We start from the raw sequence: 62,094 nt of genomic DNA, 5'->3' as shown, positions 1-62,094 counted from the left end.
GATTTTTCTGTTTTTAGGGCTTACAGGTGAATTCTAAAGGTGTAAAATAGCCCACATTCTGAATTCAGATGGCCACCAGATGTTAGGGATCAGCCCACCCGCTCAGGCTTTTGGTGGTGGTGGGCCTGGTTCTACTACAAACTGCTCTTCCTCATACCACCTACCTACTCCACATTAGAGGGCAGAGAGGTGGCCGAGGCTGGTCAGGAAGAGAAGGGTTTTCTTCCTTCACTGCCTCCCTTCCTGGGGCATCTCTGTCTGCCCCAGGAAAAGGAGAACTGAGAGAGAAGGCTGAGAAGCAGCAAGCCCCCCTCTGTGGGGCGTGGCAAGGACGGCATGAGAACAGGAGAAGGAGACAGGGTCTGGGCTATCTTATCCCACTTCAACAGGGTGCCAAGGCAAGACTTCACGGGGTGCAGGCCATCTGAGGTGGTCTTGCAGTGTCAGGGTGGGTAACAGATTGTGGCAGAAGTCTGATGACGGCCGATTCCTTCGAGGGAGATCTCTCAGGGCTCTCAGATTCACCCTCTGTGCTCATAAAAAAATAAATATTTGGGTTTTGTCTCTGGTTCCTGGAAAAAATACAGGTGACAACCAGTAACTTGCAATGACATCTGAAGGGGGAGAAGACCTACGGGACTGAGCCCTTAACTTGTAGAGTCTATGCTAACTCCAGAATTAAATTGAATTATAGGGCACCAAGGTATGTCCAGAGAGTTGGGGGCAGGAAACTCCAACATTTGACACCAAAAGTGTTGTGAGTGAAAGGGAAACCAGGCCATCAGCCCACAAGTGGGCAGCAGGACCTACAGACTGCACCATGACAGTCTAGAACTGATGGACAGTGGGGTGAGCCAGGGCAGCAATAATCACAGAGAGAGGAGAGAAACATCTAGTCCAGTAAGGAGAAATTTGTATCAGGTGTGAGAATGAAGCTTCAATGAACAGAACAAAATGTTAAAAACTGCGAAAACTCTCATAACTAAGAGGGGATGAAAACTTATGGGATCTAAGTTAGCTCTTAACAAGTGTTAAGAAAGCTATCACCCAGCCTGGAGCCGTGGTGCAGGACTGTAATCCCAGAGACTCCGGAGGCTGAGGCAGGAAGACAGCAAGTTCAAGGCCAGCCTGGGCAGATTAGCAAGACCCTGTCTCAAAATAAAAAGGGCAGGGGATGTAGCTCAGTGGTGAAGTACCCCTGGGTTCAATCCCTAGTACCTCAAGATAAAAAAGAAAGTGAGAAAGTTATCACCCAGTGAGAAAGAGAGGTATAACCCATTAGTTAGGGGGCAGGTCCTGGAAAAACTAAGCCAATTCTGTAGATACTCCAGTGGAATTGGACAACTTAAATAAACCAGTGATGCTGGACACAGTGGTACATACCTGTAAGCAGTGATTCAGGAGGCTGATGCAAGAGGACCACAAGTTCAAGGCCAGTCCAGCAATTTAGAGAGAACCTGTCTCAAAATTATAAAAAGAAAGAGAGAGAGAAAGAGAGAGAGAGAGAGAGAAGAGAGAGGAGGAGGAGGAAGAGGAAAGAAGAAAAACAGGCTGAGGATGTACCTCCATGGTAGAGTACCAGCGATTTGAACCACGTCCTTGCGCATGCTAGGCAAGCGCTCTCCAAAGCGAGCTATTTCTTTAGCTCCTTGCCTAGCATATGTGAGGCCCTGAATTCAGTCCTCCATAGCAGTGAGGAAGACCAACAAACCCAGGTTGGGGATGTAGCTCAGTGGTGGAGCACCCCTTGGAAGAATCCTCAGAACCAGGAAAAAAAAAAAAAAAAACAGATAATAATAATAAGAAGAAGAAGAATAAGCTTGTTACACTTAGGTACATTCTCCCAAATTGAGGATGATTAATAAATTGTAGATTGTCTTATATCAGGTAGGTAGCCTGTTTATTTCCTTTTTATTTCATTGATTGTGGTACTGGGGATTGAACCCAGAGAAATCTCAAGCGCTGAGCTATATCTCCAGCCCTTTTTATTTTTTATTTTGAGACAGGGTCTCACTAAGTTGCCCAAGCAGGCCTCAAACTTGAGATCCTCCTACCTCAGCCTCTCAAGTTGCTGGGATTACAGGTGTGCACCACCATACCCAAGAGTTTATTTCTTGTTCTGAGAATTTTTACAACTGCATCAATGAAAGACTTTTTATTAAGTTTTAATCCTTTCTTTCCCTTTATAGCTTTGTTTTCTCACATTTGTTGCCAGGAAATTTTGAGTAATTATCTCATCTCCTATTCATGATAATCATTGAGTATGAGGGAATCTTTTCAAGATTGGGTCAGGATGAAAAAATAGACATAAAGATGACTATTAGAGACAGCTTTTCATTGGTGTGAACAAAAGACTTCACAAAAAACAACTTAGAAGAGGAAAAGTTTATTTGGTCTCGAATTTTCAGAGGTTCAGTTCATCATCTGCTGACTCCATTGCTCTGGACCCAAGATGAGGCAGAAATCATGGTGGGAAGGGCATGGCAGAGGAACATGGTAACCAGGAAGCAGAGAGAGCTTACATGTAAAGAGCCAGGATAATGTAATCCCCAGGGGCACACCCCCAGTGACCTACTTACTCCATCCGTGCCCTACCAACCTACAGTTACTACCTACTAATCCATTCAAGTCATTAACTTATCCAATGGCTTAATCCACTGATTGGGTTACAGCTCCCACTGAATAGTCCTACACTGTCTTGCATGTGAGCTTTTAAGGAATACCTTATATCTAAACCTTAACAACTAATCCATTGAGATTCTTTCACTAGTTAAATATAATGAATTGATCATTCAAATTTGTATTTATTGGTTCTCTCAATCGGAATACTACTTAATAGAAAATATGAAAATTTACTAAGTTCCCTCCATCTGTCTAAAAGACCCCATCCTCTAGTGAGCATTTCAAAACCCAAAAGTATCATGGGGTTCTATCATCATTTCTAGTTTTCCTGTGGGTTGAGGGCTGCACTAACTTGTAAATACTTCCAGAAACTCTGGGTCAATAAGCCAGTGACCTCTATGCTTGTAAGGCAAACACTTTACCAACTGAGCTATCTCCCAGCCCACGGGGACCATTTCTAATCTCATGGCTTTAAATACGGTATGCAGGTTTATAACTCCTCTAAAATCCAAAATTTGTATCAGATTACTTACCTGAAATCTTTAGTTGGTTCACTAATCATATCTCAAAATAAAAACAGAACTAAGACAGAACTCTTAATTCCCTACTCCCAAACCTGTTTCTCCCTGCCCTCCACCCCGCCACTCCTGGTAAGCAACACACCATCTACTTGTCTACTTACTTAGCCCCCAAACTCAGGAGTCATCACCGACTCCTGTAAGGCTTGTCAGTTCTACCTTCAAAATACCTCTCAATTCCATCCACTTCCGACATATCATCAGCCTCCACACTAGTCTAAGTGAGCCCCGTGTCTCTCCTGGATGGCTGCTAACTGGTGCCCCTACTTTCTTTTCCTCTTGCCCTTTTATCCCCACCCCATTCATGGTACTGGGGATTAAACCCAGGGATCCTCTACCACTGAGCTACCTCCCCAGCCCTTTTTATTTTTAATTAATTTTGAGACAGGGTCTAAGTTGCTGAGTTTGTCCTCGAATTTGCAATCCTCCTGCCTCAGCCTCCTGGGTCACTGAAATTACAGGTCTGTACCAGTTTGACCCTTTTCTTTTCAGTACTTTTTCTGTAGTGCAGTTTTTAAAGCAAAAATCAGATTACTTCACTCCGTTGCTTAAAACCCTTAAACGGCTTCCTGCTGCACTTAGAATAAAACCCTGCTCGGTCTCCTGTGGCCCGCAGAATATGCTTGACCAGGTGTCCGTCTCCATCCTCCTTTCCCGTCACCCTCTCATCAGTGTCACACAGCAGCCACAGTGGCCTTCTTTCAGTTCTTCAAACACACTGAGACCCTTGCGGCCTCCGAGCCTTTGTACTTGTGGCTCCTTCTGGAATGTTCCTCCATAGCAGTTCACCTGGTCAGCTCCTTTTCAGCCTTTAGGCCTCACTCTCAGGATGGCCACTCAGAGGACCTCTCTGATCATTCTGACAGGCCCCACCTCACGACCCTGTTCATTTCATTTCCCTCCTAGCACTAGGGCTCTTGTCACAATCTGACATTACCCGATTTGTTAATTATCTACCTCCCCACTCAATGGCCTCTCTTAAGGACAGAGTTGTTTTCTGTCTTATTCGTGGTTATGTTTCCAGGACCCAGACAAGTCTCTAGCACACCACAGGTACTCTTTAAAGATGGAGATGTTGGTCGCAACCCTGGGGCTCCAACAACTGGAAGTCCAGTGAAGAAGAGCCAGCAAAAGACTAAATGCCCAAAGATGTGGGAGGCAGACCATGAAAGTATGTTATAGAAGAAGCTGTGGAAAGAAAGGCTTCCAAGGAGCAGGGGTCATCCACAGGCAGTGATGCTCAGAGGCTGAGTGAGAGAGGGCAGGGCGTGTTTTTCAGATTCGCCCACATAGACAACATGGTGACTTCGGTTTCTTGTAAAACAGGTGGTTCCAAGGATTATAAATTATAGGAACTCTATGTCCAAGACATCGTTAGCTTGAGTTCAGGTGATTTTATTTTTGTAGTTACACTCAATGGGTAGTTCTCAAACTTCAGTGTTTCTTAGAAACACCTGGAGGGCTTGTTAAAATGCAGTCTTTTGGTGCAGGCCTATAAACCAGCATCTTGGGAGGCTGAGGCAGGAGGATCACAAGTTTGAGGCCACCTGGGCAATTTAGAAAAACCCTGTCTCAAAATAAAAAAAAAATAAATAAAAAGGACTGGGGAGGTAACTCAGTGGTAAAGTGCTCCTGGGTTCAATCCCCAGTTCCAAAATAAATATAATAATAAAATACAGTTTTTCTTGGGCTGGTTGCTCAGTGGTAGAGTGTTTAACTAGCTGCTCAAGGTCCTGGGTTCTACCCCAGCAAAACACACACACACATACACACACACCAGTGTTTTTGATACAGTAGGTCTGAGGTTGATCCTGAGAATTTGCATTTCTAAAAAGTTTCTAGGTATTGCTAAGCCCTATTTGCTGAAGTAACAGGAAGTTGCAGTCTTTTCTGGAGGTTACCTTCTTCTCTTGTTCTGGGGAATCTATCTCCATGACAACAGTATATCTGTGAATAGCCCTGGTTACTGCTTACTACTTTGTTTCCCTGAGCTTTGCCCTGCAATTCCTAGTCCTTAATAGACTTTCAGATAACCCTCAAACCAAGTCACTTATGCCTTCTGGCTCTTCCCCAGCCACGGGCAACACCTGCTAGCATTGCTTACAATGGAAGCATATGTTCACCGCTCAGTAAAGTTGGAAACCTGTCACCATATTAGTGTCAAATTTTTTTTTTCTTTTTTAGTACTGGGGATTGATCTCAGGGGTGCTTATAACTACTAACCCACATCTCCAACTCTTTTTATTTTTTGTTTTGAGAAAAGGTCTTACAAAGTTGCTTAAGGCCTCACTAAGTTGCTGAGGCTGGCTTTGAACTTGCAATCCTCCTGCCTCAGCCTCCCAAGCCACTGGGATTACAGGCATGTGCCATCACACCCAGCTAGTGTCAATTTTCTGTCTCAAACCTCAGAAGACCTGAAGGAATAAAACTAGCTTTCTGACTCCTAAAGGCCTTAGTTTAGGCCTCTGTAGACATTGAGACTTGTAAAATGAAAGGGGACATACTCAGTCTTCATTCAACCCAGTCAGGCTGTCCCACAGCAAAGCCGTCTGGTCTCCATGTGGTACGGCAGGTTCATTTCATACATATATACTCCACCTCCTCCTGCCTCCGTCTCAACTTCACCCTCATGACATACTATGCACCCTTTACGCCTTTGGAGGACGTCTCATTCAGTGGTCCCAAAGTCATTTATTCTTATAGTTATGCTCCCCTTGGGAACCTGCTTGTCTTCCTGAAATCAAACTTTGGCTGGGTCTTCTCAATCCATCAAACATGGCTTGCTTTTTTTTTTTTTTCCTTTGCTTTACCGCAGTACTGGAGTACTTGGAATTACTCTACTACTGAGCTACTTCCCCAGCACTTTTCTAAAATTTTGAGTCAGGGTCTTTCTAAGTTACCCAGGCTGGCCTCGAATGGGAGATCCTTCTGCCTCAGCCACCGGAATAGCTAGGAGTACAGGCCTGTGCCACCATGCACAGCTCAGACACATTTAAAAAAAAAAAAAAAAAAAAAAAAAAAATATATATATATATATATATATAAATGTGTGTGTGTGTGTGTGTATTTTAATTGTTGATGGACCTTTATTTTATTAATTCATTTATATGCAGTGCTGAGACTCGAACCCAGTGTCTCACACATGCAAGGTAAGCGCTCTACCACTGAGCCACAACTTCAGCCCCGAAACATATTTTTATAGTCTTAAATCTTAGTGGGGTTAGAGTTCCTGTGGGATGAGTCAGTTTCTGAATAAATCTATGACTATAGAAAGATAGAGGGAATTCCACTAAAACTTACCAACTGCTGGACATGAAGGTGCACACCTGCAATCCCGGTGGCTCAGGAGGCTGAGGTAGGAGAATTGAAAGTTCAAAGCCAACCTCAGCAATTTAGTAAGGTCTTAAGCAACTTAGCGAGACGCTGTCTCAAAATAAAAAATAAAAAGGGCTGGGGATGTGGCTCAGTGGCTAAGCACCCTGGGTTCAATTCTGGTACCTAAAATAAAATTAAAGATAAATAAATAAATTTGATCTAATTAAACCTACCAACTGGGCCCCGTGAGCAAATAGGTACTTTTCCACATGAGGTCAAGGTCCTATCCAGACAAAACGTCCTTCAGGGCCTGTAAAATACTTAGTAGGTGTTTTATACTTAGTGAGACCTTGTCTCAAAATAAAAAATTAAAAGACTTGGAAGTAGCTCAGTGGTAGAATACCCATGGGTTCAATCCAGTTCCAAGAGGGGGTGTGACGAGCATGCCATGTACAAATGACAGCCATCGTTGACGGTTTCTGCCCTAGAAACTCATCCTTCACCCTAAACTCATTTCCCTTCAGGCTTTCCTACTCATTCCAGGGCCACAGCCCTACTCTTCACACCCAAATTTTTCCTAACTGCTGACTATTCGATATTAAGTAATACTTCTAGGAGGTCATTGTTTTGGTCTGAGCTCTGGTACTAGGCCCCAGTAGAAAATAGTCACTTGTACAGATGCCATGTCATCAGACTGAACTTAGAAACAGGCCAGGTTTCAAAATAACATCCCAACAGGGCCCAATCAACCTGAGAGGGCATGATGAGGAAGTCCCCTCTGCTTTAACCCTATAAGAAAAGTAATTCCAAAATTGTTACTGGCTTCCTCGGCCAGAGGCCTGACTCCAGGGATCCCAACAAATCGGGTCCAGCCACACCCTCCAAAAAAAAAAAAGGAAAAAGTAACCAAGAGCAAGAAAGGGACTTTAAACAGTGTAGCCAGCCAGGACGACAAGGGGACCCACATCCTTAGCCCTGTCTTTGAGGGGCTGACAAGGACTTTGAGGTTTTATATAGAAAAGGGAATGAGGGCAAAGGTTGGGGGTTGTATAGCTGGAGGATATGACTGTGGCAAAACAGGTGATCTTGGTCAGGCGTGGTCTGGTCCATCATTATCTCAGCATTGGTCACATGGGGACTTGCCTGTGATAAGAAAGTTGATGTTTCCTGGGGGTAATTTTGGTGCATCAGAAGATTTTAGCTGATCAAAGCTGTTGTTCCTGGAATCCACGGTGACTCAGAGCAAAGGAGACAGATGCAAAATGGAGACAGACATGCAAGTTTTTTATCCTGTTTTTAGTTACTCACTGGACAATTGCAGACATGCAAGTTTTTTATCCTGTTTTTAGTTACTCACTGGACAATTGCAGGCCCAAGTGAAGAATGTAAGTTCTCGTTATAATGCTCCCCCTGATCCCTGCCTTTGGTCCATTCCTCAATCTTTCCTGCTCCTTAGTATTGAACTCAGAGCCTTGACCTTGCTAGGTACTGAGCTATATCCTTAGTCCATTTTTTAAAAATTATTTAATTAATTCATTTAGAATTCTCCCAAAGTTGCCAAGCTGTCCTCAAACTTGTGATCCTCTGCCTCCTCCTCCAGAGTCTCTGGGATTACAGGTGTGCACCACAGTGCCCAGCTCATTCCTCAGTCTTTTTTTTTTTTTTTTTTAATTTATTTTTTATTATTATTGTATACAAATGGGATACATGTTGTTTCTCTCTTTGTACATGGAGTCAAGGCATACCATTTGTGTAATCATACATTTACATAGGGCAATCATGTTTGATTCATTATTTTTTTTTCCCTTCGCCCCCACCCCTCCCACCCCTCATTCCTCAGTCTTAAGGGAATTAGGGTAACCACCAATCTGGTTTTGCAGGTTTCTTGACTCAGTGGTAAAATAGTCTTTAAATTATGGCTTAAGTATACAAGTGAAAAGAGTCAGATTCTTAAGTTCAAAAGTGGAAGTATCATTAAAATTGTAAAATGAAATTTAAAAGGGAGCCAAAGTCAGAAGATAATAAACCAAATAAACTGTGTAGGGGTACTCTCTCCTTTTGGGGGATGGAACCCAGAGGCATTTAACCACTGAGCCACATTCCCAGGTATTTCTTTTTCTTTCTTTCTTCTTTTTTTTTAATTTTTTTATTTTATGTAGAGACAGGGTCTCACTAAGTTGCTTAGGACCTCACCAAGTTGCTGAGACTGGTTTTGAACTTGTGATCCTCCTGCCTCAGCCTCCTAAGCTGCTGGGATTACAGGTGTGCACCACCATACCTGGCGCCCTCCTTTTAAATAGCTCCATGAGTATGAACTTCTAAAACAAAAACAAAAAGGAATGCTTTTATCTAAATAAATTATGAGTTCCACCTTCTATGTGGAGGCGTCTGGGAGAAGAGCTTTAGTCCCAAGCAATCACACATAAGAACCCTTTTTCCATAACTTTGGGTAGGGGTGACATAAGTGCACACCTCAAGTGCCATTTAAAAGGACCACTCACTGTCTTTCCCTGTAATTGTCTGTGCATGATTCGACTTTTCTTGACCCTTGTATTAGTACATTTGTCTTTATTCATTTTTTTTTTTTTTGGTACTGGGGATCAAACCCAGGACTTTGTGCTTGCAAGGCAAGCACTCTACCAACTGAGCTATATCCCCAGCCCTACATTTGTCTTTGTCTATACGTCCTTGCTCACTGTTCAAAACCGAGTAGACAGTCCCTATGATGTCCTACTGTTAGGGTCAATCAAGACTCCTCAGAGGTTACTTTTAGAATCTTGTGAGGACTCTCTTGGCTCATCCAGTCATTTCCCTCTACAAGTCATACCATCTGCTGGGATGGGACCAGGTCTCTCTGACCACAAATGTTCCTTGGAAGCCTTGGGGACACTCTGTTTTCCAGGGACCCTCCTCCTTGCAGAGTGTATACTGATTGAGTTCTAGTCTCTAGGGTCCTCATGATCCCCTTGATCAGAAGATTAGGTGACTCACCAGAGTTACAGGACCCTTTTAGAGGGTCCTACCATCATCCCCTGAATCCTGGCTGACCTGAGTGGGTAAGAGCCAAAATAGTGACTGTCCTTTTATCCCTTTAATCCTCCTTTGGTTTTGGCATCTAAATCTTGATCACTGAACACCCAGAAGGCCAGTTCCTCCAGTCTTGAATTGGGAGTATTCGGTTTAATTTTCACTTTTGTAATTTTATAGTTATCCCTTCTATTGAATTAGGAGTAATATTAGTATTGAGGGTCAGTTTCATATCTTATCTGTCCTGCAAGTGATGGTTATCACCTCAAAATACCACTCAAATCATTTGGTTAGAAGTTGTTCTTCTGCAAAATGCTAACAGGCAACAGCTATAAAGTTTTATGATACAAAACAATTTCTTGTGGTACTAGGAATTGAACCCAGGGGTGCTCTACCACTGAGCCCTTTTTATTTTTTATTTTGAAACACGGTCTCTTTAAGTTACCCAGGCTGTCTGTACACTTGTGATCCTCCTTCCTCAGCCTCCTGAGTCACTGGGATTACAAATGTGTACCACCATATCCACTACAAAAACATAATGAACAAGATCAAAACAAATCTAGGTATGTATAGTAGTTCTGGGCCAAGAAACAACCTTTTTTAGAGAAGAATAGAAACTGTGGATGAGGGAAAAAAATCTTAGAAAAGTTATGGTTAGAATTTTAAGGAAAGTTTAGTAATTGACAAAACTAGTGACTTCCATTGTATGCAGCATTTTAGGATAACTATTATGATTGACTGCATTATAACAGGACCATCAGGCTCTCCTAATTATCTCTTTAAATATTTAAATTCCATCACATTTTTAAAATAAACTTACTTTCCAATTTAAAAAAAAATTTAAATTCCCATTGTAGGGCAAGGTATAACATAATTCTGTGTAACACACAAACACACAACTAAACAGTTATCAAACTGGTTCTTTTTATCCAATTATAAATTTTTTAAAAATTGTTTTGATACTGGGGATTGAACCAGGGCACTTAATCACTAAGCCACATCCCTGCCCTTTTTTATATTTTATTTAGAGACAGGTCTCACTGAGTTGCTTACGGCCTCGCTAAGTTGCAGAGACTGGCTTTGAACTCGCAATCCTTCTGCCTCAGCCTCCTGAGCTGTTGGGATTACAGGCATGCATCACCATGCCCAGCCCACTTATGAAATATTAAGTGACATAGAGTCCCCATCTAGATTTGCTATTTTTATGTGTTTCTTTCTTGTCTCAAAAATAAATGAAATGTTTTTAAAATTAAAGTAGAGATAGTTTTCCAAGTAGAATGTACTTGTTTACAGATGTACACCCTAAGTGACCAATGCCCAATCCTTTAATTATCAGAGTGGCACTGATTAAAATGCAGTGTTGAGAATATTTAATTATCTTTACTTAAAGATGAGAATCATGATGCAATAGGAGTACACAAAGATAAGCTTTAAAAAGGTTGTCACTATTAACGATTTTAGTTTGGAGGACAGTAACTTGGTAAAGTGTTCTGCTAAGCTTTGTACTTTAGAAGGACTGCATACTTGGGAAACACAGATATGTTTAACATACAAATAAGTCAGTAATAACTAGTATCATAGCTACACAGAAGTCCTTTATTAACTTAGCTTTTACTTTTGAAGTGAAATTCAGAATCCAAGGCTCAGTAGGATAAACATAATCATGTGACTTTGCCCTTAACAGGTCTACATAGGTTAACAGCATTTATGAAAATCAAAGGCTAGTTTTAGACCTCTTATAAATTTAGGAAATAGTGTTAATGACCACAGAGAGACTAACTAGCCAGGTATGGTGGTGCATGCCTGTAATCTCAGTGACTGGGGAGGCTGAGGCAGGAAGATCTCAAGTTTGAGGCCAGCCTGGGGAACTTAGACATCCGGTCCTATTTGCCTCAGTTAGTCATTGTTGACAGATTTTTCTAGAAAAAAAAATTGGGGGTAGGGTACTGGGGCTTGAATCCAGGACTGCTGTAATACTGAACTACACACCTGGTCCTTTTAGTTTTTTTAATGTTTTAAACAGGGTCTTGCTAAGTTGCTGAGAATAGCCTCAAATGTGCCATCCTCCTGCCTCAGTCTCCCAAGTTGCTGGGATTACAAGTATGTATCATCAGTGCCTGGCAATTTTTCTAGGAAATGTTTTATGCATACATAAACTTGTATGGGGGGTTATTATATTTGCATTCTAGAAAGAGAAATTCTGTGGTAGATTAAAAGGGAAATTAAAAGACAATATGGACAGGCAGCAGAATCAATAATGTTAAAGGCCTAACCTAGGCAGAATCAATGGGAATAAAGAAGAAAAATGTAGATTTAAGAGATACTTAGGAGGTAAAGTCAGAGGCTGGGGATGTATCTCAGTGGCAGAATCCTAGCCTAGTACATGCAAGGCCTTAAGATTGAACCTCAGGACCAAAAGAAAAAAGAAACCAGGAGGTAATAAAGTCAAAGGTAATATAATGATTGGATAAAGTCTTGATTAATGACTCAGTAACTGGATGGGTGGTGGGTGGTGCCATTTGCTAAGACAGAGACTTCAGGAAGTAATGTTGGGGACGAGGCAATCATTTGTTTTTCATGTGCTGAACTTAATTAAAAATGCCTTGGAAGCATCCAACTGGAGAATCCTGAAGGCAGTTGAACAGAGATCTGGTTCAGAGATAACATCTGAGTCACCACATATAATTAATTCATAGTTGAAATCATGGAAATGGATGCGCCAACTCAGGAAAGAATGTAGAGAGAAAAGATGTGAGCTGAGGAGGACTAAATCCCAGGCAGTGCCAACTATTAAGTGAGGGATAGAGAAAAGGGAACTTGTCAGGAAACTACGGAGCAGGCAGCCAAAGAGCTTGGAAGGAAACCAAGATAGAATGTTGTCCTTTGAACCAAGGGAGGGTGAGTTAAAAGAAAGAAATAACCAAAGAGGTCAAATGACCGTGACGTTTTGGAGTCACACGGATCTGGGTTTGAAACCTAACTTTGCCACTTACCAGTAATGCACCTGGGACAAATCACTGGAACTTTATAAGCATTTGTATAAAGGGGTTATCAGGAGCTCCTATCATATAGCATTATTGTGAAGATTAAACTGAATAATGGGACTGGGGTCGTAGCTCAGTGGTAGAGCGCTTGCCTAGTCCATGCGAGTCTCTGGGTTTGATCCTCAGCACAATATAAAAATAAATTTAAAAAATAAATATATTGTGTCCATCTACAACTAAAATATTTTTTAAAAAACTGAATAATGTTCACGAAGTTGTTAACAGTACCTGGTACATAATAAACTATCAAAAAATTCCAGCTAATAATAATGAGAATAATAAATACTGCAAAGTATTTATTAAACTTAAAACAATGGAGCCTACCAAAATAATTTCAGAAAAGTCATGAGGACATTAAATCCAGATGAAATAGATTTGGAAGTATGTAAGAGGTGGAAAAATGGCCAAGGAATTTGGCCACCAACACAAATTGAGAAATTAGGCAAGGAAGAGGGAATTGAGCATACTTTTAAATAGAGGGGGAAGTCATGTATTATTACCAGGTTTTCAGGAACAAATAGAGCAGGACAAATTAAGAATATAAGAGAAAGAGGGGCCGGGCTTGGTGGTACATGCCTAGAATTCCTACTTGGAGTCTGAGTCAGGAAGATCACAAGTTCCAGCCAGCTTGGACAACTTTGGAAACCTCAAAATAAAAAATAGAAATAAAAAAAGGACTGGAGATGTAGCTCAGTATGCTCAAGGCCCTGGGCTTAATTTCCAGTATTCAAAAAAAGAGGAAAAGAAAATAGAGGGGGGAGGTGGATAATAGACTTTGTTGACTCTATTGTGAGTCCTGCTCAACATCAACACTAGTTCAGGCTTTTTACTGTACTGGGGATTGAACCCAGAGCCTCACACATGCTAGGCAAACGTTCTACTACTGAGCTACATCCCGAGCTCTAAATATTCTCTTTATTTTTATTTATTTACTACTTTTTGGAACTGGGTATTTAACCCAAGGGTGCTTTGTCACTGGACTACATCCACAGTTCTTTTTATTTATTATTTTGAGATAGGGTCTCACTAAGTTGCTGAGGGCCTCACTAAGTTACTGAGGCTGATCTTGAACTTGAGATCCTCCTGTCTCATCCTCCTGCGTTGCTGGGATTACAGGTGTGCACCACTGTGCCTGGCTTAAATGTTCTCTTTTGAACCTAATTTTATTTCAATTAATTTTGCATTATTTTTCTAGAAGACTATATAAAACCTTTGCTCTCAAAGCGAAAACTTACTGAACATCCTTAATGGTTTTGTCAATTATTTATTAAAGAGATCTGGAGACTGAAATTCATTTGTAGTTTGAGGTGCTTTATAAATATGGGCAATCTGGCATTGTGTGCTTGGTCTAGATACTTTACCCACTTGTAACACCCAAAGAGCAAGCTCACACCCACCTCTGAGAATCTTGTGTGTACACACTGGGGGAGATGGCCATATGGATTCTCCCTCTGACATAGGGTTCCCCAACTAGTTCTTCCTCTTTTCAACAGTCTCAGATTTTTAACTTCTGCCCTTTTCAATGTCCCCATTATCTTATTATTTTTCTTCCCCTCACTTGGAGAGACTAATGGAAACTGAAATATTAAATGTAGTTATTTACACTAATAAGGGAACAAACTGCAAAAAAAGCATTATAGTGAGGGGATGGGAGTTGTTAAAAAAAAAAAAAAGGAAAAAGTGGTTAATACCTGGTATGGCAGCACACGCCTGTAATCCCAGCAATTTGGGAGGCTGAGGCAGGAGGATGGCAAGTTCAAAGTCAGCCTTAGCAACTTAGCAAGGCCCTAGGTGACTTAGCGAGACCCTATCTCAAAATTAAAAAATAAAAAGGGCTGGGGATGTGGTTCAGTGGTTAAGACCCCTGGGTTCAATCCCTAGTACCAAAAAAAAAAAAAAAAAAAAAAAAGTGGTAAGCCTTTAAGTACTGATGACTCTTAAAAGATACTTGAGATACATTGTAAACTGAAAATAAGCAAATTGTAACATGATATGCATACTTTTATGCCTGTTTTATTTTTACAATATGCATTTCTTTTCTTTTTGTGGTGCTGGGGATTGAACCCAGGGCCTTAGGCATGCCAGGCAAGCACTCTACACTGAGCTACATTCCCCACCTCCACACTTAATTCATACTAAGATACACATCCTTTTCAATTTTCACATCTCTGATCAATGGCCTGTAAGAATTTAATGAGCAGATTTGTGTGTGTTCGTATTATTTTCTCTTGGAGGCTCACAAAAGAAGAATGCGTCTCATAATAATTTGATGAAATATGATATAACTATAAACTATATATAGCATGCCAGTCAGGCCAGGACAGCAGCTCAGGATAGGCCTAGGCTATAAAACCTGCAAACTCTTTGGAAAGCCATCTGGTAAATTACAAAAAACCTTAGGTATTGTGGGACAGACAGAAATTGGTTACTAGGAACCTGCTTAGGTCAGGTTGACATTGGCAATCATAGTAAAACCAGTCTTGACCAGGTCTCAAGAGTATTCTATGTAAGGCAAGAATTGGAGGTAGAATTCTAATGTTGTGGCTTCTCACTTTTGAAAGAAGGTAAAAGTCCAAGTGTAAGGAAACTCAGGACCCCTCTAATAGATCCCTTAGACAGCCAGGCGTGGCCTGCCTGGGACTCCCACACCAAGCTGGCAGAACAAGCACAAGAGAAATAAAAGGTGCCTGGACTGTCTGCTTTACCAAGTGTACCCTTTCACAGTAGCAGAACCATATCCTTTAACCAAGTAAAGGTTGGGTAAAACAAGTTCCTAAACAAGTTCTGCTGATCTACTAACCCAGAGGGATCTCTAGCTCCTATTACATCCATTTAATATATTTAAATATATTTGTATTTAAAAAGTTAAGAAGGGTCTGGGGTTGTGGCTCAGTGGTAGAGGGCTTGCCTAGCACATATGAGACACTGGGTTCAGTCCTCAGCACCACAGAAAAATAAACGAATAAATAAATAAAGGTACTGTATCCATCTATGACTAAAAAATATATATATAATTATGTTTTACAAAAAAGTTAGGAAGGATATATGTTAAATCAGTGAGATTATTTCCCAGGAATGAGATTCAGATTTTTAACTTTCTGTTTTACATATTTCTGTGTTATTTAATTTTTTTTTTTTTTTTTTTTTTTTTTTTTTTGGGTGCTGGGGATCGAACCCAGGGCCTTGTGCTTGCAAGGCAAGCACTCTACCGACTGAGCTATCTCCCAGCCCCTGTTATTTAATTTTTTAAAGGTCAAAACATTCAAATAGAAAATATGATAATGTTTATAATGAAAGAGCAGCAATTGCTCATGTTTTTCCTTTCCATCCCCCAACTCTTAAGAACTGAGTAATGAGCCTGATACACACCTTCAAGAAACACAAGAAGAACAACCTCCTCCAAAGCCCAATTTCACTTCTGCAAATTAAAAATAAAAGCACAAGTCAGGCATGGTTAGCACACGCCTGTAAGACCAGCGACCCGGGAGGCTGAGGCAGGAGGACTGCAAGTTCAAGGCCAGCCTTAGCAATTTAGTGAGGGCCGAAGCAACCTAGAGAGACCCTGTTTCAAAACTAAAAACAAAAGACAAACAAAAAAAAACCCAGAACTCTTCGACATTACATGAGAAAAGTTTATTTCTAAATTAAATTTATACACGGTGTGAATGATTTATTCAGTAGGCAAATTTTGGTAAGAGGAAAATGAACGCTTATGATCTGGTGGACAGTTCTTTCAGCTTTCCCAATTATCTAATCTGAACTTAAAAAACAACAAACCTTTATCAAAAACGGCTTTAGGAGGCCCGAAACTTTCAGAAACAGCCCTTACCAAAGGTCCCCAAGGCCCAGCACCTCCCCTCTCACGTGACCATGTGACCGGGGGAAGCCATCTTAGGCATCGCCTCATAGAGCAAACTACAACTCCCAGAATCCCCGCGCTCTGCGTCGTGCTGGCACTTTTACTGGCCGGGCCTTAGAGCTGAGCCTGTAGCCGGGCGCCATCTTTGACGCTGGCAGTCTCGGGTTTCTGCTGGTTCTGCTGCTGTGAGGACGGCGGGCGGCTGCGGCTAAGAAAGAAGAAAGACGTGGCAGCAGGCGGGAGTCGGAGATAGTGTCATCGGTTCGGTAAAGTTTCTGTTCTCTGGTAACTAGACCCGTTTCTTGATTCCCGGGTGGCTTGGAGCCAGGGAGGTGGGGGAGAGGGCGAGGGGAGTGGCAGCGGCCTCCCCTCGCCCCCGGGTCGCGGCCTAGCCCGGGAAGTCAGAGCGGGGTTCTGCAGCGCCGCGATAACGACCACCCCCTCCCGGCCGCGGCCCTCGCCGGGGTGGGCTGGGAGCCAGGCTCCCGCTCACTTTTCCCATCCTCCCCACCCCCACCCCCGCGCCCCACCCCCACGGCGCCTGCTCCCTTCCCAACCACCCTTCCTCCCCTCCCCCACATCCGGTGCTCGCGAAACCGGGAGCGGGAGCTTCCCCGAGAGCCGACTGTTCCCGACCCCCGGAGGGCGAACTGACACTAGATTGCTTTCTTCGGGGCAACAGTTTCTCCAGTTTAGCGGACGCTCCCTGTCTAAAGCAGACCGAGTGCCGGGAGCTGGGCTGACCTACTCTCATTCCTCTCCAGGGTCCTACTACTTTGGAGATTTTTCTCAAACTCCACATACAAAGCCATTGACCTTATTCCGGGATCCTACACCCATTCCCACCCCACTTACACTCCCTCCCCCAGCCCTCAGCATCGGAGTCAAGAGCTACAGGGACACTTCCGTTCTCCTTGTAGGATTGGTGGAACCGTAATGAAGAACACCCCCTAAACTCCCATAATTGGTGCGGATTCCTATGGGGGAGGCCCATATTGTTGACATCTTCCAGGCTTTGATTCTGGACCTTGAGAAGGAGGCTGTGGAACTAGTGATAGCGATGCTTTTTAGGGTAAATGTGTGTAGGTTTTGGGGAAAGGGGAGCGATCAGTGGAAAAGGAATGAAAGTAGTTTAAAGCTCATGTTTCAGTTTTTACTGCTCAGATAGAGTACAACTTGTGAGTTCCTTATTTACAACCTGCAAAGCTTCTTCAGGCTTAAAACATTAACTTGGTAGAAACAGCAAATTGAAAATGCAACGTGTTTTCCTGTTTTAAAGTTTTATTCCCAAAGGGTTTTTTCCCAGCCACCCGCATTTTAAAAAGTTGTATTACTTAGAAGTGAAAAGGCCCAACTAGCATTTCCTGTTAATGACCAGTATGTGGAGTCTCATTTAGCTTTCCAGAATTGTCTTTTGGGGGTTATTTTGACAAATCACAGTCCTAAATGATGAATGTTGAATGATGCACTATGTTTTTGTTTAAATGAAATTTCCTGAAAATAATTTCAGAACTAAGGGAAAATCGTTGCTATCTTGAGACATCATAAAATACATATTTTAACAACTGAAGACATTTCAAGCAGGTATAGTTCTTGATGAATCAGAAAGAACATGAACCTGAAGTTCGAAAGATCTGGTTTTTAGCTGGTACAAACCAACTCAACGCTTTGACTGTGGGAAAGTGGGCCTCAGTTCTTTTTTCTATAATGTGAGGACACTGGACTGTTTGAATTCAGAACTCAGAAAGTTGAAAGGGATCTTAAAGCCCTCTAAGAAAGAGTTTGGGAATGTTCTTCACTGCTGTAATTTTTCCTCCGAAAATAACCTGGCTTCAGATTCATTGGTCCAAAGGGAATTTGACTCCCTGTAGAAATTGGAGAAAAGGTAATGCAAGGAGAGAGGAACAGCTGTATTTCTGCTTGAGTAATAAACACACTAACAAATTCTGGTACGAATTTTGGAGACATAAAGAGAATGAGTGTATGTACTTTAAATGTACCAGTTTCTTCCCTCTCTCCTCGTAGAAGATGCAGCACTTTTAATGGTGCTGGGATTCTAGGATGTGTTTCCATTAATTCTAATGCTGCCGAAGAAGATGTGGTAGAGGGAAAGATGGTGGCAGAAGGAGTGGATAAAGAGGCAAAATTGCCTGCTAAAAAAAAAAGAAAGAAGGGTTTGCGAATTAAAGGGAAAAGGCGCCGAAAAAAATTGATCCTTGCCAAGAAATTTACTAAGGAATTGGGATCTGGGAGGCCTGTTGCAGATGCTCCGGCTTTGTTAGCTTCCAGTGCCCATGAACAGGACGAAGAAAGTCTTTTTGAGAGCAATATAGAAAAACAGATCTATCTACCTAGTACCAGAGCCAAGACCTCCATTGTATGGCATTTCTTTCATGTTGATCCCCAGTACACCTGGCGGGCTATTTGTAACCTCTGTGAAAAAAGTGTCAGCAGGGGTAAGCCAGGCAGCCATCTTGGTACATCTACTCTTCAGCGACATTTGCAGGCAAGACATTCACCTCATTGGACCAGGGCCAACAAGTTTGGAGTCACTAGTGGGGAAGAGGACTTTAGCTTGGATGTATCTTTATCTCCCTCTTCTCCTGGAAGCAATGGAAGCTTTGACTATATTCCTACCGATGCATTAGATGATAATAGAATGGGTAAGAAACGTGATAAATCAGCATCTGATGCCCTAAGGGCAGAGAGAGGGAGATTTCTTATTAAAAGTAACATTGTCAAGCATGCCTTAATTCCTGGAACCAGAGCCAAGACATCTGCAGTTTGGAACTTTTTTTACACTGATCCTCAGCACATCTCAAGAGCTGTGTGTAATATATGTAAAAGAAGTGTGAGTCGGGGTAGGCCAGGTTCCCACTTAGGAACTTCAACACTTCAACGACACCTGCAGGCCACCCATCCTATCCATTGGGCCGTTGCCAACAAAGACAGTGGTGCTCTTGGAAATGGATTAGATGAGACTGAGACTGAAAGCAGTGATCTCTTGAATGATACTTTGCATGGAGAGAAGTCTACAGGCAGCCAAGATTTAACAGCTGAGGATCTTAGTGACTCTGATTCAGATGAACCTCCTGTGTTAGAGGTTGAAAATAGATCTGAGAGTCCTATTCCTGTTGTAGAGCAAGACAGTCTCTTGCATGAACAAGAGAGAGAAACAACATTTTGTGAAAATCCAGCCTCAAGTCAAATAAGTCAGGCAATTATTCAAATGATTGTGGAGGATATGCATCCTTACAACTACTTCTCAACTCCAGCTTTTCAGAGGTTCCTACAGATTGTGGCTCCTGACTACAGATTGCCATCAGAGACTTACTTTTTCACTAAGGCTGTACCTCAGTTATATGACTGTGTCAGAGAAAAGATTTTCTTAACTTTAGAGAATGTTCAAAGCCAAAAGATCCACCTGACCGTTGACATATGGACCCATGACCCATCTACTGACTATTTCATTGTGACTGTTCACTGGGTCTCTTTGGAAACTGTCTCTTCTCCCAATAATGGCAGGATCCCCAATTTTAGAAAGTGGGCAGTGCTTTGTGTTACGGGTTTGGCCAAAGACTGTTTGATAACAAACATTTTACAAGAATTAAATGACCAGATTGGTCTGTGGCTTTCTCCCAATTTCCTTATTCCTAGCTTCATTGTTTCTGACAATTCCTCTAATGTGGTACATGCAATCAAAGATGGTGGTTTTACCCACGTGCCGTGCTTCCTGCATTGTTTAAATATAGTTATTCAGGACTTTTTCTGTGAGCACAAAAGCATTGAGAATATGTTAGTGGCTGCTAGGAAAACCTGTCATCATTTTAGTCATTCAGTCAAGGCCCGTCAGATACTGCAAGAGTTCCAAAATGATCACCAGCTTCCATGGAAGAATTTGAAGCAGGATGAAACTGGCCATTGGATTTCCACCTTTTATATGTTAAAATGGCTTTTGGAGCATTGCTACTCAGTTCACCATAGCCTTGGTAGAGCCAGTGGAGTTGTGCTCACCTCCCTTCAGTGGACTCTAATGACATATGTTTGTGATATTCTTAAACCATTTGAGGAAGCTACTCAGAAAGTGAGTGTAAAGACCACAGGATTGAATCAGGTGCTACCCCTAATCCATCATCTATTCCTTTCCCTTCAGAAACTCAGAGAAGACTTTCAAGTCAGAGGTATTACTCAGGCCCTCAATCTGGTGGATAGTTTATCTCTGAAACTTGAAACTGATACCCTACTAAGTGCCATGCTCAAATCCAAACCCTGTATCTTGGCTACTTTGTTAGATCCTTGCTTTAAGAACAGTTTGGAAGACTTTTTTCCTCAAGGTGCTGATTTAGAAATTTATAAACAGATCCTTGCAGAAGAGGTTTGTAATTATATGGATTCTTCATCAGAAGCCTGTCAAATTGCAGCTTCAGAAGCATCTGGTCCCTTAGTTACAGTAGGAGTTGATTCATTTACCTCATCTATAAAAGAAGGCACCTCCAATTCAGGTTCCATGGATAGCCCAGCCACAGACAGTGTTGCCATTGGAAGCAAAAGCTTCATGTTCCCTTCTGCAGTAGCAGTAGTGGATGAGTACTTCAAAGAGAAGTATTCAGAACTCTCAGGAGGTGATGATCCTTTGATTTATTGGCAAAGGAAACTGAGCATATGGCCAGCTTTGACCCAAGTTGCCATTCAGTATCTAAGTTGCCCCATGTGTAGTTGGCAATCTGAATGTTTCTTTACTTCAAATAGCCACTTTCATCCAAAGCAGATCATGAGCCTGGACTTTGAAAATATAGAACAGCTGATGTTTCTGAAAATGAACTTGAAAAATGTTAACTATGATTATTCTACGTTGGTTCTAAGCCAGGATCCTGAGAATAAGGTTGTTCAAAGCAGTGAAAAAGAAATATTGTCTTAATTTCTTTTTCCTTTCTCCATTTAAAATGGGCAACTTTTTGCTATATTATTGTATCCTTACTGCTATAATTATTATATAGTCATACTAATTATTCTTTAAAAAACAGCTGAGCATGGTGGCTCACTCCTGTAATCCCAGCTACCTGAGATGCTGAGGTGGGAGAATTGCTTAAGCCCACAAGTTCGAGACCAGCCTGGGCAACATAGCCAGACCCCTATGCCTAAAAACAAGCAGCCACAAAACTAAATCTGGGGAAACCTGAAAACAAAAAGAGCTAGAAATTCCTCAGAGACAGTATGTTGATAAAATGAAGGTTAACTTGAAAGATTTCACTGTTGTAACTTAATGTTACACTTGGAAATTTTGAAAATGTTTATATCATTTGAGAAAGAAAAGAGATTTTTTTAACTGAAAAAAAAAATATAGTGCAGCATTGAAAGGCCTTAGGCTATTTCTGACTGGTAGATTGAACTAGTAATTATAATAAAAATTTTCCCCAGCATGGGAGGTTTGATTACTCTAAAACCAATGAATTGAGAAAACAACAATATCCTAAGTTGGTATTCCTTCCCTCTCCCCATTTTTCTATGTCTTTTAAAACCCTGATGCTTAGTTATAATTTGGCAAAAAAGAAAAAAAAATTGTTTTATATTTGGGAATTTCTAATTGCCTCCTCATACTGGTCAGCTTGATAATTTCAAATTATTGGGCATGATAGAATTACCCTTTATGTTTAGGGAAAGATTAGGAAAATAATATTTTTAGTCTGAATTATCTTTTTTAACCTTTAAAATATTATTTAAAACTATAAAGATTATATAGGTGCTTTTGCATAGTTTATGGGTTAATAATAGTAAAAAGTTTGCAAAATGGAAGAAGATTGAACAGGATTAGATTTCAAGCCCTGTGAGCATATTTTGACAAACCCAGTTTGCCTTCTCTGAAGATGTTTTTCTAATTTTTGGTGATCTTTTGAAAAACATAATGATCCATAATATTAACTGAAGTTGTTTTGGCCACTGTATCTTCCTAACTAAAAATAAGCAGTCAGTATTTTCATATGTTAGGAATCATTGGTGAAATAAGTGAATTAATCCCAGTGATCCTTCAAAGGTCCCTTTCCACTCTGAAAGTATGTTTCTATATTTGAGTGGGAGGCCAGAAAATGATGACTTTTAGTAAAAGTCTATTAAAAGTTTCAGACTGAATAACTAATGTAAGATCCCAATTTTTCCTTTTTTTCATTTTAGATTTGGGGATATTCCCTGCCCAAAAAAATCCTGGAAAATTGACTAGTATTAAGTGTGAGTAAAAGGTGTCCACTTTTTTTTTAAGTTTTGATTTTAGTTTTGTCTTGGATAGTATTTGGCAAGATTTAGCCTAGAAATTATGTAGTATTTATTATGTGAGAATCAAAATTGCTTTGTTACTGGGCTGGTTTCAAAAATTTAGAAAACTCATTTCTGTACATCAAAATATTTTTTTAAATTCTTAAATGGTAAATGTACCATTGTGAAATGAAATTTCAACTCCAAAAATTTACCCTTTTACTAACTGGAGTAAATGGATAATTACAATCTTTAAAAGCTATAGCCATCAGTAGTAAAGAATTTGGTTCTAGGCTGCATAAGCAAGCCTTTGCAAGGCCAGTGTTGAATATCATGCCAGTGATGCTGGTGTTGATATAAAAGGAAAAAAAAAAAATCTTCCCTTGGATAAAAGCTTTCTGTGTTTTGACAGTTCCAGTTCAGAATGGCTATAATGCTGCTCTGCCTTCTACAGCTTGCTGCACCACTCTGTAGTTACTCTATAACTATACGTTTCTATCTTTTTTGGTTAAACACTCCTTGATGATGATGATGATAGAGATACATCATATTATACACATTGATATGTGTATAAAGATTTCCCTTCATCTTTATTTTGTGGGCTGGGCAAAATTTAGTGTAACATTAGCTTCATGGTACTTTGGTATGTAAGTTCACTATTTTTATAATGTACTCAAATCTAAAGTCTTTTATAGTGTATTTTAAAAAGGGAAATTTACCCAGATGTTTTATTTCTACACATTTGTGTGTGTGTGTGTGTTTGTATGTATGTGTATAAGCCAGTTAGTATTTGTGTATATTATATACATAAAACACTTTATATTTTTACATACAAGTATGCTTTTATTATACAGATAATAAAGATGGGGGAAGGTTTCTGTTTTTTTCTTAATAGGTGAAGAAATCTTGAAGACCAGAAATTGGATCTTATTGAATTTTGGTGTTTTTTCTTTTCTTTTTCCTTTTTTCTTTTTTTTTTTCTTTTTTCTTTTTTTTTTATTTTTATTTTTTCCTTTTCTTTTTAAATTATATTGTTCGGCTATGGAAGATGGATTTTTAAAAAAATCTTTGAATTTCAAGTTCATCTTTTAAATGAACTTTTTTTGTTTTTGTTTTTTCTTTTTGAGGAGATAACTAATGCTAGCTGTCTCCAGGCTGGCAAAGGTTATTCGAATGGACTTAATCTTCCAGTAGTTGGGAGATGTTTTAAAAACACATCCTGTGTTTCAATTGTGGCTGAGAGGTTTCCTTGGCAATGTGAGGAGGAAAATTCTTTCTGCCTCATTATTATTAATTCATGGATTGAGTGTTGGTTCGACCTACAGGCGTAATAGATTGGAACTCAGTGAAGACACAGACGTTCCTGTTGAGAGCAACCAGCTAATGTAAGTGGGGAAATGGGTCTTTTCTCATTAAAGGAGTAAAAATTTTTGTAATTTAAGGCACAGTTTTCCTGGACTAGTAAGAAATTAAAAGGCCATTGTCCAGACATTTTTTTTCTTGTAATTATTCACAAATTTTTAGTTTTTGGATGGAAATATCGTTTGTTCTTTCATCTTTTTTTTTTTTAATGGTGTGCATTGTAAAAAAGGTAAAATATAGTACAGCTAAGGTGAAATCCTCTCCTAATTCCATTTTCTTGAAGGAAAACATTATCACAGCGTGGTTCCTTGCCCATACACATGACTGCCTCATCTTTTTAATGACTCTGTAGTGTTCCATTGTATGGATGTGCCATAACTTAATGTATCCCTCATTGATAAACATTTGAGGTTTTACCAATACAAACAAAAATAGCCCTGTATCTAATTATGTCCTTATGCACACCTACATGAACTTGTTTTCCTAGAACAAGTTCTTGGATGCAAATTTATAGAATTGTTATATGTTATTCTTACAAGAGAGTGTAGAAATTCACTGAACAATTATTGAGGTCTTAATTTGCAAAAGTGGCGATGTTTCCCTTTTTATAAAAATACTAATCTTTGGCCATATTGCCGATAGATCTTTTGCTATATAAATGCTTTTCACTTTTATTAATATAATTGTTATGGTTTTTATTTTTGGTATCTTAGAAAAGGGTTTTTTTTTTGTTTTCACTCTGAGCTTACAAAAACATTTTTTTCCTAGTACTTAGTTGAATATGTATTTTATTTTAAAAATGGTATGAATTGTAGTTATGACATTGCCATTCTTCCTCCCACAATCAAGAGGGACATTATCAAATACAGCTTACTTTTTTTTGCTAAGTTATGAATTCCAGAATCTTAGTATAGAGCTCTAATTGGTAAGCCAACACCTCTTTGCTATTCCTGATTTTATTCCCCTGGAACTTCTGCATTATGAAGTAGTTTTTTTTGTTTTTTGTTTTTGTTTTTGTTTTTGTTTTTCAAATGACTGGCCATTTTTGTTGTTGATCTCAGATGCCACTTATTTTTATAAGTCACATTCACTTATAACTTATGGGTGCTTTTGAATTCTATTGAACTGTACTTCCTCATTCAACATTACATTTAAATATTGTTGTATTTGCCATTTGTAATATCAGGTAGAGCAAGGCTCTTTCATTCCTTTTTAAAGTATCTTTTTTTCCCCTCACTTATTCTTCTAGATGATGTTACAGTCTCAATACCAGTAATAAACTCTTACTGGGATTTGGCATGAATTGCATTCAATGTGTGCATTATTAAGTTACTTCTTAAATTTATCCATTGTCCGGATCATCTGTGCCTTAGTCATTTCATAGTTTTGGGTTTTTTTTTTTTTATTTAATGTGACTCTTGCATACTCTTCTACATATTTTATGGTTTTATTGTGAATGACACTCACAGCTGAATGATTGTTGTTGGCATCGAGTAGGTTTACTTTTTGTATGTTTATCTTATTTTTATTATTTTTAAATTGTTGAATTTACTAGTTTGTAAGCATGTAATTTGCAGATTTTTTTATTAGTAGTATTTTTGGTCTCATCCTTCCTTGTATTTTTTCCTTGCTGTACACATTAGAACCTCTGGAACAGGTTTTTTTGCGGGGAGAAGGAGGTACTGGGGACTGAACCCCAGGGTTGCTACATCCCCAGCCCTTTTATTTTTATTTCGAGACAGGGTCTCACTAAGTTGCCCAGGCTGGCTTCAGACTTGTGATCCTTCTGCCTCAGCCTCCTGAGTTGCTGGGATTATAGGAATGTGCCCTACTCTGGAAGAGGTTTGAATGATATTGGCAACAGTTGAGTATCTATCTCTGCATCTGTCTTCTGTGAGTTCACCCCAGTGCTTTACCATCTGTGCATGCTGCCAGTTTGATGAATGAGTGCATTTATTCTTAGGCAGTTCCTTTTTTGTTTTTGTTTTTTGTTTTAAACCAGGAGTAGATGTTGCAGGGGCCCTTGACTACTGAGTTATATCCCCAGTCCTTTTTATCTTCTGCTTTAAGATAGGGTCTTGCTAAGTTGCCCAGGCTGGCTTAAACTTGAGATCCTCCTACCTTAGCCTCTCTCTCATCTCCAAGATTACAGGCATGCACCATTGTGCCCAGCTTAGCTTGCCTTTTTTTTTTTTTTTTTAACCCATTATTGTCTTTTTTTTTTTCTGGTGATGCTGGGGATTAAACCCAGGGCCTTGTGCACATGAGGCATGCACTCTACCAACTGAGCTATATCCTCAGCCCGTCTTTTTATTAATATCATTTTAAGCCCCCTTTTTCCCCCTCTTTAACCATTTTTTCTTTTTCTTAGAAGATGGACGCAATACCTTTGTTTCTTTATTTTTATGTGATGCTAAGGATCAAATCCATTGCCTCTCATGTGCTAGGCAAGCGCTCTACCACTGAGCTTTAACCCCAGCCCTCTTTTTCTTTTTCTTTCTTTTTTCTTTTTGGTGCTGGGGATTGAACCCAGAGGTGCTTTACCACAGAGTCAATCCCTAGCCCACCTGCCCACCCTCCCTTCCTTCTTTTCTTTTTTTCTTGCAGCACTAGGGATTGAACCTAGGGCCTTGCACATGCAACCATGCTACCACTAAACTACAGCCCCAGCCCCCTTTTTAATTTTTTATATTGAGACAGGATATCACTAAGTTGCCCAGGGTGACCTCAAACTTTCAATCCTCTTGCCTCAGCCTCCTGAGTAACTGGGATCACAGGTGTGTACCTCACAAGTCACATTTTTTTTTCCTTTTTTGAAATCTTCCTTAGATTACCACAGAGGTTGGGTTTTTTTGTTGTTGTTGTTTTTGTTGTTTTATACCCTTTATGAATTTTGTAATATTAGATCATTTTTAGTCCTGGAATCAGCCTATTAGAGTAGTGTTAGTCTTAATATGCTGTTTGTTTAATTAGCTAATGCTTTATTGGAATTTTTCTTTTGTATCATATATCAGATGTTTGAAGCAATTGTTATAAAACTTTTTAAAGAGTGAAATAGTGCCTGTAACATGGTTTGTTTTGCTCCTTTGCACTTTTACTGAGCTCTTTTTTCTAAGTAATTCTTAAGTAATAGTACTTGCTTGAATAATTTTTTTCAAAACTGAGTAGAGTACATAGAGGATGTACTTAGTTTTTTGTTTTTGTTTGTTTTTGTTACTGGAGATTGAACTCTGTGTGGTGCTTTACCACTGAGCAACATCCACAGTCCATTTTATTTTTTATTTTTATTTTTTTGAGATGGAGTCTTGCTAAGTGGATGAAAGCCCTTCTAATGTGCCCAGGCTGTCTTCAGACTTGTGATCCTTCTGCCTCGGCCTCCTTAATTGAATGGGCACGCGACACCATGGCTGGGAAGGATATACTTTTTGAGACTTTGCATGTGTTAAAACTTCTTCCAAGTCTTGAGCTGTTCATGAAGTGTAGTTTGAAACGCTAAATCTAAGGTCATAATATCCTTTAGATCTTGGTTGCATAGTATCTTTGTCTTTTGGAATTTAGAATTTCAGATGAAAAGTCTAATAATGTCAAGCCTGTTGTTCTTTCCTTTGTTAATCTGCTTTTTCCTGGAAGTTTATGTGACTTTGTCTTTCTGTTGGAATTAAAAAAATTTAACCATATCTATGTAGAGAAGAATATCTTAAAAGTTTACTATGGCATTTGATAAGCCTCTTTAAGGGTTCAGGTCCATCTGGTTTAGAGAAATTTTCTGATACTTTTTTTTTTCTTATTATCTCTACCAATTCCATTTCTTTTTTTTAGAATTTCTGTTGTCTTAAAATTGAATTTCCTAAAATTCCATGTCATATACCTTTTCTCTCATATTGACATACATCTTTTCCATTTTTGCTTTGGATTCTGGGAGATATTCTGCCAGTGTTCTCTTATAATTCAGTTATGTTTTTCTTTGATGTTCATTCTGCTCTCTGTACCCTCTATTAAAATATCTTTGAGGGGGAGAAGATAGAAATGCGAGTTTTCTAAGATTTCTCTTTCCACCCTTTCCCACCCACCTCTGGTACTGATTGAACCCAAGGGTGCTTTACCCTAGTCCCATTTTGAGACAGGATCTCGCTAAGTTGCTGAGGCTTGCCTCAATCTTGTGATCCTCCTGCCTTGGCCTCCCCCAGTTATGCATCACCATTCCTGGCTAAATTGCCATTTTTTTATGCAATTACATATATATTTTTTCCTAATGAAAGTTATAGAAACCCAGTGTGTAAAACAGATACATGGAGGCTTTTTCTTGTTGAAACATTAGTAAGGGTGTCTACTCAAGATTCAATCTCCCCACATTCTGCTTAACTTTGAGGGAGCTTTGCAGACCTAAATTTGCAATTTATGCTATTTTGTTGCCATTTCACAGCTGCCTTTTTATTTGATTAGTTTGTAGATGATCTTCCTGAAACTATTAACAGTTTCATAAACATGTATCCTTTGGGATCCTGGTTTCAGGAGTGAAATTGGCCTGTAAGCCCTTTTTCCCTTTATAAAAAAAATTTATATATATAATATATGTTATTATAATACATATTTTTATATATGGATTTAAATTTTTAAAATTTATTTTTTATTGTATTTTTTTGTTGTTGTTTTTTGTTTCTTGTTTTTTGTTTTTGTTACAGGGGTAAACTGTCACTAAGCTACATCCCAAGCCCTTTTTAAAATTTTGAGATAGGATCTCACTAAGTTGTATGTTTTACAAAGATTTTTCTCCCAACCTGTGGTATATCTTTTCATCCTCTTACAGAACAGATGTTTATATTTTGATACAGGATCTTGCTAAATTGCTGAGGCTGACTTTGAACTTTTTTTTTTCCCCTCAGTACTAGGGATTGAACTCAGGGCACTTGGCCACTGATCCACATCCCCAGCCCTATTTTGTATTTTATTTAGAGATGGGGGTTTCACTAGTTGCTTAGTGACTCGCTATTGCTGAGGCTGGCTTTGAACTCGCGATGCTTCTGTCTCAGCCTCCCAGTCTGCAGGGATTACAGGCATGAGCCCCTGTACCCAGCCTGGCTTTGAACTTCTGGTCCTCCTGCCACAGCCCCTGAGGCACTGGGATTACTGGTGTGTATCACTGTGCCTGGCTCTTTTTTTTTTTTTTTTTTTTTTTTTAATCTGCCACCCCCATGTGGAAACTTTTTAAATCTTCAAGTTCTGCTTCCTTTTTGTGTAATAGTTCTTTCCTTAATATCTCTCTTTCATCTTGCATGTTCTTTTCAACAGCAAGGCGAAAACATGCTATTCCTTCACAGATTGCTTAGACATCTCCTCGGGTAAATACCCACATTCTTTGCTTACAAGTTCTACCTTCCACCCAGCAGAACACAGTTCCACCAAGTACTTTCTTCACCATTATGTAACAAGAATCGTCTTTTCTCAAGTTTCTGATAACTTACTCCTTATTTCCAACTGAAGCCTCTTCAGAAGCACCTTTAACATAATTATTTTTACCTGTAATATCTTCTAGGCTTCTTCTGTGAATCACCTCAGAACTCTTCCAGCCTCTACTTATGCCAGTATTCCAAAGCTGCATCCACTTTTCTAGGAATATTTTTATATCAGCATTCTCTTTTTGGTACCAAACTCTGTTAAACTGTGTACTGTTGAACTGTGGATGTACCATAATTATTTTAAACAGACTCCAGTGTTTGAACGTTAGAAATAAGATGGTGATGCACTTTCTGGGGCATTATTACTCTGAATATTTGTCATGTTAGGATAAATTTTAGGAATTGAATAATTGGGTCAAAGGTTTATATACCTTAAAGCTTTTGGTATATGGTTACAGATTTTCTCCTAACCTACGTGTAGACTTGAAGGTTTGCTTTCATCATGACGTATTCTTGGATTAGGAATTATTAGCAGGAAATAAGATTCAATTTGTTTTGATTTCAAGTGGTAGATCCATGTTTATGAAGCTTGATCTTCTGGTATATGGATATATAGAAAACCCTTCCATATTCTCATATATGCTTTTATATATTTTGGCTTTATATAGAAACTTTCTTGGACACTTTAGTGTAGGGACCAGGGCATGGCAGGGGCTTGTGGTTAGAATGTTTGTGTTTTGTTGAATTACTGTTTTGTTGTTGTTTGGGGGAGGGAACCAGGAATTGAACTTAGTGGCACTCAATTACTGAGCCACATCCCCAGCCCCGCTTTTTTGGTGTTTTATTTAGAGACAGGGTCTCACTGAATTGCTTAGCTCCCCATTGTTGCTGAGGCTGACTTTGAACTCCATCCTCCTGTCTCAGTCTCCCAAGCCACTGGGATTACAGGCGTGTGTCACTGCACCCGACCTGAATTACTGTTTTATGGGAATAGTCTTTAAGACTTCTTTTGCTCCTTATTTAAAATTGGTGTGTGACTCTTTAACCATCTCCGGTATATAAGCTAACTCAGATGTTTTCAAATCTAATTGTTTCACCAATTATTCCAGCTAAATATTTTCCCACCTAGTTATAATGGTGTACTTTTGAATATAAAACAAATGCTTGTGAAGCTATCTGAACTTTTTTCATTTAGATGAAAAAAACCTAGTTTAGAAATGTGAACTTAGCAAATATCTTGGGTAAAATAACCAAGCCCCGTGAATCTATGTAGATCATATATTTAGTTAGCTAAGCTTATATAATTTTTATTCTGAAGTTTAAAAAAAGTTTATTCTGAAGCAGTAATAAACAGGCACCATAGATAATACAAAAGAATAAAAGGACATGGCTATCCTTAATAAAATTTTTACATTGTAGATGGGAGTGTACAATATTCACAGTCATTATGTTTGCACGCTCCGTTTAGTCATGTGTATGGTAATATAATTAGTTAAAATTTTATTTTAACAAAGTGATCTCAGAGTGATTTGGTGGAGGAATTTGGAAGAATTTACCTGAAATGCTTTAATTTATTGTCTCCTCATTTTAGGATTGTGTTTTAAAGCCGATTTCTGTGATTGAATTGTCACTTGGAAGATTAAACCCATTTCAAAAGGACTTGGCGCTGGTCCTTGCCTTGAGGAAGCAGTGGCTTACTTCAAGAAGCCACTTCTGGGCTAAGAATTTACCCAGCATGTCTAATCAAGGAGAAGACTGCTATTTTTTTTTCTATTCTACATGTACCAAAGTAAGAATTGACATTACTGTATCAGTTTTATTTACTTTCTTTAATAAAATAAGGTTTTTCCATGCTTCCTAAATTGCTTTTATATTTTGTTTTGCTCAACTGTTCATCTGCTATCAGTTTCGTAAAGAATTCATTTTTTTTCTTCATTTTGTATATATAACTATAATTTTCCCATATTCTGTAGAAAATGAAGTGACCAGTGGCAGTCATCAGTGTTCTCTTATCTAAAATTAATATATTCAGAATGCCTTTGGAATTGTGGGCACTTTAATCCAGGGCTTATTCTCTTTGATTTTATGTACTTTATATCAAATGAATGGGTGGTTATATTATACCTTTAGAAACTGTTATGGGTTGAATTTGTCCTCCCAGATTTCTTGGTGCTAAGAATATAAAACTAACTTTCTAAACATGCTTTTGTAGCATTTTGCTTTGTCTTTGTCCAAATTTACTATTTTTCTGCTTGATTTGTCTATAACTCTATTTAGGTAGGATCACTACTTTCAGTTACTTCTTTATGACATTCTGTACATTTGTATGGGGTTTTATTGTTGTTGTTGTTGTTTGGTTTTTGGTACCAGGAATTGAAACTAGGGTTGCTTAACTACTGAGCCCACACCCCTAACCCCTACCCTTTTTAAATTTTTTTTTTTTTTTTTTTAGTTGTACACAGTGCCGTTATTTTTATGAGGATCGAACCTAGTGCCTCACATGTGCTAGGCAAGTGCTCCACCACTGAGCCATAACTCCAGCCCTCCCAGCCCTTTTTTTATGTTTTATTTTGAATTAGGGCCTCACCAAGTCCTCAGGGCCTTGCTAAATTACTGAGGTTGATCTTGAACTTGCAGTCCTCTTGCCTTAGTCTCCCGAATCACTGGGATTACAGGAGTGTACTACCATGCCCAGCACATTGGTGTGTTACAGTAACTTTTTCTTAAATCACCTCTATGTTGTATTTAAAATGTTAAGTTTTAGGGTTGGAAGTGAAGAACAGTGGCAGAGTGCTTATCTCCTATGCGTCAGGCCCTGGGTTCAGTCTGTAGCTCTAGAGGAGAAAAAAACCCACAAAGTAATAAGTTTTAAGCAAAGCTCTGATGATGTAATCTGTTTTACACGTAGCAGTTTGCACAATTGCATTTTGTTTCAACAGAGGTATGAAGAGGAGCTTAATTATATTGGTTATAGATTGATTATATTTAAATCGTTATCTGTTAACTTTGTGATTTGCTATCAAAGGCTAGAATTACACAAGTTAGGATGCATGGAATGCTTTTGAAGATGAACTGTAAGATATTTTTAGAGAGTACCTAACTCTTTTGTCATTTTTTTAAAAATATTTTTTAGATGTTGATAAACCTTTATTTTATTCCTTTATTTATTGCTGAGAATAGAACCCAGTGCTTCACACATTCTAGGCAAGTGCTGTACCTCTGAGCCACAACCCCAGCCCCAACTTTTGTCATTTTCAACCTTGTCTTCTACCTTGTCTCTCAGGTTGTCAGGTTATATGAAGGATAATATTAAGAAATAGATTATAGGGAATTTTAAATTTGTTGCCCTTAGATTATTCTTGTCCTCCCATCTCAGTTATTTTCTGCCATACCTATCTTTCCTTACTAATTTATGTTTGTCTAGATTCTAGGAAACTTTCCTCCTGGACTCTTTACCTAGGATGTATTTCAGTTCCACATGTTTTTTTATGTTCCTTTTTTGTTAACAGGGTGACAGCTGCCCATTCCGTCACTGTGAAGCCGCACTAGGAAATGAAACTGTTTGCACATTATGGCAAGAAGGGCGCTGTTTTCGACAGGTGTGCAGGTTTCGACACATGGAAATTGATGTAAGTGTTTGATTTGCATTACCATAATATAACAAATAGTCTAGGGTCATTAGGTAGGTCAATTAAAAAAATAAAAACAGGACTGGGGTTGTGGCTCAGTGGTAGAGCACTTGCCTAGCATGTGTGGGCACTGTGTTCAAGTTCAGCACCACATAGAAATAAGTAAAATAAAGATTCATCAAATATTAAAAAAAAAAAAAAACATGAATTCACATTGATGCTTCCAAGTTCCTCAATATCATAGGGTTTAGTTCAGGCTTCTCCTGTTAACTCTTTTATTCAGAAGTGAGAAATGTGGTTCCCCTTATTCCTAATGCTTTGATTTATTTGTCATTTCCTTAGTGTGTAAATCAATATTTTGTCACAACCTCTTCCATCCTTTCAGGCTCTGACATCACACACGAGGCTACCTCTCTACAGGGACACTTTCCTCATCTCATTTTGACTGAAGCACACAATGCCTGGCCACCTCTGTTGCTCTACTATGGGGAACTCTTCCTTACCCAGTTCAGATCCCAGTTATTCTACTCTGGACTTCCAATCTCTCCAGGAGATGATCTTTTCACACCTTTGGGCTCCAATACTTTGTGCTAGGCACCCTCTCATGTGAGATTCTCCTTTTCCTACTTCGCACCAAGTTCTCTCGGGAAGACCCAACCTTTCTCACTCAACTGGATCTTTGATGCCCATTGCATGCTGCATGCCTGACTATAGCCTCCTCGCCCTATGTAGGGATCATCTTTGCACAGAGTTCTTACTCACCACTCAGATTCCAACACTGGTCAGGCCATCCTCCCATGTGGTATCATTCTAACCCTTTGTAGGTTCCAATTTCTTTCTCCTAGTCAGGCTCCAACATCATGCTCTGGGCCACCATCCCCTTTCCTACCCCAGATGAATGCCAGGTTCCCTCAGGCCCATGTAGTGACTTTGGACCAAATTATTAAGGTGAAATGAGAAAAGAAAGAGACTAAATATGTAGATTGTATACCTGTGGTCATACAGCTACTTCATTTTGCTTCCAGATTTTGTTTCTGAACTACATTATAAACTCCCTGCCTTGCAAATAGCCAGCCAGAGGATTCACTCAGTAAGTTGAGGAAAAAGTCCTACTCTACGACTTTTGAAAAATCATGTTGTAACTTTGCTACTGCAGTATAAAGAGGCACAACTACTGTGGAAAGTTTTATCAGGGTCTCCCTGGACAATTTTCTACAATATACCCCAGCTGATTTATTACAGCAATAGAGTGAGGATACTGTGTTGGATCATAAAAGAAAGAGAGTCTGGGTGAAGCAAAGTGCAGGTTTGTTTTATTTTGCTTTGTTTTTTTGTGATGGTATGGGAATTGAACCTATTGCCTCTCACATACTAGGCAAGCACTTTACCATTGAGCCTATATATGGAGTCCTTTTTATTTTATTTTATTTTTTGGAGGCATGCTAAGTTGCCTAGGTTGACCTTGAACTTGTGATCCTCCTGTCTCCTGCTGTGTAGCTAGGATCCCAGACATGTGCTGCCTTGCCCAACTAGCATGCATGTTTCTTTCTGCTTACTTCCTCCCATGTCAGTCACACAGAACATATTCCCCTGCAATAAAATGTAGCAGTGTTTTTGCTGGTTTTGCCCAGGGAGGTCCATTAGAGACTCGCTGTCCCAGGTTTTTCTTGGGGCTGGCCATTAGGGTGTTAGGCCCTGTTTGTCTAACATGTACCCAAATTTCAGACTCTCAAAAGGAGAGAAGATGTTTACCATAAACCATATTATTTGCACAGACAGTCTAAGCACAGTGGTGAGCCTCTCCTCTCCCCCCATTATCAGTTAACTGGGGGCATTCCAAGGGCCACGTTTTAGATGCCAAAGACCAACCATGTCAACAGGCCTTTCTAGGAAGACCAGTCTCAGACCTGTTAAATTTCTGCATAGACTTAGTTGGCTGCAACTCTGAGAACTAAAATATTTTGTCTCATATGTACTCACAGAAACACAGAAAATGTATGTTGAATGGTTGATGAATGTGACCAAAGAGTCTTAGGAACCTGACCCTGTGTTCCCTTAGGAGCATTGGTTTAGGATTCACTAATTCAGTGTAATGTGACTTTATAGAACATAACTACTTAAATAATACATAAGAATCAACTGTTTATACTTGGACCCTGTGAAATTAAACTATTACAAATGGTGTTGCTTTGAATATCCCCCACACTGGTGCTAGGGATTGAATTAAGGGCCTTGTGCTTGCTGTAGTCAAGCAGTCTGTCACTGAGTTACACCCCAACCCAGCAGATGTTCCTTTTTCCCCCAGTTCTCCTTTATAACAGTGAGGTGACTTGGAAGGATACATACTATCCTTAGTATGTTACATGTGCCTGCCTTTGAGAAATCGGGAATGAAAAATTTTCTAAGAACCTTGAACTTAACATCATCTTCAAATAATAACTGCAGTTCATTGACTCCATTCTGTGTACTAGGTGCTTCTTTTTTTTGTGCAGGGGATTGAACCCAGTGCCATGTGCTTGCAAGGAAAGCGCTCTACCGACTGAGCTATCTCCCCAGCCCTAGGTGCTTCTTATACATTATTTCATTTAATCTTTTTAAAATACAGATACTACTATTTTGCTACTATCATTCCCATTTTATAGCTAAGGAAAGTGAGACTGAGAGGCATTAAATTGTTCGTGGTCACATAGCTAATATTTAGCATAATAAAGATGAGAACTCTTATATTTGCATACTCTTAGCTACTATATTTTACTGCTTCTTTAGATGTAGACATTTTGAATTTTCAGGATGAGGGCAAGGAGGAAACAATAGCAGATAAACTACATTTCTACTCCTTCCATCTCACTACTGTGCCTAAAGTGTGTCACCTTTAGCAGTCTTTTCCTAAAAAATCATCTCTCATGCTTCAGATTTTATACCGTGTATTAACTTCGTCCAGAAAACCAATTACTAGATTAATACAGGACCCACTTTGTTCTTTATTTAAACAACGTGTCTTTGTCTCTTACAGAAAAAACGCAGTGAAATTCCTTGTTATTGGGAAAATCAACCAATGGGATGTCAAAAATTGAACTGCGCTTTCCATCACAACAGAGGACGTTATGTTGATGGCCTGTTTCTACCTCCAAGCAAAAGTGAGATGAGTTTTTAGTTTTAAAAGAATATTTATTATTAAATGAAAGCCTACTATGCACATTATACAAAGTACTTTATATACATTGCCTTCTTTCAGTCCAGTGAGAAAGCAGTATTATTTCCACTTTGCAGATGAGAAAACTGAACCTTATTAAGGTTAAATTATTTATACATAGTCATGGAACCAAATGTTTTGTGGCATGGCAGATTAAGTTCCTATAGCTTGCTTTAGTTCTCATTCTCTTACCAGATTCATAGAAGGGTCGTATAGATTCTCAAAAGAAACTTTATTCCACAGGGGATGGCAAGTCTGGTCCTCTGCCTGTTTTGTAAAACATTTAGTGGAAAGCAAGCTTGTCCATTCAGTTACATATTTTGGTACTGGGGATTGAACCCAGGGACTCGACCATTGAGTCCCATCCCCAGCCCTTTTTCTTTATTTTTTATTTTGAGACAGGGTCTCACGAAGTTGCTTAGGACCTCGCTAAATTACCGAGGCTGGTTTCGAACTTGTGATCCTCCTGCCTCAGCCTCCCAAGTAGCTGGGATTACAAGTGTGCGCCACCATGCCCGGCCAGTTACATATTTTGTATAGCCAGTTTTATGCTACTGCTGCAAAGTTGAATAGTTGAGACAGTGACCATATGGCCCACAAGGCCTAAAAGAGTGACTCTGGGGCTCTTTACAGAAAGTTTGCCAACCCTGCCCTAGGTTATGATCTATACTAAAATATTTATTCTCCAGATATCTGGCATTTATTTCCAAAGTCTCTTTTTTTTTTTTTTTGCGGTGCTGGGGATTGAACCCAGGGCCTTGTGCTTGCAAGGCAAGCACTTGACCGATTGAGCTATCTCCCCAGCCTTCCAGAGTCTCTTAAGGAATTTCCTTCTAGAATTATTGACCATTAAAAAGCCACATCTAGGACTTCGGGTGTAGCCCAGTGGTTGAGCATTTACACTAGGCCCTAGAGTTCAGTGCTCAGTACTGCAAAAGTGAGTGAGTAAATAAAGTAAATAGCCACATCTACTGTGTGATTAAAATTTGATGACTATGTCTTTTCACCTCTAATTTGGTACAAAAAATAGGCTCAGTCTTTTCTACACCTCTCTCTATCTCTCGTGTGTGTGTGTGTGTGTGTGTGTGTGTGTATGAGTGTATGAGATGTATGTATTAGGGTGTGTGTGTGTGTGTGTGTATGTGTATGTGTGTGTGATGTATGTATTAGGGATTGAACCCAGGAGAACTACTACTGAACCTACGTCCCAACCCTTATTAATTTTGAGACAGGGTCTCTCCAACTTGCCTAGGCAGCCCCAAACTTGCCAGCTCTTGCCTCAGCCTCACACATAACTGGGATTATAGGCATATATCATTATACCCGGCTAGAACCTTAATTTAAAAATTAAATGTTTAGAATTTGCAAACAGCTACTATACATCTAGCTGTTTGTTTTCTAAATTCCCACTGTGTTTCAATATAGTGAAGAGTTATTGGCTGAAACTACATTTTTTTCCTCCCTGGGAAATCAAAACCCTACGTGGGAAAATTTGGTAAAAAAATTAAAGACTTATTAAGGGAAATGTATCAAACTTACCATAAAAAGCCAGAAATTGGGGCTGGGGCGATAGCTCAGCTGGTAGAGTGCTTGTCTCACAAGCCCAAGGCCCTGAGTTCCATCCCCAGTACCACAAACAAAAACAAAACAAAAAAAAAGCAGAAATTTTTGTTGAATTGGGATTATATCTTCTATTTTTAATTTGACTGTTTTTGTATATTTAGCTGTATTGCCCACTATGTCTGAATCACCAGAAGAAGAAGTGAAGACTAGCCAACTCACAGTTCAGCAGAACAAATTGTCTGTCCAGTCTAATCCGTCCCCTCAGCTGAGGAGTGTTATGAAAGTAGAAAGTTCTGAAAACGTCCCCAGCCCCACACATCCACCAGTTGTGATCAATGCTGCAGATGATGATGAAGATGATGATGGTAAGTTTTAGGTTTTTCTTTAGTAAAGGCAAATAAGCAGTCAGGGTCACATATTATTGAATTGTGTAGAATTAGGGTTAATGCTCTAAGCCTGACTTGTAAATCTGTCCCAAATGTTGACATACAGACCAGTTTTCTGAGGAGGGTGATGAAACTAAAACACCTACCCTGCAACCAACTCCTGAAGTTCATAACGGATTACGAGTAACTTCTGCTCGGAAACCTGGGGTCAATTTAAAGCAAGGTAAGAAGAGGCTATGTTGTTGATAAATCTTATAGAACTGTTTAAATGTGTCCAGACTGTTGTGATTACTTTTTCTTTCTTTCTTTCTTTCTTTTTTTTGAAACCAGGGATTGAATCCAGGGGCTCTTAACCACTGAGCCACATGCCAAGCCCTTTGTTATATTTTATTTAGAGACCGGGTCTTACTGAGTTGCTTAGGCTAAGTTGCTGAGGCTGGCTTTGAACTTGCAATCCTTCTGCCTCAGCCACCTGAGCAACTGGGATTATAGGTGTGTGACACCGTGCCCAGCTATTGTGATTACTTTTGAAATTTAGTTCAGTCACAGATCTTTCTTCTCTCCCCCATACTACATAAACATATTTTCTCCTGATGATTCATTTAAGAAATATTTGATACCTGCCATGAAAAGATAAAAATTTAAAGGTAAAACAGCTCTAGTTCCTCATGTGATTTACATTTTGGTTTTTCAGGAGAATGTTTGAATTTTGGAATAAAAACTCTTGAGGAAATTAAATCAAAGAAAATGAAGGAAAAATCCAAGAAGCAAGGTGGTAAGTCACAAAAGTTTTGGCACAGTTTGGTTTTACAAGTTTTGGTTGTATGTTACCGCAGAACAAGGACTCTTTGAAGCAACAGCCAAAATAAGCAAATAAATTTTGAGTCTTGCAGCTTGTTTTAAGTATAACAGACTTATTTGCAACTGTTTCAGTTCCTAACTGTTCAGAGCTACACCTATATAGTTACCTTAAAGAACCTGTGCATCTTGGAAAGTGTAGCTCTAAAGAACACCATGTAAAACCCATATTAAGTGGAAAGAGGGAAAAAAATAATCATATTAAGAGAGCAAAAACATGCTAAGTGTGGTGGCACAGTCCTGTATTCTCATCTGTTTGGGAGCTTGAGGCAGGAAGATCACAAATTTGAGGCCAGTCTTAGCAACCCTGCAAGATCTTATATGAAAATGAAAAATTAAAAGAACTGGTGCAATCCTGTAATCCCAGTTACAGGAGGAGGTCAGCCTCTACAATTTAGTGAGGACTTAAGCAACGTAGTGAGACCCTGTTTCAAAATGAAAAATAAAAAGGCTGGAGATGCGGCTCAGTGGTAGGGTACCCCTGGGTCCAATCCCTATATCATCCAAAAAAGGCAAAAAATTCATTTTGTGGTAGAAGGGTTTTTCCTTAAGAGTTGCTGGATTTTCTTCTGGAGCTTCTCAATCCAGTTGATATATATTTCCAACCCTAAAAGTTTTAGATAAGATGTGAAATGTAGTATATGGAGAGAGAGATGGTTGGTTCTAAGAACTGTCTTGTTAAAGCTGGTTCTATAGGAACCTTGAGTTATGTTCAATGATTTTAGATGGAAAAGGTCAAATAGATACACCTGGTGATTAGATACTTCTGAAATTAACTTTAGAATACTGATAGCCTTACTAGTAAATGAAAGTAGGTTGGGTGCTTAAATAACGCAAAACTATTTTTATATTTTATTTTCACATTGCACCCAAGTCTTCCCTAACCATTATTCCATTTCACTGTGGCTAAACAGGTACAGCAAGGCTGATTGACATGTATCACATGGCAGTCAGTATTGAACGTAACTAGTCATACAAATTCTTTTGACTTATGATAGCTTTATTTTCCATAAATTATTTGCCATTCTTTGGCTTTCCTTATTCAGAAGGTTCTGCAGGAGTTTCCAGTCTTTTACTCCAACCTCAGCCCATTCCAGGTCCTGAAAAAGAGAATGTTCGGACTGTGGTGAGGACAGTAACTCTGTCAAGCAAACAAGGTAAGGTATAGGTAGGTCTGAGAGTTATTGGCCTTTTACTTTAATGTAGTCATTGGGATTAAAGAATCCTCAGGAGATTTTTTTTTTTTTTAACTTTTTTAGTTGTCAATGGACCTTTATTTTATTCATTTATGTGCAGTGCTGAGAATTGAACCCACTACCTCACACATGGTAGGCAAGTGCTCTACCACTGAGCCACAACCCCAGCCCTCCTTAGGAGATTTTTAACCTTTGATGGATTTGCATGAAGACTTTAGTGTATTAATCAGATATAAAGATTAAAAGAAAAATACATTGGACTCTACTATTTAAAAGGTTAAAAATTTTTAATTAAGCAGCCCTCACGGTTATTTATATTTAATTTATACATTTTCTGTTTACCTATATTCATTCAACTAGTTTATCAGCTTCTTATCATGGGTAAAGAATTATAATAAATGCTTTGAGTTAGAGAAAAATGTAAAAAGTCTTTTCACTCAACAGTTTAAAATCTAGTAAGGATGAAATTGCAGTGTTCAGGTACATTTAAATTTATGCCAAACAACCAAAAATTAGAAGAAAGAAACCTTATACGCAGGGGTGATAAAGTTACATAGTTTATCAAAGTGCCTAAGCAAAAGTAAAGCTTGACCTTGGTCATGGTGCTGCAGTCCCAGCAACAGGAGGCTGAGGCAGAGGATCACTTATAATCTACCCTCAACAACTCAGTGATATCCTGTGTCAAAATAAATTTTTTTAAAAAGGGGGTTGGGGGTGGGTCTGCAAATGTGGCTCAGAGGTTAAGCACCCCTGAGTTCAATCCTTGATACCAAAAAAAAAGGTAAAAAGCTTGGGGCTCTGTAACCAATTGGAACATGATTTGTATTGTACTTGGCTGCTGTTATTAAAACTGTGCTCTTGGCTTTTGTTTGGACTGTGATAGATTTCCTTAAGTACTATTGGCTAGTACTAGAGAGATTTTATTTTTGCCTTTTCAGGAGAAGAACCCTTGGTTAGATTGAGTCTTACTGAGAGACTGGGAAAACGAAAATTTTCAGTAGGTAAGATAAGTTTTGTGCATATCTTTTGTTTTCTGTTTGCTCTGTCTTTAACATGGTAACTGTCTTGAAACTCAAATCCCATTGATAATTCATTTGCTGGGCCCCTGTGTTTTTGGCTGAGAGCACTTACAAAATGACCTCATGTTTTTTATGTGTGTATTACACCTTTTATTGAACTTAAGAGAAATTTAAAGTGTTAAAACATTTAGATTATGGCCATGACCAACTTTGTAGAAAGTATTAGGTTTAAAAAACAGTGAAGAATACTTCTATTTCTTTGGATAAATTTAAATGTGAGTGATTTTTTTTTTTTTTTTTTTTTTTTTTTTTTTTTGAGGAGGGTCTGGTTAATATAATTTGGGTCCTTAAATTTATTGGTGCTATTTTAATATTAGGGAAGTACTTTACCACATTTACTGAATCACTTTACATCTATTGTAATGCACCATCAAAAAAATTATTTTGGAAATTTTTTAATTTCAGAAATTTCTTATTACTGTCTTATGTACTTAAAATGAAACCTTGTCTCTATTCTGTTTTCTTCCATATTTGTCTCACTGCTGTCTTCAAAACTGTTCTGAACTTAGTAGTATTTCAAGTTTTTAGTCAGAAAGTGTGACTTTGTCATTGAATCAGTTATGCAGTTATCACCCTAGTAAATTTAAAAAAAAAAAAACTTCCAATGATTATATCAAGCCTATGAATGAAATAAATCTCACATTTGGTGTGGATTTGTTAGGTATTAAGGTTCTTTGTATACATTTCCATCTATTCCTCAGCAACCATGAGGACACTAGGCAGTATACTGACACTTAATAAATGCCAGCAAACGTTTTCTGCACTGGGCACAAACTTAGAAAGGTTTAAATAACTTGTCCAAGTTATATTCAGATGAATATATTATGGATTCAGCAGTTGGCCAGCTAAAATTTTTTTGTAATATTTTTTTCACATTCCTGGTTCTAAACTTCAGTCTCAACAAAGGCTGTGTTCCTCCATAAGATCATTATGTTTGTGTGATCAGGTGTATTACTTATATGGTAAATATTCATTTATACATTTCAGTTTTTTATCCCTTCCTTATCTTTTTTTCTGGGACATTTATTCCTTCTTAAACATTGAGTTCTAAGGAAGCTAGTGAAAAAACATACCATGTCACTGCAGAAAACTTAACAGAAGTATTCATCATTGTTTCTCCTTTTTAAAAATTATTTTTATATATATATATATATTTTAGTTGTTTATGAACCTTTGTTTTGTTCATTTATTTATATGCAGTGCTAAGAATCGAACCCAGTGCTTCCCACACACAGTGGTAGAGGCAAGCGCTCTACCACTGAGCCACAACCCTAGCCCTCATCATTGTCTCTTTTTGCTTGTATTTTTTGACCTCTTAATCAAAGTTGCCCCTATTTGTAGGTGGTGAGAGTGATCCCCCGTTAAAGCGGAGCCTTGCACAGAGGCTAGGAAAGAAAGTTGAAGCTCCAGAAACTAACCTGGATAAAATACCAAAAAAAGGTAGGTACCTCTGTTATAATACATTGTGTGTGTGTACTTGTGTTTGTGCACACTTGTATGTATGTGTAATTACCCTTGTTATAATGTTAACAGCTGCAGTTCATCATTCTTTTGTTCAGATAAATTATTATTTTTTGGTGTCTATTTTATTACTCATTGCTTATTCTGCTAGATCATTAAGATAAAATTGAACAAAATATATACATACACTGTAATATATATACACACTGTAACACCCCTCAGGCGCTTATAGTATAATGGCAGGTAGGAATACTTATATATATTGTGATAAACTGACAGAAAAGTACATGTTGCTGTGAGAACACATAGAAGGGGCACTTAATATTATCATCTGTTAGGGTGAGATTTATAGAGGAAGTGGTGTTAAAACTTAGACCAGAAACATGAGTTAGGAATTAGCCAGGTGAAGTTGAAGGGGCTGTGTTCTAGGATGAGCGAATAATCCTTACGGAGTTGCAGAGCTAAGAATGCATGATGTGTTTAAAAAAAAAATGCATGATGTGTTGAGAGAACCGAGTATACCTAAAATATGGAATTGGGGTGCTGAGGGGCATCATGCTTAGAAAAGAAAGGAGGACCACATAGAATAGGGTTTTGTTTTGTTTTTGTTTTTTGTGGTACTAGGGTTTAAACCTAGGGGCACTCTACCACTGAGCTCCATCCCTGACCCTTTGAGTCAGGGTCTCACTTAATTGCTGATGCTGGCCTTTAACTTGGGATCCTCCTGCCTCAGCCTCCAGAATCACTGAGATTATAGTTACTAGCCATCATACCTGATGATATAAAACCTTTCGGGCTATGTTAAGAGAGTTTGGGCTTACTCTAATAAAATAGTAAAAATCCATCAAAAGGTCATAGACAGAGATCAAAGGGTCCAGTTTGAATTTTAGAACTATTATCCTGCCTGCAGTATGGAGAAAAAAGGGGTCAAAGTGCTGGTATGGATATGAGTTATCAAGCTGTTAACCCAGATAAAAGGAGATAGTGGCATAGATTTAGTATTCTAGAAGTTGATCTGAAGAAATATGGACGATATTAGGAGATATTTGGGAGTTAGAATCACTTAATAGGAAGGAAAGAAAGAGTCAAAGTTTGGATTTTTTAACCCCCTTTTTAATGTACAGTGAACATGGGGTTTGTACTAAAGGATGGGTAGACTTTTTTCCTTCTCGTTGCGTTTAAATTTTTCTTAAAGAAATTGAGCTAGGAATGTGGCTTGCCTGGGAGGCACAAGGCTCAGGGTTCAATCCCCAGCACCACAAAAAACAAAAGAAATTTCTTTGCATTTGCTTCTAACCTGTTTGGGGGACTTTCTTTTGAGCTCAAAAAAATGGAAGTTACTCTTTATTTATCAAATTCCCTTCCTCCTTCCCCTAACAATTATACTTAAGATTGTCATAACTAAAGGGCATGTTTCAAATTGATTTAGGGGGAAAAACTTCTGATTCCAAAAAACTTTTATGTATTATTTTGGTACTGGGTATTAAACACCACTGAGCTGCATCCCCCACCCTTTTTATTTTTTATTTTATTTTTTTATTTTTTTGCGGTGCTGGGGATCGAACCCAGGGACCTGTGCTTGTAAGACAAGCACTTTACCAACTGAGCTATCTCCCCAGCCCCTTATTTTTTATTTTTTGATATTAGGTCTTGCTAACTTCCTTAAGACCTCACTAAGTTGCTGAGGGTGGCCTCAAACTTGGGATCCTTCTGCCTCAGCCTCCTGAGTTGCTGGGATCACAGGCATGGACCACCACACTTGGTGCCAAAACATTTTAGAAAGTTGTACAGTAACAATCATTTCCCTGAATTCAGTAGTGTTTGCTTTTCAGGTCTAAAGAAAGTGTTTTGATATTTTACAGAAATCTCTATGGAATTCAGGATTTGCATAAGTATGTTCTATGGAGAAGAAAAATTTTAAGATCTTGAGGCTTTTTTTTTTTTTAATTGCATTAGAAGTATAGTCTAATTCATGAACTTCGAAAAAAAATATTTGAACAATATAAAAAGTCTCTGTCCAACTTTTGAGTTTTGAAATTTTGTCTCTTTATAGTGCAAGTTTCCAAGTCTTTGAAGGAGCGACTAGGAATGTCAGCTGGTTCAAATAATGAGGAAGCCACAGGTATGTAAATAGCATCATAAGATGATTATGATTATACAGGATTATATGGCGTGGTGAGTACGTGCCATATAAAATAACTGGAGAAAAGGGCTAGGAATGTGGCTTAGAGATACAGTGCTTGCCTAGCATGTGTGAGACCCTGGGTTTGATTGATACCTAGCACACTGGGAGGTGGGGAGGGTCACTGCTAAAAATTCAACACCAAAATATTAATACTGGTTTTATCTGGATCTTGAGGTTGTAGGTAATTTTAATTTTTTCCCTTGTATTCTTCCTGTACAATAATTTAAAAATTTTTTTAATTGTGTGATGTAACTTCATAAGATATGTGTATACATGTACAATTTAAAAATAATAAAGTGAACATTCATGTACTCAACCATTCAGCTTTGTATTTGGTTTTGGAAATCAGACTCAGGGCCTCACAAATGCTGGGGCAAGTGCTGTACCCCTTACACCTCCGCTTCCCCACCCTCCAGCATTGGTGGGTTTTTTTGTTTGTTTGTTTTTAACAAATTGCAAGATATAGTGTGATGCTTTTTGTGTAAGATTTTAAATTTAACATCTGTATTTATGAATGATGTTAGCCTGTACTTTTTCCTCCCATTATCAGATTTGAGTATTAAGTTAAGCTAGCATCATAAAAAGGGAGTCTGACATTGGACATTCTTAATTCTTTTGTGGGTAACCTACATTTATTCTCCAGAAATTTTTAGGATTTTCTTTTTTCTTTTTTTTCTCTTCCTGCCTGATACACTGCAACTTCACTGAAGTGGACCTACACACATCTTTTTTGTTCATTCTTCACAGTATTCACTGAACTTATTGAATCTAAGAACCTATCTTTTTAATTCTAGAAAACGTTGTTCTGATTTCTTTGAGTATGGCCTCTTCATCTTTCTTTTTGTTTTTCTTCTAATGGAAGCTGGGTACCATGGCACATACCTATAATCCCAGCACCTCAAGAAACTGAGGTAGGAGGGTTGCAAGTTCAAAGCTAGCCTCAGCAATTTAGCAAGGCCCTGAGCAACTTAGTGAGACCCTGTCTCAAAAGAAAAAAAAAGGGACTAGGGATGTGGCTTAGTGGTTCAGCATCCCTGGGTTCAATCCCTGGTACCAAAAAATAAAAAAAGATGTTATAACTATGTTCATATGCTTCCTCTGTCTCTTGTCCTTGCCTTTATACTTTACGTCCCTTTTTTCCCCCTTAACTTCTATGAGCTTTGTTTGGTTTTTTTTATTTATTTATTTATTTATTTATTTATTTATTTATTTATTTTAGATGAAGAATTAACAAATTATTTTTTCTGTAAAGTGTCAAGTAGTATATATTTTAGGCTTTGTATTGGGTTAGTTCAGTGCGCGCACTTTCTTAGCATGTGTGAGGCCCTGGGTTTAATCCCCATCATTGCAAAAAATAAAGCAAAAATAATTTTGAGCTTTGTGGTCCACAATTTCACAACTTTAAGCTCTGCCATTGTAGTATGAAAAAGCCATATGTAAATAAATGAGTGAGACTTTGTTCTAACAAACTTAATTCACCAGCATATAGTTTTCCTGCCTTGTTTTAAATGGCTAATTTTGTATCAGCCTCATCTAATTTTCATTATTTAGTCTTTATGTTGTCTCATTTTTCCTTTTTTCACAGCCTAATTTCAGGCTGCTCTAGGGTTTCTGATTTGAATCTAGGATTTTGTTTTTTGAGGTACTAGGGATGGAACCCAGGACTTCATGCATACTGAGCAAGTGTTTCTACCACTGAGTGACATCCCCAGCCCCAAATCTATTGTTAAAAGTTTGTATGTTATTTTGCCTTTTTGCTTATTTTATTTTATTTTTTGATGATTTTATTCTGTAGTTAAAAAGACTGGCTAAGTTTCTTCTGTGTTTGCCCAAGTAAACCTCTCTTCTGACTGGAAGACTTGATTTATGTCTGGCCAAGTAGAGAAGGTATACAAAGACCCACCTGCGTGGATTGCAGGCAGGAAGGCTGGGGACCATGCAAATTTCCACAATAAGACTTTGAGTACTAGAAAATTGAACCCAGGTGTGCTGTGCCACTGAGCTACATCCCCTGGCCCTTTTTTATATTTTTTATTTTGAGACAGGGTCTCTCTCAAGTTACTAAGGCTGTCCTGGGCTTGTGATCCTCCTGCTTTAGCCTCCTGAGTTGCTGGGATTACAGACATGCAAAGATTTTCTTTACTTTCAGAGGGAAACCTTTTTCCTTTTCTTGCTTTTCTTGACTCTCTTCTGTCTCATGCTTGTTAAAGTCTAGAATTTTCGTGCCTTACTTCTCTCCAGCCCTGATGTCTTCATAATGTGGTCTGCTTGGAGAGATTCCTTTTTTCTTTTTCTTTTCTTTTCCACTGGTGCTAGGGATTGAATCCAAGGCAAGCACTCTTCCCCTGAGCTATGTCCCTGACTCAGACTTACTTTTTTAAAAAGGGTAGTTCTCAGGAAGAGGTCATGACTGACCCAGCTATCCTATTGACTTTTCTTAAATCAATTAATTTCTCTCTCCCTTTTTTCCTTTTCTCTCTGTTTCTTCTGGTGGTAGAACTCAGGGCCTTAGTCAGGCTAGGCAAGTGCTCTATCACTGAACTGCATCCCAGTCCTTAAATTTCTACCTTAATGATTATCCCTGAGCCCACAGTTGCTACCCTCCTGCACCCCTGCTGGTGCTGGGGATTAAACCCATGGCATTTGTATGCTAGGCAGGTACTTTTCCATTGAGCTACATCCCAGCACCCAACTATTGATTTTCATACTAGTTAACCCAAATTTTGCAATTTGCTTTGGTTCTGTTGGGAAGAACAGGTCTCACCTCTGCATTAACTATTCTTTTTCCTTTTTTCTACGAATCCAGATACCTGCTTCTCTGTCTCAAATTCTTCAAGATTTATACTCTTCCAGTGGCATCCTTTTCATTTTTAGTAGGGATTTATTCTAATTTTAACATCTATCATTTCAGCAAAATTTTGGTAGGGAAGGGAAACAGGGTCTCTGTGTCACATTCATGTTGTTACTTTAAGTGGTAATTCCAAGATAGATCTGCCATCTTGAAATGGAAGAATTTACAGCTGTACTTAAAAAGTTACAGAGAACTGGGCTCATGGTGGCATATGCTTCTAATCCCAGCTACTTGAGAAGCTGAGGCAGGAGAATTGCATGTTCAGAAAAGCCCCAAACTTATAATTCAGAAGTACTTTTGAGAAATTTTAGTTAAAACAGATGTCTAATGATTGCTCTGTTGTTAAAACTAGCTCTTTAGGGCTGTTTCTCCCTCTGGAGATCACCCACATTTTCCCTTGAATATATATTCCTTCCTTTATCCCAAAAGCTTCTCACTCTCATGTTAGCCCGCATTCTTCCTTGAATGTGCTTCTGTTTACTTAAATTTAACCTTCTGTGTGCCTTTGGTGAGAGGTGTGGGGAGAAGCTCTTAAGTAGCGTGCCAGTTTATAGTCATTTCCCGTTATTCTATCTTGTCACCTATTTGACCTTTTTATCCTTTAAACCTCACTAAAATATCACTTCTTCTGAAGTTTCCCTTGACCAGTTCCTGGGCAACAGTTGACATTCTTGTGTGCAGTTATTATTACCATACTTCGTTAGTGCTGGATTAATAATTGGCCTGTCAGTCTCACTCTAAACTACATGTGGGTAGAGGTTATATTTTACTTATTATTATATTTCTAGCACAGTGTTCATCTTTGAATGAAAGAATCATTGCTATTTTTATTGATAAGATTTATTATAACATTTCTTCAACTAGTAAATAGTTTTCAGGTTCTTTGGGAATTAGCTTCTGAGTAGAAATACAAATCAGCAATTTTTAGCCTCCTTAGTTTTCCTTGAGGGCTACTGCCTGAAATATACAGTAATAAGAATTTGTGTGTGTGTGTATGTGGTACTGGGGATTAAACCCACAGGCACTCCACCACTGTGTGTGTGTGGTACTGGGGATTAAACCCACAGGCACTCCACCACTGAGCCAAATCCCCAACCCCTTTTAAATATTTTAAGAGAGGGTCTAAGTTGGTGAGGCTGGCTTTGAACTTGTGATCCCCCTACTTCAGCCATCTGAGTTTCTGAGATGACAGGCATGCACCACTGCTGGGCAGTAATTTAAATTTGAGAGTGAAACTAATGTTACACTTTTGATCCTTTTAATTGCCTATCTAAATGATACCTTTCTATTGAACTGTCATAATCCTAGAGTGGAGAGATCTTAGGTCATTAAGAGATACACTCCAAGTATAATGACATGATTTTCCCTAAAACAGAGAGAGTTAATAAAGCTGGTGAGATCCACGTGAAGACATTAGAAGAAATTCTCCTTGAAAGAGCGAGTCAAAAACGTGGAGAATTGCAAACTAAACTCAAGACAGAAGGACCTTCAAAAGCTGATGATTCTATTTCAGGAACAAGAAGCTCCTCCACTATTCGAATCAAGACCTTCTCTGAGGTCCTGGCTGAAAAAAAACATCGGCAGCAGGAAACAGAGAGACAAAAAAGCAAAAAGGATGCCACTTGCATCAAGCTAAAGACTGATAGTGAAGTTAAAAAAACAGCGACTTTGCCACCTGTAGTTGTCAGCAAAGGACAATCCGAGGAACCTGTCGGTAGAACAAAGTCTATGCACGAGGTGCACATTAAGACGCTGGAGGAAATTAAACTGGAGAAGGCGCTAAGGGTGCAGCAGAACACTGAGAGCAGCACCAGCTCCCAGCCTCACCCTGAGCCTGCCCCAGGGGCAAGGCGGCTGCTTCGAATCACCAAAAGAACAGGTGTGTAGTACCACTTCCTCAAATACTGTTCCAGAAAAAACAGTGTGCCACTGGGATTGTCATAGAAGTTCTTGGAGAACTTTATTCAGATAACTTTGAAAACCATTGAATTCCATGAATTGAAGCTGTTTGTTTATAGCTTTTTGATACTTTAACGTGCATTTTAAGAATTTATAAGACCAGTGGCCTTTTTACCTAGTTTTCTTATATCTTATCATTATTCTCATTAAGAAAAGTTTAACTCTCACAGAGTTGCAGCCTAAATGGTAGAACTAATGATGTCTTTAATACGAATGTAGGTATGAAAGAAGAGAAGAAACTTCAGGAAGGGAGTGACATTGCTTCTCAGGCCAGTGCTACTAAAACTGAGGCTAATGAGGTGAGTATATTTAAGATCATTTTGCAGTTTTGTTTATAGCAAAGACTAGATGAATGGTAAATGTTTTAGTTTCAGCTTATAATTAACATTTCACTGATACTTCAGGTGTGCTTATAATTTTCCGTGAACGTTTCCTATGGTTTTCTGTATGGTGGTTTTCTTTGCCCTTATAAAGTTTTTTTTAATTGGCCGTTAATATTTTTTAAACTGAGGTTTTTCCGTGCTTTTGAGAATAATGCTATACATTATACAGATCTTGAGGAATTTTTCCTTTTTTTTGGTACTAGGTATTGAACCCAGGGGCATTTGACCACTGAGCCACATCCCCAGCCCTTTTATCAGAGGTACTAAGTTTTAATTCTGTCATTTAAATTTGTTCATAGGCTCCAGATGAAACTACAGGAATTGATATTACTAAAATTCCAGTTAAGAAATGTGAGACCATGAGAGAGAAGCACATGCAGAAACAGCAGGAGAGGGGAGGCTCACAAAAGGAAAAATCAGTTTTGACACCCCTCCGGGGAGATTCAACCTCTTGCAATACCCAAGTGGTGGAGAAACCAGTGCTCACTACCATGTCAGGCATCACACGGCACCTGACCAAGCGGCTTCCCACAAAGTCATCCCAGAAGGTGGAGGTAGAAACCTCAGGGATTGGGGACTCCATACTGAATGTGAAATGTGCAGCACAGACTTTGGAAAAAAGGGGTAAAGGTGAGTATGTTCTATAGTGTGTCTTGCTTTAGGACATCAAAATTACCAAGTCTGAGTAATTCCCTGATGACAATTGGGTTGAATTTTGTCTGTCTTCTATACTGGTCACACAGATAGATAGTAGTAATTCTGATAATACCATATAAAGACAAAGCTAGATGAATTTCATTCTTAGAATTTAAAATTGCTTTTAAAGTTTTAGCTTTGTCCAGAACTTTATGGTACATCTTTCCTCTGGTTTTGAAGACTGGACTAGTAACACATTCAAAAACCAGTGAAAGGGGTTGAATTTTCAGTGTGGGTTTATATATTTTCTTGTTATTACTAAATGAATTTTGTTATGAGTTATTTTTATGTAAAAAGATTTTTCTAGCTGTTAATATTTTCTGTCTCTTGTAGCTAAACCCAAAGTAAATGTGAAGCCATCTGTTGTTAAAGTTGTTTCATCTCCCAAGTTGGCCCCAAAACGCAAGGCAGTGGAGGTGCACCCTTCTGTCATTGCAGCTGTGAAGCCACTCAGCTCCAGCAGTGTCCTGCAGGAAAGCCCAGCCAAAAAAGCAGCTGTGGTAAGTAGAAGATCCACCTTGGTGGTACTGTATTCTGTGTGGTAGAGAAAACAAACTCCCTGTTGATGTTCTGCCTATATCTGTGTTTAACACTCCCTGCCATTTCCTGAGCATTTAGGTTGTTTAGGATGTTATTCTATTTTACATTTACAGTTTGATATTTGTGAAGTGTGAGAGGACAATTTTTTTAAAGCCAATTTTCAGGTGGCAAGATATTTTGCTTCCTTGTGCTGTCAACCTTTGGATTACTGACTCTTGAATTCCCAAGTTTACAGAATGATAACCGTTAGGCTGGGGCCATACCTCATTGCTAGAGCACTGATCTAGCATATGCAGGACTCTGGGTTCCATCCTCAGCTCCATGAAAAAAAGGATGGTTGGGGCTAGGGAGATAGCTCAGTCAGTAGAGTGCTTGCCTTGCGAGCACAAGGCCCTGGGTTCAATCCCCAGCACCCCCAAAAAAAAAAAGGAAAAAAAAAAGAAAAAAAGGATGACCACAGAGGTGGCACCTGTAATCCTAGCTCCTGGGAGACTGAAGCAGAAGGACGACAAGTTTGAGGTCAGCTTGGGCAATTTAGCGAGACCTTGTTTCAAAATAAAAAGCAATGGGTAGAGCACTTGACTAGCATGTGTGAGGCCCTGTGTTTAATCCCCAGTACTGCAAATAAATAAGTAAAGAAGAATGATAGTTAGGAGTACGCTCAAGTGTAAAAGCCTTGACTCTTCCACTGAATTATTACCTTACTCTTTTGTAGGCTGTTGTCCCACTCCTTTCTGAGGACAAACCAGTCACCATGCCTGAGACAGAAAAACCTAGAGACAGGTAATTCTTCTTAACCAAACTCTAGGCCACTGTTGTTTCTACTCTGTCAAGAATGACACTAATAAATAACTTGTTTTTACAGTTTAGCCCCATCTAAATAAATCTGAACTTCAAATTAATTGCAGGAAAGCATGAAATTCAGGATTGCTGTTCTCTTTTAGTGCCATTGTTTATATCTTGTCTACATTATCTAAAAGATGTTTTTCATACCTGGCTAAATTATAATCTAAATTATGAAAATGCTTGGTCCCAAATCAGTGAAATCATTCATTCTTTGTGTCCTCAGAAATAATTGTTTGCTAACTCTCTGTGTTCCTGAGACTTGGTGGGTCAGCTAACCAATGAAAACTGGCACAATTAGTTCTGATAATTCTGTTTTTCTTACAGTTTTGTGCTGCCTCCAACCCAGTCCTCTTCAGATCCCTCACCCCCAGAAGTATCTGGCCCTTCCTCATCCCAAATGGTCACGAAAACTCGCCGACTCAGCTCTGCCTCAACAGGAAAGCCCCCACTCTCTGTGGAGGATGATTTTGAGAAACTAATATGGGAAATTTCAGGAGGCAAATTAGAAGCTGAAATTGACTTGGATCCTGGGAAGGATGAAGATGACCTTCTGCTTGAGCTCTCAGAAATGATTGACAGCTGAAGGTGATAGTGAGAACACTTAAAAAAAAAAAAAAAAAAAAAAAACTCACCAAAAAACTGGACTTAGTTTCATCTATTGTATCTATTTTAACATTTACATGAGGTGATCATTTCTTTAGTCTCAAATTTGCCCCAAATCAGAAGTATACCTCTGAATTATCTGTAATGTGTCCTGGATTCTTTGGGGTCAGATTCCAGTCCCTTGATAACCATTTTTTTCACACATCGTTTAGCATCCTTGAGAAAAAAGTTATTTAATACTCTTTTCTCCACAAAAAAGAGACTGAGGGAGATTCAAGTGAAAAGGGTGCAAGAGAACCTAGTGATTCCTTGAGGTGTTTGTCAGTTTTGGCTGTTTTCCCTTTTGTTGTATTCTTTCTTTTATGTATTGTCTTAATGTACTTAATATTATTTGAGTTTGGATGAAGACAGCTGCTACCATTGTGGACCAAATTTCATGCTACCACTAAACAGAAAACCCCACTCAGTCTGTGTTATATTGTATGTCTTTTTAAAGGTATTTGGAGATTCATCTAAGCTTTAAAGAGGGCTGAGCAGCTCAAGAAACCCAAAATATGGACATAACTCTTTGGACCTGATTTTGATGCTTCAGCTGCTCTGTAAGCCTCTGAAGAGCAATAGCTAATTTATTATTACTGTAATTTTTTAAAGGCTTTAAAGTGCCTCAGGGGTCCCCTGAAACTAATTTTCTACTTGGGATTCCCTGGATTCTTTATAAGAGATGGTAACATGATTAGAGAAATTCTTTTTTAGTATGAAAGTTGTCCCTTCTTCAGTACTTGCCTACTGTTGTCATTGAATTATCACAGGGACAAAAAATTGGTTAATTTTTTATTTCTAACTCTCCTAGCAAGCTCCTCTTGCCCAGTATTTATTTGGTGCCCTTTAAGCACCATAGGATTGAAAAAATGAACTCATTCAAGCTGCCAATATTTGTCTACGGACCGTAGCAGTACACTGAATTGTACTGTAGCAGGGATATTGAGATGTTCTGGGGGTGTATTGTATACCTTCCAGTTTTCTTCATTTCTGAACTGAATTTTCTTTTCTTGATGTTGGTCTCCTTCATATCACCTCAAGGTTTAGACTTGTGAAGGAACAAGAATGATGAGGATGAGAGTCTTGAAAGGAGACATATTGTACATAATCTGAAGGAGGAGAAAAGAAGGACTTGTCCATTTTGATACTTTGCTGTAGGTGGCCAGTTTTGTTTCTCAAAGGGAAATCTGAACCACCTGTCACGTTGGCTCCTAAGGAACTGCTGTTGTAAGCGGCTCATCAAGAGTTGAACTTCTTATAGCCTTGTTTGGGAATATGGAAAAGGAAGAAAGCCACAGGACTGCCCATTCAGTCTTGGGAAGATCTGGATGATTCTGCACAAGCAAAAATGACTTGAAAGTTATGTATAGACACACCTCTACCAATCCATCTTCAGCTGACTGAATGTTGTATGATAGCCCTTCTCCAAAGCAAGGGTGGAATGTTCCGGTTTCACCAGATTTTATAAACTCATTTCATTTTTGGAATCGGCTTACAGATTCCAGATCCTTTTTGTATATATGACCTTTATTCTTTTTCTTTTTTAAAAAAATAATTTTGTTTCATATTTAAAGCCCTTGTATTAGTCAATGATTCATGTTCAGCATTATTTGAACCATTTGCCATTACAGAAAGAGAAATACTTATTTGTGTTTTAAATAAAACTGGTGTAGGAAAGTCTTGATGTGAGTTAAGTAGTCTTACATCACTTCAGCCTAGCTCCGCCTTGATGAGAGGTCCCCAATGAGAAGGTTATTGACCCTTTGTAAGTGCTCCAGTTTCTGTTTGGCTTTAGAAATCTTTCACAAGAATAGATTGCCAGGCTTGCCCTTAAATGTGCTATTTTAGTTGCATGTTTTTAGGTAAGAATGCATATTATTATATGTGAGAATTCTTTCTGACACTGATGCTTGGTCCTTATTCAAGTGATGCCATCATTTTATAAAAGAAGGGAGGGTTTAAAAATTATCTGGGATTCAGTGATTTAGAATTTTTAAGCATGAAGGTGAAACATAAAAAATTTAATTTAGTAAAATCCAGGGTTTTTCAATACATGTACTAAGTTTTTAATCATAAGAATACATATAAATGTGTTGAGCAGAAAACAGATTTTTCCTAGTAGTAGTCTAAATTTATAATCCTGGGCTGGGGATGTGGCTCAATGACTAGAGTGCCTGCCTTGTAAATGTGAGACCCTGAGTCCAATCGCCAACATTGAAAGAAAAAAAAAAAATTATCCCAACAAGTTGAATAAACTTAACAAAAACAGCAAAACAGATTGTATATATAATTTTAAGTGATGTCAGTTTTCAGTTTTAACAGAAGTGGGCCCAAACGTTGCAGTTTGGCCTTATCCAGAAATATAGTTTTATAATTCATATATTTATCTGACCTTAATCCTAACTCCCAGTGAATGGTCAGAACAGTACCCAACCAACCTTTGGAGCAACCACAGAGATAGGATTGATGTTACATAATTAAAATTTCACACAGGTTGTTTTATATTGATCCAAGTTTGATTCTTTTTTCTAAAATTATTGCTGCATTTTGCCCAAATACTCTGTACTTTAAAATGTTTGAATTTGGGAGTTTAGCAACAGGACATGCATGGGCTCCATTTGTAACTGCTTAATAGGTGACACTTTTTTAAACTAACATTATTCATTCACTTTGAATTCACATGCCCATTTTGACGCAAAATCCTACATGTACTATGTGAAAAGATCACTGCTGTATTCCCCTACTGTCGTTTCAGGGTCAGTGTGTTCAGTTAATGTAAGAAAGTACAATCCTTAGGTTCCACTAGGTTTATTTTAATCTGATTTTAGGAAGCTACTTAATAAATCTTTGAAAGTTCCTACAACCCCAGTCATCTGGCTACATTCATAATTAATTTAACTCTTAAAACTGCAATTCCGGGAGGTTTTTTTTATTGTTTTTATTTTTTAGTACCAGGGATTGAACCCAATGGTGCTTATTAGCCATTGAGCCATGTCCCCAGCCCTTTTTTATATTTTATTTAGAGACAGGGTCTCCGGAACTGCTAAGTGCTTCACTAATCTGAGGCTGGCTTTGAACTCATGATCCTCCTGTCTCTACCTCCGAAGCCACTGGAATTAGAAGTATGCACCAGTGAGCCCAGCTGTCATTCAGTTTTAGTTTGCAAAATGATGTTAAGCAGCGTGAGCACAAAAAAAGTTGATCTTTATCATTTTCTTAACATTGCACAACAAAATGGGCAAAAGCTAAGCAATGACTAATAGCAATCTAGGATTTAATTTTTATATTTAAAAACAATTTAGGATTCAGATTTATGGAGTGGGCCTGTTATTAAACTATTTAAATTTGGTTGGATTTAACTGCTAAAATGTTGAAGAGTCAGCCTGACAATAAGCAAAGAGCAGTGCATTAAAATGGTATTGCCCTTGTCCCTGATTTTTTCATCTTCGACTGACTGATTTGTCCTCCATGAAACAGCAGCTTATAGAGGTGTTGAGTACAGTCAAGCACCCCAAGATAGAAATTCTAGAAAAGGAATGTTGAAAAAACTCCAGTTGAGTGAATATGTAAGATAGGGAAAGCAGGTGGATTAAGAACATTCAAACAGGGCATGGTGATGAATACCTGTATTCCCAGCAATTTGGGACACTGAGGCAGGAAGGTGGCAAGTTCAAGGCTGGCCTTGGCAATCTAATGGGATTGTCTCAAAAGGGCTGGCAATATAGGTCAGTGGTATAACACCCAAGTTCAATCCCCAATACCCCACAACAAAAGAACACTCAAAGTAACAAAGGAGGAGGAAGTTTCAAAGGAAAAGAAGCAAAATGGAAAACTTACCTAATTGGTATATATGGTTTATAGGACGTCACTTGTTTTGATTTGGGAGCTCAAGGAAGGATTTAGTTTAGAAAAGCTACTAAGAATTGTTAAATATTCTGGCATTAATTGCCACAAAGTAAGTAGGACTCTCACCCTTTAACAGGCTCAAATTAGGAAGTTCTGAACTCACACCATCATTAAGCACTAATGGTCTTTAGGGATAGATGGGTATAAGCCCCAATTCCCTGCTGTTCAAGTAGAAGTACTTAGGAAATAATTTTAAAAGTAACAGGAGTAGGCAGCAGGGTAGTGCACTCCTGTGATCCCAGCAGGGGGCTGAATCAGGAGGATTGCAAATTCAAGGCCAGCAATTAGGGAGGCCTGTCTCAAAAAGGGTTGATGGTGTAGCTCAGTTGAGGGCACTCCTCAGTACTACGAAAGAAAGAAACAGGAGCAAAGTAGGTGTTAATATTAAATGGATAATGCTATAGAAAAAAATAAATTCCAGATTGGTCAGGATAGAGTTGAAGTTTGGTTAACTTAAGAGATGATTTGAGCAGTATCCAACTGAGCAGGAACGGTTTTTAAAGTAACCTCTGACCATTTCTTGGTGCGCTCAGAGGCCCTGCTGTGTCTCATTGTTGCTCAGTTGGTTTCCAGCTATTCCTGGCTAAGGTATAAGCTAATTTAAAAAAAAAAAAAAAAGAAAGAAAGAAAAAAAGAAAAGATATATTTAAACTACAGAGTGAAGTCACTCTCCTTCATAAAATCCACTGCCTTCCCTTTCCCTGCAAAATAAAATCAAGTTCCTTTGCCTATAGCCTCTTCTGCCATTCACCAAGCTCTACCTGGACCAGGCTTCAATTTACACACACACTGCACTTCCCTCTCAGTCCTGTGTCTTTGGGTTAATGCTGGCTCTCTTTTCTCTAAAGCCTCTTCCTCCTTTGGTTAACTTCTACACACCCTATGTGCTCCAGGCTCTCTCCCAATACCCTTCTCTATCCAAACGGGTTTGTTGTCCTTTCATAAGGCATATGCTCATTGTTTATCCCCTTGTTTTAAAATCGTTTAACTGTACATCTCTATATTCTCAGTACCTAATTAAGACCTGGCACATAGAAGGTGTATTAGTCTTCTCTGACTACCATAGCAAAATGCCACAGACAGTGACTCAAACAACAGAGATTTATTTCTCAAGTTCTCCAAGCTACAAGTCCCAGATCAAGGCAATGGCAGGTGGGGTTTCCGGTGAGGCTCTCCTCCCCACTCCGCCTCTTCCCTCTTCCTCCTCTTCCTTCTCTCTCTCCACCTTCTTGTCTTTACAGAGTCATTTTTCTGTATCATGGGGAGAGAGAGACCAACGACTTCCTGCTCTTATGAGGACACCAGGTAGATCATATGAGAGGTCTTACCTCTCCAGTCTCTCCAAAATCCCTGTCTAAATGCAATCACATTCTGAAGTACTGGGAGGTTAGAGCTTCAACATGAGTTTTGGGGATACAATTCCATAACAAAGACATTCAATAAATATTTGATGAGTGAATGAAAAAGGTCTTGACCCATTTCAGGGGTTGCTAATTTTTTTTTTTTTTTTTTTTCCTTTTTAAACAGTTTCACTAAATTGCTAAAGCTAACCTTGAACTTGTGATCCTCCTGTCTCAGACTCCTTTGGGATGATGATCTTTGCAAGTCTGCCCTTTTGTCTCCACTAACCCTACTCTTTATTGTGCTTCTAGTTAGTCACAGCTATTCAGCAAGTTGTGAAGTTTCTGGGTGAAATGGAAGCAATTTCAAATTGAGTGGAGAAAGTTCTCAAGTATTTGGCAAGTTTGGAGCTACTTCTTCTGGGTGTCTCTTTGAGCCAGGATTTCTCAAGCCTATTTCCCACACACATTGTATCACAAAAATCTCAAGTTTTACACAAACATTATTAATTACAATTTAAAAAAAAGGAAACATGTTTCATAATAGTGTCCACTATCAAACAAATTTTAGTGAATTAGTGACATACTCATTCACAAGTTTCAAATTTTTTGAAGTATATGAGGGTATATAAAATCTTCCCTCCTACTTATGCCCTATCTACTCAGTTCTCCAAATCCAAGCTTCCAGTGACCTGGGTTTTCTTCCTACAATATATCAAGCATATATCAGCAAATGAATTTCCATGTATTATGTATTAATAAACACAACATTCTGCACTTTGCTTTATTCAGGAAAATATCAAGATTAGAAGCATTGACTATTATAATGAATTCCATGTAGTCACCCAGATCCAACAATTACAAATTTGTGGCCAATCCTGTTTTGATTATACCCTTACCAACTATTTAACCCTTATTCTGACCCCTGAGGCTAGGGCTAGGCTGAGGCAAGCAAAAAGTTCAGGCACCATTTAAGGGGAGTACATGTAAGTGTAACCTCTTAAACTCTGCTAAACTTTAGGCTTTCCTTAGCTAAGATCTAGCCCGGTTGGCTCCATTGGGTTATTTTCACATAAATTTCTAGCATATCATAGCTTGCTTTTTTAAAATTATTTGTTCTGATTAGTTATACATGACAGCAGAATGCATTTTGATTCCGTGTACACAAATGGAGTAGAAGTTTTCATTTCTCTGGTTGTACACGAATAGCTTTTTTTTTTTTTTTTTTTTTGCTGGTGCTGGGGCTTTGAACTCAGGGCCTTGTGCATTCAAGACAAGCACTCTACCAACTGAGCTATATCCCCAGCCCCAGCTTGCTTTTTTTTTTTTTTTTTTTCCTCAATGTATATTAGATATTGTTTCATATCAAGACACAAAAGATATACAAAAAAGCTTCTTCAATCTTAATTATAGGTGCACAGTACTATACTATGATATGCAATAATTTGGCTAATCTCTATTGATAGACATTTAGGTTGTTTCCTGTCTTGGTATTTTAAACAAATGCTGTAATAATTACATTATCAACACATAAGTTTATCTGGAAGATAGAGTTTAATAATTTACATTAGCAACACTTTTTTATTTTTGTCAGTCTTATTGGAAAGAAATGGTATCTCAGTGTAGTTTAGTTTGGATTTCTCTTATGAGTGAAATTGGATATCTTTCATGTTTAAAAATCATTTGTATTTCCTTTGCTATGAACGGATTGTTCATATCCATGGACAATTTCAATTTTGTAACTTTGTGTAAGATTAAAAATGGCTTCAAATTCTTTAACATAACTCCTAACAAGGTGTGGGCTATATTTTTCCAGCTCTTGAATCTGCCCTGGGGTGTTTCAGGCCTGGCCTTTAACAAGTAGCCAAGAGTGATAGTGCATGCCTGTAATCTCAATGACTCAGGAGGCTGAGGCACAAGGATCCCAAGTTCAAGGCCAACCTTAGCAATTTAGTAAGACTCTCAGCAACTAATGAGACCTTGTCTCAAAACCTAATTTTAAAAAAAGGACTGGGGATGTGGTTCAGTGGTAAAGTACCCTGGGTTCAGTTCCCAGCACCAAAAAAAAAAAAAAAAAAAAAAAAAAAAAGAGTACTGGTAGCTTCAGCCTTGATTTCTTAAGCTCTGAGTTCCCACTTGTAAGAAACCATACTACCCTGCTAAACAGACCACAGAGAAAGGGACTCAGCTAAGACCAGTCTTCCAAAGATGTGCCAAGGCTTAAGATATGTTTCAGGAGCAGAAGAATCACCCTTCTGGGAATGTGCTCAAATTCCCGGTCCACAAAATGATGAATTTATGGCAAAATGGTAGTTGCTTTAAGTTTCTAAGTTTGGGAACATTTCTTACACAGCAACAAAGAACCAGAGCTGCATTATTTTAAAGGAACTCTATATATTAGTAAAATTAGCCATGTGTCTAATGTTGTTAAAAACATTTTCTTAGATCTTTTAATTTTTTAAATTATGGTCACTTTTTAGCCATCTTTATCATATTTATATAGTAATTTATCCTTCCTTTCTTCTAAAAACAGCTAGAACATAAAATTGAGAAAAAGATGTAATTTTTCAAGAACAACAGAGATGAAATATCTAGGTTTAAATTTAAATTCACAAGGTCTATAAAAGCAAATTTAAAATTTCTTAAGATTGATGGACTGGGGTTGTGGCTCAGCGGTAGAGCACTTGCCTGGCATGTGGTACCACATATAAATAAATAAATAAATGTCCATCGACAACTTAAAAAATATTTAAAAAATAAAATTTCTGAAGATCGAAAAAAACATTTATTTTTTCAGTATGGCAGTTCAAATCCAGGGCCTCTGGCATGTTAAGCAAATGTTAGGCATGTTAAGCCCTAAAATCAAACTTTACCTCGAGTCCTTAAAAACACTTCAAACAGAGCCAGATGTGGTAGCACACGCCTATAATCCCAGCTACTCAGGAGGCTGAGGCAGAAGTATGGAGTGTTCACTGTTAGGCTGGGCAACATAAACATGACCCTGACTCAAACAAAACAGAACTTTTTCTTTTGAACACACATCATGTACTTGGATTAAAAAATTAATTTTCAAGTTATATTGAATAATCACAAAAATTTCAAAAGGATTTTTTAAAATTGGATAATCTGATTCTAAAGTTTATATAAAAAACGAGTAGGAAAATCCCACCTACTTTTAGTCCTAAAGAATAAGAAAACATAAAGCTAGAATATTTATAACAGTAATACTGATCCATACACAAAAGTCAATTGGACAAAATATAAACCACATGTGCATGCACACATACACACATATACACAGACACTTGGTATATTATAAATGTTGCATTTTAGACTGGGTGAAGAACAATAGAGGTTATTTTATTTTGGAATGGTAAACAAAAACTGGGTAGCCATCTAGAAATTACAAAGATGCATCAGTCCCAGGATACACCAGGATAAATTCCAGTGTGATCAATGTTCTAAATGTAAAAAAACAAAATCATTTTTTAAATCACATAGCGCTTGTGGTGAGTTATATAATCCATTGAAGGTTTCGTTATTAAGATTCAATACACAAAAGTTTAGAAATCATAACCACACAGAAAGGAAAATATAAGAACAAGTAGCTAAGCTTCTCTGAGATGGGACAGGGACCTCAGCGTGTTCTGCAGGATGCTCTCTCTGAAGTCAGCAAATCCATCTGTGTACATGAGACTCTACTGTGTTTGCAAATGGAAAAAAATTTTCAAAAATTAATAGCTATCCCATGCATTTTTTTTAAAAAAGCTTTTTGTAGTTTAAAAAATCGCTCTCATCTCAATTCCCTTATAGGGTCAGCATTAATGATATTCTCATTAAAAAGACCACAGTTACGCAAATTTTGATTCTGCTATTTGACTGAAGTAGTTTTTCTGTAACGTCCCTTCAATATCGGACTTCGTTTCCCGATC

The 62,094-nt window shown here is 38.5% G+C and overlaps 1 protein-coding gene across 11 annotated transcripts; it reads left to right on the top strand.

The window, feature by feature from the left end:
- Positions 1-16,618: 16,618 nt before the first annotated feature.
- On the top strand, positions 16,619-54,598 carry Zc3h11a (zinc finger CCCH-type containing 11A). Of its 11 annotated transcripts, none has more exons than XM_047520031.1 (19): positions 16,619-16,730; positions 22,614-22,667; positions 24,017-24,076; positions 31,041-31,238; positions 32,959-33,078; positions 36,092-36,215; positions 37,996-38,199; positions 38,327-38,443; positions 38,915-38,995; positions 40,125-40,235; positions 41,213-41,275; positions 42,695-42,793; positions 44,868-44,936; positions 49,226-49,729; positions 50,029-50,108; positions 50,492-50,822; positions 51,222-51,388; positions 52,144-52,211; positions 52,599-54,598. In XM_047520031.1, the coding sequence occupies exons 4-19, from the start codon at positions 31,185-31,187 to the stop codon at positions 52,855-52,857; spliced, it is 2,451 nt and encodes an 816-aa protein (XP_047375987.1). In that variant the 5' UTR covers positions 16,619-16,730; positions 22,614-22,667; positions 24,017-24,076; positions 31,041-31,184; the 3' UTR covers positions 52,858-54,598. The 11 variants fall into 11 exon arrangements, 9 of the variants coding, with proteins under 9 accessions (XP_047375987.1, XP_047375988.1, XP_047375989.1 ...); XM_047520026.1 differs by lacking the exons at positions 16,619-16,730; positions 22,614-22,667 and adding an exon at positions 25,796-25,946 and having other exon boundaries at positions 23,708-24,076; positions 52,599-52,859; positions 53,958-54,598; XM_047520032.1 differs by lacking the exon at positions 22,614-22,667 and having other exon boundaries at positions 16,671-16,730.
- Positions 54,599-62,094: the final 7,496 nt, after the last annotated feature.

This window comes from Sciurus carolinensis, chromosome 12, assembly GCF_902686445.1.
Source record: "Sciurus carolinensis chromosome 12, mSciCar1.2, whole genome shotgun sequence".
NCBI classification, from domain to species: Eukaryota; Metazoa; Chordata; class Mammalia; order Rodentia; family Sciuridae; genus Sciurus; species Sciurus carolinensis.
The sequence above is the reverse complement of the archived record's forward strand: the minus strand, read 5'-3'. Positions and strand labels throughout refer to the sequence as shown.

What these genes read in the sequence shown, in the direction of transcription:
- Zc3h11a (XM_047520026.1), top strand. Translation starts at nt 25,902, where the DNA reads ATGATATTGGCAACAGTTGAGTATCTATCTCTGCATCTGTCTTCT. An exon ending in TGGGGTCAATTTAAAGCAAG is followed by an intron (nt 38,444 to 38,914) that starts GTAAGAAGAGGC and finishes TTGGTTTTTCAG; the next exon opens with GAGAATGTTTGAATTTTGGA. An exon ending in TTTGGAAAAAAGGGGTAAAG is followed by an intron (nt 50,823 to 51,221) that starts GTGAGTATGTTC and finishes TGTCTCTTGTAG; the next exon opens with CTAAACCCAAAGTAAATGTG.